Raw genomic sequence first — 58,112 nt, 5'->3', positions numbered from 1 at the left:
ATAAATAAACACAGCTTTATCTGATAGACAGAAAAAGTCTTTCACCAATTCTTTCCTTAGGCCACTTTTTTCAATATTGCTTTGCAAAATGTTTGACTTAAAGTGTTGGCTAAAGAAATAATAATTTTTGCTTTAATTCCCAATTTTAAGGGGAAGAGTAATGTTCCTGCCAAAAGCCCTGACTCAGCTTTATATATTTAATAGGTTTACACTGAAGTTGAAAATCAAGGTTGTCCATGAAAGCTTGGGAAACAGATTGTTCCAGTTTATAACTCAGTTTGCGTCTTCGTCTTATTGGAGAGTCATGACAGGACATTGGCCTCCCCATGTTAACATGTTGACAGTATTGCCCCCTGAAACCTCGTATAACAGTATTGCCCCTGAATTTTTGTATGACAGTATTGCCCCTGAAACTGTGTATATAACAAGCTTTCATTGGGACCTAACCTGGGATAATATTTAAGACCAGTTGAGTCAAGTTCACTTTGAAAAAAATAGAAAAAACTTTTCTGCTATATAATATGAGTATATATGCAGGTATTGTATTGGACCATTATGTGTAGTAAGCTAACATTAAGACAAAGCTTGGTATTGAATTCTGGGTCAGTTTTGTCACTGTCACTCTATCTAAAAATACAGTTTTCATGTAATAACTTGAGTTTTGATGGAGATGTTATGCAGAAATGAGTGAGTAGGTATCATGTGCGCAGACTTAACCCATTTTGGGTCAGTTGGGTCAAGGTCAATTTTTAACCAGGTTTTCCGAAGGAAAAAACTGGTTATTAGATTGGTGAATGTCGGCGGGCGGGCGGGCTGGCTGGCGGGCGGAACAAGCTTGTCCGGGCCATAACTTTGTGGTTCATTGTGAGATTTTAAAATCATTTGGCACATTTGTTCACCATCATTAGACGGTGTGTCGTGCGAAAGAATTACGTCAATATCTCCAAGGTTAAGTTCACCCTTCGAGTTCAAAGGTCAAAAATGGCCATAAATGAGCTTGTCCGGGCCATAACTATGTCATTTATTGCAGTTTTAAATTCATTTGGCACATTTGTTCACCATCATTGGACAGTGTGTTGCACGAAAGAATTACGTCAATATCTCCAAGGTCAAGGTCGCCACGACTAAAAATATATTTATTTTGAAACAAAGGGGGTCAATTATAAATAATCAGTTCAGTTTGAGTTGTCTCCCTTTCTAGGACTTTTTTTTTTCAAATTGAAAATCTGGTTTCGTGACAATTTTGTCCCTTGTTTTTAAACAGTGTGTCAAAGAAGCTCACATGCAGAACGAGTTTGGGACTGCAAAATAATTCTAATTAAATTAATGTATTAGTACTGCATTGAAAACTAGGTTTCTTTGTGTTCCATGATTTTTGTCTTACAATTTTGAACTTCCTGTCAATTTATAATTTTATTGTCATTAGAAAAAAAACTCTGTGAAGGAAAATACTTATTTACAAACTGTAGAATAATCATCTATAATTGCTATTTGCGAGGCCCCTCCCACCCCTGGCTGGTGCGTGCCTATGCGGACTCCGCCCCCTACCCCAGTGGGTCCATCTTGGGACAGGAGGTCTTCCAGAGTGGAGTGATACCCTCTGATACTGACTTCAGGATTTACAGAGACTTTGGGGAAATACCTGGTATAATTGTCTTTGGTTATGCTGGTAAAAGTTATTCTTTATTTTATTGATGTTGCAATATTGTCCAGCTCATCGGTTGGTTTTAACAATTTTGTTTTGCTCCTTGAGGCTGCTTCTAAAGATATAATAGAATAGAATGTTAATTTTCCATCCATCATTAACATAGAAAAGGGTTATCATAATTATGTGGCACCCTAATAAAAAGCAGACACTTTACCGAAACGCTAAAAAAGCTAACTCATAATTATATAAACTAGCTTTTATAGCAGTGCAGTTGAGTGTCTGCTTTGAAAACTGAGAGGGCTGGGATTGAATTTGATTATCTTCACAAATTTGTCTAGGTGGGTTACATCATTGGTATATGAAATGGAACAAAAGTTAAAATGACGATATAAAACGAGTTGCATGATAAATGTTGGTTGTGTGTGTTTCAGTGTTATGTTAATTTTTTCAGGTTTGGACATAGCATACATAACCAACGGTTACGTGTATCACACACAGAATGATCAGAACAGGTACATCCAGCCTGGCTGTGTACAGAGAGGAGGTACGTTTGGTTATGTCATTATATTAGCATGGTTCTGGGCTTAATGCAAGTGCGAAAATTGTCGTTCTAAATTAGCCTTTGAAGTCCGCACAGGCTAATCAGGAACATTTTTTTTAACTTTTATTAAATTTTTCATTTAAGTCAACAGTGTGGTCCCTAATGAGCCTGTGTAGACTGCACAGGCTGATCCGGGATGGCACTTTACGAACATGTATCAAGACCTGTTTTCACAGGGTGCAGCAACATTATGTTTTTGACATAATTTGAAGAAAGTTAGTAGATACCAATTGAATGCTTATGGAAGCAAAAAGTCATTCAGACTTTTTATTGCGGGAAAAATAGCTGGAAAGTTAAGTTAGAAATTTTGTTCTTTGCTTGTCAGCTTTATTTTTGATAAACTATCCAAAATATTCTCAGTGTGAGCTCTCAAGGCTATGACATTTCCCGATTTCTCATTGAAAAAATGTATGAAATTGTTTAATTTAGACGTTTCTAAGTGCTATACCTTTTATCATGTTTAAAAAGTATAATTCAGGGTTAAAGGGATCTTTTCACGTTTTGGTAAATTGACAAAATTGAAAAAAGTTGTTTCAGATTCGCACATTTTTTTTAGTTATGATATTTGTGAGGAAACAGTAATACTGAACAGTTACCATGGTCTAATATAGCCATTATATGCATCTTTTGACGATTTAAAAACCTGAAAATTATAAAGCGTTGCAACGCGAAGGATTGAATAATTTGGAGAGTTCTGTTGTTGTTTTTAATTTTGTGAAACAACGAAGATTGCTTATATAAAGTATAAAATATGTCACTTATTCATATTTGGCAGGATGGCTGAGCGTTCTAATTAGTTTTTACTAGTGTTTGCAGCAGGACTCCAGGGGTCACTGGTTCGAGCCCTGCTGCGGGCTACTTTTTAAAATAATTTAAATTTTTTCTTGATTTTTTACTGAAGCTTTTTAGATCCAATGTTTACATTTATCAATATACCGGTAAAGCATTTAATGACAAACTTCAAAACATGTCAAAATCTGTCAAAAGGCCCCTTTAAAACCATTACTTGATAAATCTTGAAAAAGATATTTCAAACAATCAGCTTTTAGTGTTAGGGATTGAATCTTCTGACCCAAAGGTGGAGAGAAAATAAATTAAAATACTCTCTTTGTATATAAATGTGTTTTATAGAAAGTATGTATTTGTGTGTTACACATTTCCAATTATTGTAAATGATTGCAACTTTTAGACTTTAAGAAAGCTTTTTTTGTAGGACTTGCTCATACAATTTCAACTTGCCTGATTTTATCTGCACTAAATTCAAGAAATACGTAATGTTATACATGTATGATTAAACTTAAAGCAATTATTTTAAACCAGTTTAAGCTCCTGAATGGTTTGCTTTGCACTGACAGTTCAAAGGCTGTGACCACAGTTTTATTCACTGGTGTTTGTGTTTTTTCAAGTGCTTTTGTCCTGTGTGTCTGATTAGTGGGAAATATGTAGCACTGATATTAATGATCTCCTGCTGATGCTACTGTGGTTTCATCTCAGTATTTTTGTCATTTAAAAAGAAGATATGGTGATTATCCCACATTTTGAGAAATACATGTGTACACACTTACTTAATTAAATTAATGGATGGTACCATATATGCAATTATTTTTCTACATTGTCCAAACCATAACATTTTGTGAAAATTGTCAGGACATTTGATTTGACCTTTTCCATGGACCCTAAAAACAAAATTTAATTTTAGTCCATGATGCATGCCTTTCAGAAGCTACCGGTACTTACTTTTTAAGTAAAATTCTGCCAATATTGACAATAACTGTGTTTGAAAATTTTGAAGACACAAACGTCCAGACGTTTATGGTAAATTTAATTGTGGATTATGTTTCTATTTTAAGATTTGATGTAACTGACTTCCAATCAGAACGTTGGTAACATCTGCCAACAAGTTACCCAGTATGTTGGAGAATGTTCTCATTTAATCTTAACAACAAATAGACTAGTGAATTGGAATATAGATTGAATGCAACGTGAACAAAATATTTTCTAAAAATAAAAGTGGATGTCAATTTCTGGGAGTTATTCAAACGCATTTGTTTGTATTGAAAAGTATAACTGTTTTTGTTGGCGTCTTTTAAGTGCTTATCTAAATCAAGTTTTGTTAAAATACATGAGATATTATTATTAACATTAAGACAAGAAACACAAAAAGCAGTGGGATTTTTCAGACATCACATATCAGTTACAAATTCATTTATTGGTTGCAAGAACCCCTGTTATAAGCGATAGCAAGAGAACATTAAAACATAAATAGATCTTCATCGCTGACAAGGTGTTAACAACAACAACACTTGGCTTATCAGTTGGCGATAAGGAGTTAATGCTGGTAAGTTTCTGCCAAATGGAGCATGAATTGCAAAATTGTTGCGACAAAAACACTTATGACATATATGATTGAACTTGAGTCCATAATAAGTTATCTTTTTTTATGTCCCCCACCACTATAGTGGGGGACATATTGTTTTTGCCATGTCTGTTGGTTTGTTTGTTGGTTTGTTTGTTTGTGCAAACTTGATCTCATGGAGCTGCACATTTTGAGTGGTGAAAGGTCAAAGTTCAAACCTTCAAGGTCAAAGGTAAAATATATGGGGACATAGTGTTACACATCACTTGTGTTTAACTTTAATTCTATTCCTTGTAAGGTTTTATTTGTCCGGGTCTTTGGGCAAGTGAGTCATATTCAATACTGAAATTTGCATGATATAGATTAGGGCCCTGTTTTGAAAAACTTTTAAGTTATTACAGAATTTTGTGCTCACAATAAACAAGAATGTATGATCTGTACGCTCAAAAATAGGTGGACATGTGAACAATTAAAAGGAAAATAATAGGTTTGAGCCTCACACTTTTAAAATGGGGCTTAATGCATGTGTCTAAAGTGTCATCATATATAAGCCTGTAGTGTCTGCCGAGGCTGATCAATAACAACACTTTCTTCTTTTATGGAACTTTTTGTTAGAAGGAAGTCTCTTCTAATAGAAGATCCTGTGTAGGCAAAAAGTGTCCCTGATAAGCCTGTGTGGATGCTAATCTGGGACAATACTTAAAGCACATGCGTCAAGCCCCATTTTCCCAGAGCGTTTCTCATTTACCAAAATAAATCATTTTACCTACCTACAGATGTTGGTTCTTTGCAATTATACTTTATTGTAACTTAAATGTGTAGTATGATGGTCAATTAGACAGTTCCTGCTATCTTATCCAGGGGAGAATCTGCTGGGCCTCCTACGTCGCCTCTCCTCCTCTCCTCGCCTGGCCGACCCCGGGGACGAGAGAGACGGCACCATGATCTACTTTGACCTTGTGGGCTACTTCATGGTCTATTACCCACAGAGCGTGGCCATCGTCATCAATAGCGCCCTTGTGGCCACCATTGTCTTCAGAATCATACGGAAAACATTCAACCTCATCCCCTCAGGTCAGCTTGAGTGCTTCATGTTGAGGGTTAAGCGGGAACTTATTTACCCATTTATGCCTAGTGGATTCTCCCATCCTTCTAAATTTGATCAATTTATTTCCAAAATTAGGGATATCTAGTATATTTATTCCTATTTTTATAATATTTCTTACAGAAATTCCTTTAAGCAAACAGCGCAGACCCTGATGAGATGCCGCATCATGTGGCGTCTCATCTGCGTCTACGCTGTTTGCAAAGGCCTTTTTAGCTCACCTGAGCACAACGTGCTCATGGTGAGCTTTTGTGATCGCTTTTTGTCCGTCGTCCGTTGTGCGGCGTCAACATTTGCCTTGTTAACTCTCTAGAGGCCACATTTATTGTCCAATCTTCATGAAATTTGGTCAAATGATTGGTTTTAATGATGTCTTGGATGAGTTAAAAAATGGTTACGTTTGCTTGAAAAACATGGATGTCAAGGGGCGGGGCATTTTTCCTTATATGGCTATATATGGCTATAGTAAAATCTTGTTAACTTTAGAGGCCACATTTACTGTCCGATCTTTATGAAACTTAGTCAGAAGATTCATCCCGATAATATCTTGGACGAGTTCAAAAATGATGCTGGTTGGTTGAAAAACATGGCTGCCAGTGGCGGAACATTTTTCCTTATATTGCTATAGTAAAACCTTGTTAACACTCTAGAGGCCACATTTATTTTCCTAACTTCGTGAAACTTGGTCAGAAGATTTTTCCCAATAACATACATGCCAGACGTCCCGATCTTGGCGGGACAGTCCAGCTTTTGGACAATTTGTCCTGGCATCCCGATATGAGACGATTTGTCCCGACATTTGTTAAAAACAATGTAAGGTCTATAATTTCCAAATAAAATTCGCTTTTCGAGCTCTTTCTGGCTAAAACTTACCATGGCTAATCCCTTAATTGCCCCCAATTAACAACCCACTTCTACTACTCCAGTGCACCAGTGTTGTTTTTGACACCTTATCAGCGATTTATCGGCAACTTATTGATTTAATCAGCATTCACACCATGGTGTTTTTATGATAGGGGTTGCTAATTGCTATCGAAAGATGTATCATACAGAAATTAATACCACCTGGGTTTGTATTTTTAATGGCCCAATCAAGTCAAACGATACTATTATCTTTAGAGCTGCAACTATTCGATCCGATGCATCGAAAATCGGTTTTAAATGCGTAGATTCGATTACGATACCATCCCTACCAAATTGGATTTGATTCTTTAACATATAAACATAGATACGTAAAGCGCGCTGTACTGTGACTATTTGATACGGGAAGGTATAGGTTTTATCTTTACCTGTAATTACGACGCGGGCGATTGGTTACTTATTACTTTAGTCATCCAATCAAGTGCGTTACGGTCTACTTTTGGAAAAAGCGTAAAAATGGCTGAACAGGTTGTGACCGACAAATTGAAATTATCAGATGCGTCTAAGAAACTAAAATCAAAAGTATGGCAGTATTTTGGGTTTCTGGCTGGTAGCCCTCCCGATAAAGCTACGTATAAACTGTGCCTCATGGACGTGGCGTACCCTAAGTCCGGCTCAACCATTAATCTAATTTAACATGTCAAACGCAAACATAACGTTGATTAAGCAGAAGGTATCACCAGTGCAACTACTCAAGTCGCCAGCCTTATTATTATGTATTTATTTATTATATTATTGCGTAGTCAACACAATCTTCTAGTTAGAAGTTTATTGATATAAATATTGAATTCCTAATTTGCTATTCTCTTTATGTGTTTTATTAAAATATTGACATAGTTTGTCAGAAAGTTGGCAGTTTCTTGCTAAATATTTCTTACAAATGTTAATTTAACCCACTTTCAACAGTTTTTAATACACTGTTGAACCAACCAAACTATATCTAACAAACACACAAATGCCCAAGATATCTAGTAATGCAACACATTTGAACAGAAATGTTAATTTGAAGCAGAAGAGTGAATAAATGATTAAGCTAGGTTGAAATATGAATCAATCGAAACAATCGGTATCGGACTGTCTGAAAACGAAATCGAATCGAATGGGGCTGTTGGTGAATCTTTGCAGCTCTAATTATCCTGTGTATTATACAACATAAGGTTATAAATCCTTTCAAAACACCGATTTTGTACATCAACCAAATTGAATGCTGACCAATTCACATTGATGTTTCTCACAAATTACCTTTCGTTTTCGACTTATTTTCAGAAAATAGTTTGTACATATTGCATCAATCTAAATTCAGAGTTAATTTATGATTGATTGAATAAGAACAGTACTCGATGCGCTCACATCGTGTCACACGATTAACATATGTTCAAGGGGATATCCCATTGTGTACATACAGGTCTTACAATAACGTACTGACGTCACCATCTATGTATAGAATGGGGAATATCCTTGTACCAATTGGATGTCAAATCGAGGCACACGGGTATACCCCTCATTTCAGTTTATGGAGTGTGTTTACTTCCGGAAAATGGAGAACGACTCTGTGTTCACGAAATTCTGAACACACATTTATCGTCAGTATTGGGCAGAAATTTAGAGTTTTTGTAAGTAATATACTGACTATTGACTAAACAAAATGTGGAATGATTGATCGTCTCAGGTGTCCTGCTTTTTGGTAAAATGTCCCGACAATTTTTTATGGAAAGTCCCGATTTGGACCTGAAAAATTCTGGCATGTATGCCCAATAATATCTTGTTATCTCAGGTGAGCGACTTTGGGCCTTTCAGGCCCAATTGTTTCTAGATGATAGGCATAAATGGGTTAATTGTATAGAAATATTGATGTAATATAGGAGAAGACAATATCGTTTTACTTTCAGTTAAAGACCAATTTTTAAGATTAATTAATTATTAATGTTCATTAAAAAAAATAGTACTACCAGCTCATTAAATATTTGCCATGCACTTGTTACATTTATAATGTGCCTGTTAAATTTGTTACGAGGCCACTATATTTGTAATGTGACAGTTATATTTGTTATTTGCCTGTAATATTTAAATTGTACTAGTTATGTTTGGTATGTGCCAGTTATATTTGTAATGTGCCAATTCTATTTATAATGATATTGTTATGTCTGTAATTCACTGAATTGGCCCATTTTAAATTTTTGTTGCGTCCTTTCATGACTTTTTGTGGAAAGTCCAACAAAGGCATGGCACATAATGAACTTGGCAGTGTGATTTCGATCTCATTTCAGATGAACATGATCCCATGTTCATGAAGAATTTGCTCAAAGCTACAGTTGCCCTGTTTCTCACCTGGATAGCGGTCATCCTGACCTGTGTTGCCATGGCGCTAACCATAACATTGCTAGGCAGCAACCTGAGCTGGTTTACGCATAACTACAACCTCGTACCTCTGTACCTCATTCCATCGGTGATAGTTGTACTTTATATGCAAGATTTCTTCAAGGATCGGTGGTTTAAAGTATGTATTGTGTGCGTTTTATTGCTGTGTCTAGCACTGTTGCAGCTTAATTTTCACTTTGTTTCTGTTTGCACCTGAATATTTTTAAATGCTTTGACTGAATTATATTTAGAGCTTGTTGAACATAGCCATTGAACTTTATTTTAATTGTTTAATAGTTTCTTTGAGCAAGTTGAAACTGTCAATCATCATGGAAAAATTGACATTTGTAATAGTCCTGTATACATTAACTTGTGTAACATTTGGCTCCACACACTTCACAAATTCTTGTCGAAATTAAATGTTAAGCAATACAAGTTTACTTTTAAACTATGGATGGAAGAAATATTTTAATTGTCAAAATTCTGCTGAATATTCTAATATTCAGATAGAATATTAATAAAATAATTATAGTACAGTACATTCACAGCCATAAGTCGATCTAAAAACGCTCCCAAAATTGACCTAAAAAGTCAACTCAACTTATGGGTGTGGTACTAAATTTAATTTTAAAAAAATCCATATTTTTGGGCAGTTTTCTTTTTTAAGTAAAAAATCTCCGTAGTGGAGGAATGATATGACTGTTTACGGTAAGGCCGACGCGTCTTTTACTTAAATATCCGCCGATAACAAAATACTCATGTTTACATTGGTTTTAATTCATTAATCTTCGTAATAAGTCCAAATAAAAACATGTAAAAATAACTTCGTAAATATTATGCAAAAACAGACATTTGTACAACTGCACAGTAATATTTTATCTTATTTTTGCATTGGACTGTCTTGTGTAAGCTCATGTTTTGATAACAGCTGCCTTCCATCCAGATTGTATTCTGATTTAACTTTGTTCTTTAATTAGTTGTTAAAATCAACCTTTAACATATCCATTAAGCATTCCTAACTATTGACCCTCAAACAGGTTTTTGTGTGTGCAAAGGACAAGCTGAGCTGTCATATAATTAAATGGTAACAAAAATAAAAGTTAATGAGCCTCTTCTGTAAGAAATCATGTTTGAAAGTGTTATCCCAGATTAGCCTGTGCAGTCTGGACAGGCTAATTAGGGACAACCCCTTCCACTTGAATGGAAATTTTCTTTTGAGGCAAGTCTCTTCTAAACAAAATGCATTCAATACGGAAATTGTCCTTGTTTACTTTTTGCACATGCAGTAAGCTCCGTTTTCCCAGTGCAAGGCTCAAACCTGTCAATGTTCTCAGGCCAACAGTCGCTGGTACAACGAGAAGCTGTTTTTCGAGGCCACCCTGACGGGTTGGTCAATACTGCTGCTGTTGTTGACCCTGAGGGGGATGGGCAGTGCCTTCATGCCCATGCTGTACGTCCTGGGGCCTCTCGTGATCAGAGACCGCACCATGTGGCTTGCTAGGGCCTGGAACTGGAAAAGTAAGTGTCGTCCAATACCAGCGCTTGTGCTTGAACATGACATTTAGGCTTCATCGTTTTTTACCCCTCAGAGACACACTTTGACATTTTTGCAGTTTCTTAAAAAATCTAATTAAATTTAAACACTTGTGTAATATATTCATTTTTAAAGCCGTCATTTCCAACCCTATGATATTGAGGAGCAGAAAACAGTATAAAACCTGAACAGACTGCAACTAACTGGCAGGCTTTTCTGGTTTAATTCTGGTTTCATATAGCCATTTTCACTTTGATTTTGAGCTGGAATGGTAAAGTTAACTTTAAATTATGGCCTGTTTCCAGATCGACCAATTAATACAGTACTATAAAAGGTTATCACCTTATTAGAAATATATCAACTAATTAAAAAAATTGTTCAATTTTCATGACTTTTATTTATTTTAGGAAAACTCATGAAGATGTAGAGAGATATTAATCAAATTATTAAATTGTTATTAAGGAAATAAACTTTTTTTTCCAAAATAGTTTTAACCTCTGTTATTATCTAGAAAAAGCGTTCAACTTTTGTTTGCAATAATCTTTCACTTTATAGAAATGCATACCATGGTTATCGAATTCCGTACATTTCAGATCATGTCACCAGCTTTGTGAGTCTTCATCTGGCCTCGTTATTTGTGCCGCTACTAGTGACGATCTACATGTCGCATGCAGTGTTTACACTCTTCATTCCAATATTTGGCAGGACAGGAACCTCTGTCAATGCGGACATTGCCGCCTCACTTCTGTTGGCTATTCTGCTCATTCCAACCACTGGCTATTTGGTATGTTGTGTTTGAGAGCAAGTAGAAATTGCTGATCAAAAGATTATGATAATGTAATATATGAATGCAATATGTTTTTTAGAAAGCATATTATTATATTTACTGTGCTTATTGAATATTGACTACACACATTGTACCTTTATTAAACTGTTACAGTTATTTTACAGCACTCCTGTTTACAAATGTATATGCTATTTCAGCTTAATTATTGCTACAGATTTGAAATGAAGTTTTGAGACAACTGGGCTTTGTGCATGTGTGTTAAGTGTTGTTCGAAATTTGCATGGGCAGTCCACACAGGCTAATAAGTGACGAGACTTTCGGCTTGTATGGAATTTTTGGTTTAAAGAAAGTCTCTCCTGAACAAAAATCAGTGTGCCGGGTGTTGTCCCAGAACAGCCTGATCAGGCTAGTCTTGGCAGACGCTGTGATAACATGCATTTATCGTAACCACCGCATTGATATCTGCCTGATACAACGTTGCCTGATATATTTTTTTATATCATGGTCAACAGGAAGTTCTTATATCAGTCTTGTGTGGAGGATGGTCATTTTACACAGAATCAACTATAAAGTAATATATAATCACTTTTAGTTAAATCGAATCAGATTCAACAAAACAAACAATTTGATACCAAGATGTAATATATTTTTAACACAAAGTGCAACACAAACAGCAAAAAACATTTTTTACAAATTTTAAGCGCGCATGCTCATGACGTCATTATTAACACGTCAAACGACAAAAGTCATATTCTTTCCTGCTATAAATGCAGCTTTTTTAGCGATTTTTTCATTGTTTCTTTAAAATCGTGGAAGTAGAGGTATGATAAACAGAAAAACAGGTTACTGTCTGATCTTTTTGTAATATATCAGGCTCGGCACGAATAAAATATAAAATTGTATAACTCTAAGCCTTGCCTGATATATTACAAAAAGATCAGGCAGTAACCTGTTATTCTCTATTTAGCCCCATTTACCCTAGGCTCAAATATGTTTATACAGAGTCATCTAATCTACTGAACCTATTTAAAATATACAGGATAATGTGTCTAAACAATTCCTTAGCCTTCAGGAACTATAATATGGGATTCTGAAATTTAGCAACAACTACAACATTGATAAATCAACACTTATCATTATCCCCCTTGCAGGTCAGCCTGTGTTACCTTTGTCGTAACATCCGCAAGATCTGTGCTGTGCTAGCTGTGGTCGTGCTCGTCTGGGTGTGTGCCATAGTAGTCTCCCCACTCGGCTTTCCGTACAGCGGTGACAAGGATCATCCTTCGCCTAACAGGCTGTTGGCCATAGTATGTGCAACATGGATGTAGCTATGCACACTTGTCCTCATTCTGGGAAGACTGGGTTTAATGCATATGCGTAAAGTGTCATCCCAGATTAGCCTGGTCAGTCAACACATGCTCATCAGGGATGACACTTTCCATGTTGACTGGATTTTTGTTATTTTTGCTTAAAAAATGACTTAATAACATTGATATTTACTTTCAACATGCACTTACCTATCTTCATTTTGATCTTGGCGTTGACCTATTTGAGTAATAAAACTTATTAAAATGGGCCAATGGATCAATACTGCTAAGGGATCCACCCAGTGTATCAGCATTTATTGAATGCATCATGTTGTTTCAAGGGGCTTTGAAACCTGAGTCACATGGTTTTGTTTGTATTAGCTCGGCTGTTTTCGGAGAAAACCCGAGGTATTGTCATAGCCAGCTCGCCGTCCGCTGGCGTCGTGCTAAAACTTTGACATTTTGCTCTAAAATCAAAGTGCTTTCACCTACAACTTTTAAACTTCAGATGTTGATGCACCTTGATGACTTCTACATGCCACATCCATTTTTGGGTCACTAGGTCAAAGGTCAAGGTCACTGTGACTTCTGAAAAAAAACTTTAAAAAATTCTGACGAGCTTTCATTTATTAAAAAATGCACCCGCAGCCGAGCGTTGGCACCCGTTATGCGGTGCTCTTGTTTTAAGCTTAATGCCGACCACATTCTAAGATTTATATTTGGATGCATCATTTTCTGACTTCTATTTGTGCTTTCTCTTCTTTCGAAATACAGGCTATATAGTTTTATGTTATACTGCAAACTTATTGTAAATACATAGTTAAATACATGTTAAATTAATTTACAGCAGAACAGTTTGTGTTATGAAGATGAATTGGCCCAGAACTAAAAAATACTTAATTCATCTACAGCATACCAGACGAAGAGTTTTTGACTTACAAAGTCATGTGACCCATGAAGACTCAGGTATTTGGCTCATTCCTTTCGACTACAACAACAACAAGCACCTGTTGGGGGCCATGCCTCAACTGAAGGATGCGATTGACGTGGATTGCAGACTTGGACCATACTGCGGCATGCCGTTTATCATACCTTGCATCTCCATGTTACCGCCCAAGTATGCTTCACTACATTTTTGCCCCCACTTCAGGTGGAGGCAATATAGATTTGTTCTTGTTTTCAAGATGAGCTATTGTGATAACCTTACGTCAGTTGTGACTGCATCTTCAACTTTTAGCTTAGTACCATTCTATATGGGCATACATTTTTACCCAGTTTAGCCTGTGAAGTCTGCACAAGCTAATCAGGGAAGAAATTTTTTGCCTTCAATGGATTTTGGTTAAGATGGAAAGTGTTGTCCCTGATGAGTCTCTGCGGACAACCCAGGCTAATATGGGATACCACTTTATGTACATGAGTCTCTGCGGACAACCCAGGCTAATATGGGATACCACTTTATGTACATGAGTCTCTGCGGACAACCCAGGCTAATATGGGATACCACTTTATGTACATGAGTCTCTGCGGACAACCCAGGCTAATATGGGATACCACTTTATGTACATGAGTCTCTGCGGACAACCCAGGCTAATATGGGATACCACTTTATGTACATGAGTCTCTGCGGACAACCCAGGCTAATATGGGATACCACTTTATGTACATGAGTCTTTGCGGACAACCCAGGCTAATATGGGATACCACTTTATGTACATGAGTCTCTGCGGACAACCCAGGCTAATATGGGATACCACTTTATGTACATGAGTCTCTGCGGACAACCCAGGCTAATATGGGATACCACTTTATGTACATGAGTCTCTGTGGACAACCCAGGCTAATATGGGATACCACTTTATGTACATGAGTCTCTGCGGACAACCCAGGCTAATATGGGATACCACTTTATGTACATGAGTCTCTGCGGACAACCCAGGCTAATATGGGATACCACTTTATGTACATGAGTCTCTGCGGACAACCCAGGCTAATATGGGATACCACTTTATGTACATGAGTCTCTGCGGACAACCCAGGCTAATATGGGATACCACTTTATGTACATGAGTCTCTGCGGACAACCCAGGCTAATATGGGATACCACTTTATGTACATGAGTCTCTGCGGACAACCCAGGCTAATATGGGATACCACTTTATGTACATGCATTAAGCCCCGTTTTCCCAGAGCAAGGCTCAAATAGTTGAAGTGATAGGAAATTTATAAATGTGTCTTGTTCTGAGAAAATTGGGCTTAATGCATATGCGTAAAGTGTCGTCCCAGATTAGCCTGTGCAGTCCGCACAGGCTAATCAGGGACGACACTTTCCGCTTTTATGGTATTTTTAGTTTCAAGGAAGTCCCTCCTTGCCGAAAGTCACGTTTAGGCGGAAAGTTTCATCCCTGATAAGCCTGTGCGGACTGCACAGGCTAATCTGGGATGACACTTTACGCACATGCATTATGCCCAGTTTTCTCAGATTGCGGCTTAAATGTATGAATGATTTAACAGCAATATTACTTTTGTTCTCCACAGACAAAGTCTATACCTGCCAGTTCCTTCACACACGAGGCCTGATGTGAAATGTGAGCTTGTCAAGAAGCAGTATGAGACATCATCAGGATATCAGAAGCTGGACTTGGAAATAACAGGTATGTTGGGAAACCAAATTGTTCACAGGTTTTCAATTTTTTTCTAAAATTTCATAATATGAAAATACTAAGATATTTTAATGTTGGGATAGTTTAATGTTATTATAATAACAATTTTGATAGAACACAAAAAGTGGACATCATGGGTTTTAAGCAAACCTTGGATTAAGCAAACTGTACGGAAATATGGTTAACACTGATTGGCCTTTCCATCCTGACACTTTTAAGCACCATTATCTCTCATGATCCTAGATCTTTTCCTGTAACATGAAATTCATTTTATTAGCTCGGCTGTTTTCATAGAAAGCCCGAGGTATTGTCATAACCAGCTCGCCGTGTCGTGTCAGTCGTCGTCCGCGTCATGCTAAAACCATAACATTTTGTCAAGGTTTTGAACATTGGCTTTACAATCAAAGTGCCTCCACCTACAACTTCGAAACTTTATATGTAGGTGCACCTTGATGAGTTCTACACGCCACACCCATATTTGGGTCACTAGGTCAAAGGTCAAGGTCACTGTGACCTCTAAAAAATAAATAAATCTGACAAGCTTTCATTTATTAAAAAATGCACCAACAGCCGAGCGTTGGCACCCGTTATGCGGTGCTCTTGTTTACCCAACTTGTCACGTGAACATTAATTGCGTACAAGATCATATAAATTGCTCAAGTTATATTTTCAACCTGATGTTGATTTTGATGGCAATAAATAGCCCTGCAAATGTTGATATGGTAAAACTTTAGTGTATTCTGGATGGTATTAATCTGGACTGCGTCATACATAAATGGGTCTTACCCATAAGCTCAAGACGAGCCTGCACAATTGGGGTCTGCACAGGCTGATTTGGAATGAAACTTCCTACCCAGACTGGATTTTTGTTGGGAAAAGGCTTCCCTTTAATTGAAAAAAATCATAAAAGTAGCCTGATTAGCCAGTGCAGACAAGGCTCATATATGACATCACAATTAGCCAGTGCAGACAAGGCTCATATATGACATCACAATTGTTGTTACTTTGTTTTTCCCAGGCCCCGACCACATAACAGTGCAAGTTCGCCCGCACCCGGGTGTGACTCTGGCGGGGTGGAGCCTCAGTGAGTTTGTCCCAGAGCCTGCTGCCATGCCCGCCGACATGAACGAGACCACATACTTTGTGTACTACTCCCATGGTCAAGCACCCGAGTCACCTTGGGCATTCTCTCTGTACCTGAAGGTAGGGAATGAGATGTTGAACTTATATTAGCCTCATTCTGGGGAAAGTGGGCTTGATGCATGTGGGTAAAATGTTGTCCCAGATTAGAAGCACAGACTAATCAGGCACAACCCTTACGGCTTTAATGGAAATTGTTTAAAGGAATTCTCTTCTAAACAAAACTCTAGTTTAGGCAGAAGTTGTTTTCCTTGATTAGCCTGTGTAGACTGCACAGCCTTATCTGGGATGACACTTTACTCACATATATGAAGCCCAGTTTTTACAGATCAAGGTTCATTTGTGTCTTGTTCTGAGAAAGCTGGTCATAATTCATGTGCGTAAAGTGTCGTCCCAGATTAGCCTGTGCAGTTCGCACAGGCTAATCAGGGACGACACTTTACGCTTTAACTAGATTTTCAGTAAAAAGGGACTTCCTTTAAACGGAAAATACCATTTAAGCGGAAAGTGTCGTCCCTGATCAGCCTGTGCGGACTGCACAGGCTAATCTGGGACGACACTTTACGCACATGCATCATGACCATCTTTCACAGAGCAAGACAAATTTTATGATAGGAACCACATACTTAGTGTACTTCTCCAACGGGCAGGCCCTTTAGTGACTGTGCATTCTCTCTGAACCTGAAGTTAGTCAACGAGATCTAGTTATATGAGCCTTGTTCTTGAAAAACTGGACTTACTGCAATGTGTGCAGGCTAATCTGGGAAACACTTTACGAACATGCATTATGCCCAGTTTTTCCAGAACAAGGTTGATAATGGCTTGCCCTAGATAGCAAAATTTTCATTTAAAGTCGTGCAATGGCTTGTGCCCAACGAACAAAAAAATTAAGACCGTCACACAAATGTGAGAATCCACGACACTCTGATCTATGTAACCAGTGTAACTCAGAGTAGGGACTTGTATTGCTGGGTTCCCAAGTTGAGTTGGAAGAGACGAAAGCTGTTACTATGGAGTTTTTTCTTATCCCCCGCCATAGGCGGAGGGATATTGTTTTGGCGTTGTCCGTCCTTCCTTCCGTTGTCCGTCCGGCACTTTTGTGTCCGGAGCCATATCTTGGAAGCACTTTGGCGGATTTCATTGAAACTTGGTATGAGTATATATATATATGGATAAGAGGATGATGCACACCTAATGGCATTATACACCATCTGTTAATAACAGAGTTATGGCCCTTTGTATCTTGGAAAAATGCTTGTTTGTGTCCAGAGCCATATCTTGGAAGTGCTTTGAAGGATTTCATTGAAACTTGGTATGAGTATATATATGGATAAGAGGATGATGCACGCCAAATGGCATTGTACACCATCTTTTAATAACGGAGTTATGGCCCTTTGTATCTTGAAAAAATGCTTTTTTGAGTGTCAAATATAACACTTTTGTGTCCAGAAGCATATTGGCGAGGGATATCAATTCAACGAATTTGCTTGTTAGTTATATTCTCAGCATGTCCACTTAAACCACTTAAACCACTTAAGCCCCGTATAAGCACGGGTATACATGGCAGTGCCAGATGGTTTTGGGATACCTCAGGATCAAGATCGGGGACAATCCATGGACATTTAGGAATGTTTGAGTGTCGACAGTCTTCCAAAGACCATCAACCTGGTGACAACATGCTATCCACATGCAACAATCCACACCAACACAGACAGTCGTGGCAGCAACATGCAATCAATAACTTGTGTATTGCCTTTATCATATGCCCGTTCTTACTAATGACTGTGGCTATTGGGTTTAATAAAAATTTGTTGACATGAGAAGAAAAGACTGAAATTAAGAATAAAATCACCAAATGGAAGCATCAGGATAAACAATATTGAACACACAAACCACCTCTTCTCTTTATAATTAATACCATATCATTACAACATTTTTCATTGAAATGTGTTCCCGGACTGTCAAGTGCACTTGGACAACCAAGGCACAAATACGGCTGTCCCTAAAACCTTCATGGCAGGTTTATATATCCCTGATACGTCCATCAATAGGGATCACAAGGGATCAACAAGTGTCGTGTTTGCCTTCCGGAGCCCCACAGACTTTCCAGGACCTACAACACTGATCTACCCGGCGGCTACACAACTCACATGCCGGAGCGTTCCAGATATTATCAAGATTGATCTATACGGGACTTGGCCTTGAGACTTGTCAAGGAATAGTTTGAATATACTATTTGAATGTCGAAACTTTGTAATATTACAGCCTTAAGAATTCACACCTCATGAGTGAGCTCTAGTAAAGCAAAAAAAATAGCCCCTCCTTCCTAAAAATAGTTCCTACTGTTCACCTTAATCCGTAAATACCCAGATTAAATCATCATTTGATTTTTATAGGAAAATAAATATACTACCGGTAATTGTGTTAGCTTTGCATGCAAACAAACAATTAATGTTAGAGTAAAATGACTTTTAATAGTGGAAAGTATATCATAATAGTGTGTAATGCTCTGGGGAAATGGGGCTTCATGTGTATGGTAATTTGGTAAAGTGATGTCCCAGATTAGCCTGTGCAGTCCATACTGGTAATGAGGTACAACTCTTTAAACTTTTATGGACTTCTTCTTTAAAAAAAGTAGTCTCTCTTAAAGCTTAAAGGAGTCCAATCCAGACGGTGTCGTCCTGATAAACCTGTGTGACATCACATGCTAATATGGGATGACACTCACTGCTTATGTAATGAACCCCTGGCTCATACTTAATTTGGCTTTCAGACTGATTCTGGTTATGATTCGTTGAAAGGCTTGGTGGACATTGGAGTCGCAGGCCACTATCTGCACGGACGGGACAAACACACACCCGAGATGGAGCAGTTCCTTGCCGAGGCACCTGATTGGACAACGCCAGTCACGTGGACGGCATCATGGGATGGTTACGTGTTTTAGTCAATATCAAAATTTGGTAAATTTAAAGTCATATGATGGTATCAAAATTAAGTGAATGTAAAGACACCTCATGGCTTTTTGTTTTTCAAGTGTTTAGTTGAAGTACTAGTTATGTTTTGCATTGGATTTCATTTATTTTGTGACTTTTGATATTGTTAACAATTGCTTTGATTTTTTTTTAATGTTTAGTTTAAGTCCATGCTTAGCATTCAAATTAATGTATGTGTGAATGTTGATATTGCTCACAATTGCTTTGAGGGAAGGTTACTTATTAAGCTTTCAATAGCAGCCTGTGTGTGGAGAGTTGTATGAACAATGGCTCCATGTTAATTTTTGTAAAAAGTTGTTTATAGAATGACTGGTGTGTATGAAGTTGAATTGTATTTCCACCAATAAACTTGTGTAGTATTGGTGCATAAGCCTTCATAGGCAACATGTACACATGTTATCATAAGTATTTATTTACCTCTCAAGTTCTCACCTGTCTCTTGACAAATGGCATTCATGTCATCGTGACATATTTTTGTCACTTTAGTTTTATTCTCAACAGCTATCACATTTCTATACTATTCTTATGAATTGCACTTTAAATACTTCACCAATAGGATGATGCCTATTGATTTTGAGTTAAATAGGTCAAGGAAGTGTAGACCATTTTGTTTCTGCAAGCTTTTAAGAGAACTCTTTGGCCTAAAAGTTAACATGATGTGTACCGGTATATGGGATGATAGGGAGACACCTTTTAATGTTGTGGTCAAATGTTTTAAGGGCTTGTAACTTTAAATAAACACTATTCATTTCCACATGATATCTAGACAACACAATTTCCAACTATCATACAAACCGGTATGTCAGTTCCTCAAGATTAATGGAAGATAACTATCAATTTTAATTTCATCGGGACAAAGGTCAAGGCCACAGCATTTCAACTCAATACCATCAAAATATTTTAACCTAGCATCATGTTTTAGAATGCTTCATAGTCATAAATGGAAAAAATATCTATATAGATTTGCAGATCAACAGGTCAAAGTTCAAGGTCATAGAGACATGTAGTATTAAAGCATCTCTTTCACAAATTTCATATATTGACACATATGTGCCGAATGGATGGGCAGTGCGAGGCATACATGTTTTAAAACATCTCTTGTTTCATACAGTTGTCAATTAAATTTAGTAATTGTTGAATTATTGCAAAGAATATCCAGTCAACTTCATGTATAGAGATATTTTCCATTCAATAATATTGGCATATAAGATTCCTTCAGGTATATATTGTTATTAAGTTAGTGTTATTTAAGATTGATTTGTTTAGAATGTTTCCAGTTCTAGTTGTTACTTTATTTAGATGTGTTTTGTTCAGAGTTGTTCCTGTTGTTGTTGTTTCTTTATTTTTGTTAAAAAAATGATGTTAATACAAGTACAGTGTTATATGTACACCACTATTATTTAAGTATTTTTTAAGTACATTTACTATTATTTTAGTATTTGATCTGGAACAATAAAATGTTCTTAGAATGTTTTTTTAATGCCATAGAAACTGTAACAGATCCAATGGAAACTTGTTTCCAATACAATGCAAAATTGTTAATGATACCAAAGACGTGTGTTACTTGTACAGTTAATATGTTATTCAAACCCTGGAAAAAACGTTCTTATCCCATACTTTATGCTCCTGATAACCAATTAGTATGTTACTGATCACTAGTGAATTTTTAAATATTGATTGTGACATAAATTGCAAAACACTTATTTATACTGAGTACAATAACATGTGAATTTATGTTGTTAATAGGATAAATCAGATAAAATCTAAATATTGACAATCCAACAAACTTTAGTTTTGTAATAATCATACAACCATTATGCATACATCCTTTAAAGGGGCCTTTTCACAGATTTTGGCATATTTTGAAGTTTGTCATTAAATGCTTTATATTGATAAATGTAAACATTGGATCTAAGAAGCTCCAGCAAAAAATCAAGATTAAATTTTAAAAAGAAAAAAAACAAACTCAGCAGGGCTCAAACCAGTGACCCCTGGAGTCCTGGAGTAAAAACCAATGAGACCACTCGGCCATCCTGCCAAGTATATATATAATGAACGTATTGTATACTATATAAGCAATCTTCCTAGTTTCACAAAATTAAACGACAACAACAAAACTCCAAATTATTCAATCGTTTGGCGTTGCAACACTTTATATAATTTTCAGGTTTTTAAATCGTCAAAAGATGCGTATAATTGATATATTAGAGCATGGTAAATGTTCAGTTTTACTGTTTCCTCACAAATATCATAACTAAAACGAAAATTTGTGAATCTGAAACAACTTTTTTCAATTTTGTCAATTTGCCAAAACTTAAAAAGGCCCCTTTAAAGCCTTCTTCCTGATAAATCATACAAATATAAAATGAACAAAATCTATTATAGATGAAATTAATAATAAGTTAAAATCAATATTTTACCACAACATGACATTTACCGTACTAAAGATTTCTGTATAGGGTATACCTTTATGTATATTTTCTCCAATATCCCGTAATGATAATATAGTTTATGTACATTATATCTGTAGTAGTAGTTTATAAGATTTTACGGCTTGCACAAATATTTTACATACCGTGTGTTACATATCAAATACTTCCATATCGTAAGATTAATATCATACCTATAGATCAACTATGCTGAGATTATCATTTTTGTATCTATATACAAAGTTTGTGTTACTTTTTGCCAATTTGTATTTTTAAAAGAATGCAAATTGTTCAATTAAAGTTTATTTTTACTTTATTGTTCATGCATATTAAATGTTTATTTTTTATTTGTTTTATAAAATTTAAGATCATGATGGGTTTTTTCTCATTATTTGTTTCAACGTAAATTAGCTTCATTAGTTATGAACATTTAATATGCTGCATACAAACATCCTACATTTAATATGCTGCATACAAACATCCTACATTTAATATGTTGCATACAAACATCCTACATTTAATATGCTGCATACAAACACCCTATACTAATGTTCAGGGATTCCATTGTTATATCCTCTTGCAAATTTTGAAACCCAAGACAGAATCCGTATCCACAAATTTCCAGAGTAATGGCTAAGACATTTTGTATGATTGATAATACTACAACTTGACCTTTAGCTATGCAAAATAATAGAAGGGTTACAAGGGATGAAAGAAAGACGCCTATCAATTTTGAGGTCAACAGGTCAATGCTATTTAACATGTGCTTAAGCTTTCTTAAATAAACATGATAATAGCTGAATGTTCTCTTTTTAGTTTTTATATGCTTATAAACAAAAAGGTATGAAAGCTTGCTGTTTGGTTATTTTGCTTATTTATTAGTGCATGCAGTATTTCTGAATGATTAACCCTTTAAATGCTGGGAAATTTGTTGTCTGCTGAAATGTTGTCTGCTGAATTTCTAAAATTAGCATTTTCTTAGATTTTTTTCAAAGAATACTATCAGAATAGCAAACAGTTTGGATCCTGATGAGACGCCACGTTCTGTGGCGTCTCATCTGGATCCAAACTGTTTGCAAAGGCCTTCAAAATTCGGTTATAGCGCTGAAAGAGTTAAACATAAAGGCAGATATTCCATTATTGTCTGTTTACTCTTTTGCAACCAAAGCCATTGAACACTGGGTTGGTAATTCTGATATTTTCTTAACACATTGTGTACATGTACGTACTTTTTGGTCATTTTTCAAAGTCATGGCGTTATGTTGACAATGTTGACAATCAACAGTAACACATTTTCTGATTCTTCAAACACTGACTGTGGATTATATAGTGTGTAATTGGTAACAATATGGCTTATTGCCTACAAATACTTTGTCCTCAAATATTTTGTGTTGGGGAAATTATTACACTCTAATGTTGTTAAAAAGAATGAAAACTACGTGTATTGCAACGTATTCACAAACCTTATTGTCAGTTTGAAAATCTTTCTGGCTGGAAAATATAAAAAGATATGGGTACATATGCATTCCAGTTGTTGTAAATGTTTTGTTCTATTATTTATTACAACCTATGCTTTCACGTGTCATATGTTTAGCTGAGCTTTTATATATAAACTTTTTACGTATTTTCTTGTTGCTTTGTCTTTTTAGCTAACCTGAGAACAATGTGCTCTTGGTGAGCTTTTGTGATCGCCTTTTGTCCTTCGTGCATTGTGTGGCGTCAACATTTTCCTCGTTAACACTCTAGAGGCCACATTTATTGTCTGATCTTCATAAAATTCGGTGAGAAGATATGTCTCAATGATATCTTGGACGAGTTCGTAAAATGGTTCCGTTTGGTTGAAAATCATGACCCCAAGGGGGCAGGGCATTTTTCCTTAAATGGCTTTAGTAAAACCTTGTTAACACTCTAGAAGCCACATTAATTTTTCGATCATCATGAAACTTGGTCAGAACATTTGTCCCAATGATATCTTGGTTGAGTTTGAAAATGATGCCGGTTGTTTGAAAAACATGGCTCCCAGCAGGCAGAGCATTTTTCCTTATATGGCTATATATGGCTATAGTTAAACCTTAATAGCACTCTAGAGGCCACATTTATTGTCCGATTGTCATAAAACTTGGTCAGAAGATTTGCCCCAATGATGTCTTGTATGAGTTTGAAAATGGTTCCAGTTGGTTGAAAAACATAGCTGCCAGGGGGCGGGCATTTTCCTTATATGGCTATAGTTAAACCTTGTTAATACTCTAGAGGCCACATTTATTGTCAAATCTTCATGAAACTTGGTCAGAAGATTTCTTCAATTATATCTTGGACGACTTACAAAATGGTTCGGTATGGTTGAAAACATTGCGGCTAGAGGGCGGAGCATTTAACCTTATATGGCTATAGTAAAAACTTGTTAACACTCTATTAGTAACATTTATTGTCCAATCTTCATGAAACTTTCTCAGAACGCTTGTTCTAATGATATCTTGGACGAGTTCCAAAATGGTTCTGGTTTGTTGAAAACATGGCCGACAGGAGATGGGCATCTTTTTGCCTTTCAGGCCCTCTTAATTTTTGGTTTATTTGAGTAAGAATATGTTTGATATGAAGCAAAGGTTTTATTAGGGGTCAAATTTTCAGGAACTGAAACTAGATTGACGTTAAAATATTAATTTTGAATTTATTTACTGGAGCATATAAAAGATGTTTTATTATATTTCCATAACTTTTTGTAAATCAGTTTAAAGTATATGAGCATAAAGTGCCACACCTGTTTATATTTGTGTATGTCAGTCGCTCAAAATTAATTTTAAATACAGACAGCAGCAACATAATGTGGTAGATATTGTCCCATATTTATATATAAAGCAAATGTTAGGAAATCTTACTTAATTGGAATAATTCATTTTGTTTCATAGCTTATCAATATTTATCTTTAAAGGCAATTTTTTTCACACTGTGGCAAAATAAGAATTTAAACAAAATCGTCATAGGCTAATGGATAATTTGCAAAATACAGAGATTCATAATACACAGTTATGTTCATAAGACAGAATTTTCCATTGGCGGGCAGTGGTAGCAAGAGGGCTTTTTGCTTCAAACAGTTGGGGGTTGGAACCTCAGCCGTGATAAATTTATTTCTCAAACTTTTTTCTTGTTAGTGTGCTTATATTCCAAATATAATTGTTTTGTTAATACAAACATGAAATGCTATTTTGCAAAGATTCAAATTTCTGTGAATAAATCTCTTTGTTTTATCACTGATAAAGTGCAACATAAAAAAAAAAAATGCGTAGGAATAAAGGGGTATTCTATTTATGTAAACAGGGGTTTTCTGCTATGTAAAAAAGGCCGTAATACAGACACGATCCCAAAGCAAACAGACCCGATCCCAAACCGATTTTTTTTTTATATTTTTTTTTAGAACGAAGTGTCTTATGACTTAATATGATTATTAGACTCTATATCTAATTTTTTTAAACAACCTGCAAAAAATATAACCATAATTTATATGATTTTTATTCAAAATGGCAATATTTGTTGATAAAAAATCCCAATTTGATTCTTTTTGTCGATAAAAAATTCTCAAATTTGCTACTTTTATCGATTAAAAAAATCCCAATTTGATCAGACTCCTAATTTCCTAAAATGGCTGGAAAACCCCCTGGTAAAGGAAAAAAGCATCTGAACTTAAAATACATGAACGTGTAACTTACAAAAGGTTCCTCAAGGGGATTGCTTTAACTTTAACATAAGAAAGAGATATGAAAACTGTATGTGCAATGTACAAATTGGGATGTGACCCAATTAACGTATATTGGTTTTAAGCTTTACAGTTACTGACAAGCGTATATTGGTTTTAAGCTTTACAGTTACTGACAAGCAACTTGACACTAGGAAGGGTCCTGTACACACGCCCCTGTATAAAAGCAGATCATTTTGCTGGAGTTACAAAGTAGATGAAATGTAACCGTTTTGCGAATATTTTTCTACAAATAATTTACAAGACAAAATTGCTGTTAGAATGTACAAACGGTTTTGATTGGTCGAACGTCATCAACTCGACCAATTGGCAGAAGGAATCTAAAAACCACTAGGAAGTCTTCATAAAAAAGTTGAATAACTTCCTGGATGAAGCAGACAAGGAAGTTTTAATCATTTCGGTTTACTGTCAGTGGATATGACTGACGAAAATTTGAAGCAACTTCTCTATGGTGGGTATCCACTGCTACAAATGATAAGCCAATTATAAATTATGAATTGTTTTACGAAATGAATTATGTATCATGATATGATTGAAATGAACTGAACGTAAACATAATGACAAGGGTCATTTCTTCGTAAGTCACACAAGCGGAAAGTTTATATTTTAAACTGTGCAGTTGACTTGTCTAGTGAAATAAATAAAAATGACAGATATTGACATACACATTTCCCTAAAAAGAATAGAGTTTTGTAAGGAGAAAATCTACTGGTTCTGAAAATAAAGATGTCATTATAACTAAAGACCCATTTTGGAAAAACAACAATTGCCCTAAATTATTTAATCTGAATGGTTAAAAGTGAAAAGCCAGTCTGGGACTGGAACCCAGAATTTCCTGCTATCATACCCATTGCTCAATGGATTGAGCGCACCGGCAAGACCGGGCTGCTTGATTTCCCATCTAAGCACCAATCTGGCGTAAGTTTGACATTTTTCCATTCCAAGTTTAAATTCATCCTCAAATTTGAGTAACGGAACAGTGTATAACTTATCTAGACAAACCCATAAGCAGGTTCTAGGGAGAACTGCAGATGCCACTGTCCCATGTTTGGCGCCATTGTCGCCGTTTGTTGAAAAGCATGCAGCAAGCCTGGGATTGAGCTAATTGGGATGCTTACACTGCATTTCTCTCAAGTTTACTACCATGACTAAAACATTAATGTCTAACAAAGGTACATGTAATTGATTCCAAAAAGAAACTGTCATATCCAAACATGCAAAGTGACACTCTTTTTTTAGCTCTTGTGATTGCCTTTTTTGTCTGTCGTGCCGCATCAACTTTTGTCTTGTTAACACTCTAGGGGCCACATTTATTGTCCAATCTTCATGAAACTTGGTCAGAGATTTTTTTCTCCATAATATCTTGTATGTGTTTAAAAATGGATTTGGTTGTTTGAAAAACATGGCCACCAGGAAGCAGGGCATTCCTTATATTGCTATGCAGTGATTTTTTTGCCCAAAATTACAACCACTTACCGGATGTTTTCCAATTCATTCTTCATGAAACTTGGTCAGAACGTTTCTTATAATGATATCTATGACTGTACAGAACAGGTAAGTTCTTTTGTATCTCAGGTGAGTGACTTTCCGACAATTCAGGCTAAATTATGTACATACAGGGTATTGTTTTGTTATCCCATGCAATAGGCGGAGGGATATTGTTTTGGCGTTGTTTGTCCATCCGTCTGTCCGGCACTTTCGTGTCTGGAACCATATCTTGGAAGTGCTTTGGCGGATTTCATTGAAACTTGGTATGAGTATATATATGGATAAGAGGATGATGCATGCCAAATAGCATTGTACACAATCTGTTAATAACCGAGTTATGGCCCTTTGTATCTTAAAAAATATGCTTTTTTAGTGTCAAATATAACACTTTTGTGTCCAGAAGCATATTTGCGGGGGATATCAATTCAATGAATTTGCTTGTTTATTTATTATCTATCTGCATATTTTACACACACAAAAAATCAATTCTATTTAACTACATTTAAGAGGTTGAGAAGTTTCTAAATGAAACCCTTAAGAAGGAGAAGTTGGGCAAGAAGTCCCAGGAGCACAAGCAGATCATCCTTGACAAGCTGACCAAGTTGTATGAGGAGAACCCTAACTGGGTGCCAACACAGAACTCAGATGGCTCAGGTACAACTATTTATATCTTTCAGGCAAGTTTAATTAAGATAATTTAAGAGTTATCTTAAGAGAAAAAATAAGTAAATCAGTGCCGATTTTTTCCAAATCACTTTTTCAAATAAAACTTTCTTAAAATTTTCATATATGAATTCGTCACTTCTGTGACAAAATCTAGTTTTATCAGGAAAGTTGTTGCGAAAAAATCTCAGTTGATGCTGGCATATAGACCAGATTTGTCAGGTCTGAATTGTGTTTGTCGGGCAAATTGTAGGAGGCCAAGGCTTGAAATTAACAGATTGGTACTTGCAAATTTTTTTTTATCAATAACTTAAAGAGGAAACAACATACATGAAAAGTAATGATCAGAATTGTAATATTGAATAATTCCTTTCATATTTTAATTACTAACGACTGTAAACGATGCAAAAATCAATAATGTAATATTGTGGTACGGTTACAGTAAGTTACAGCAATATTTTTTGCTCTATTGAGAAAATAACAGTCACTTGCGCAACAGGAAAAATTACCCCCAACAATTAAGATATAACTTGTGGTGATACCAATGTATATGTCTGCTGTAGGGAAGGATGATGACTCCACAATGACAGGAGGCAGTAACAAGTCAGACGAAGGGGACACTAACTCCTACAGTGGATATATTGAAGGTCAGTCTATACTGACTGTTATACCACATAGTGCATCCATGAACACATAGTGCAGGGTTGCAATGCATTAATTTTAACAACGCATTTAAAAGAAGCTTTAACATCTTATTATAATTTTTTCACTTAGTCTCAAATACTTTTTATTATTTAACAGTATGAAAATTATAAATGAAAATTCAACATGGCAGAGTAATAATTCGACATGTTCCCTGCTCAACTGTTGGCCAGTGCCCATTAACACAATTCTGAGGAAAGCTTGCTAATAATTATATTTATTAACTTTTTGTTATTAAACTTTTACAAATTTATTATAAATACTTGTAAAACGAACTATAAATATTCATTTGGGCTATACAACTCCACATTGGTCATTTTCCAAAGCCAAAGGACAATAGTCTAAAAGTTTTTGACTAACTGCCCAAGATAATTATAGTTAGTGTGCTTTTACAGTCATGAATTCTATTTTTATTGTTTAAAGTCAAATTGTTTGTCCAATCTTCATGAAGCTTTGTGAATACATTTGCCCTAACAGTATCTCGGCAGAGTTAAAAAATGGCTCCAGTCCATTGAAAACCATAGCAGCCTGGTGAGTTGGGCAGTTTGCCTTACACAGCTATAGTGAAACATTTTTTACACTCTGGAAGTTACATTTTTTGTCCAAAAATGATGTAACTCGCTTAGAACATTTATTCTAATGATACTTCAGCCGAATAAGAAAAATGGATATGGTCTGTTAAAAAACATGGCTGCCAGGGGGCGGTGTAGTTTTAACTTATGTTGCTGCACATGTATAGTGAAACCTTGTTAACTCTAGAATTCACATTTTTAGTTAAATCTTCATTAAACCTGTTCATGAAATTTATTTTCATTTTATCTCAGCTGAAATTGAAAATGATTAAGGTCCATGGCTGCTAGGTTTGGCAGTTTTCATGGCTATGATTTAAGTAAAATTTTGTTAACATTCTAGAAGTCACATTTTTATTACAATGTTCATTAAAATTAGTCAGAAAATATGTTCTCATGATATCTGAACTTTTTTGGAAATGGTTCTGGTTTCTTTAAAAAGAAAAACATTGCCACTGGGGGGGGCAGTGCAGTTTACCTATTATGGCTATAGTGAAACCTTGGTAAAACTCTAAAAGTAATTTTTTATCCAATTTAAATACACTGCAAGCCTTGTTTTTTATTATTCCCCAATAAATAAGGGCTTCGTGAAAATCAGTAAACTTGCCTATGTGAAATTTGGCTATTAAGTTTTTTATATTTATTTCTCATATGTTAGGGAAGCGGGAAACTGAAACCAACCGTAGGTACCTGCTACAGTGCTAGTATATTAATAAACACAGTTGTACACAGGGATCATATTATTTTCAGTTTGGCTGGTGAAAAAGACCTGTTTACACCTGCATTCATCTGACTATTTTCCAGTCACTAAAAATCTTGATAATCCACAGATTAATTAAACATGATGTGTATTATGGCCTCATCGCACTGTAGGTGTGAATTTTGGTTTATCAGTGACACGTGAATGACCAGTTGTGTCCTTATTGATGGATATTTGGAGTAGTTTTGTTGTTATTTGTCATGCATTCGTTTTTTGCACTGTTCATGTACTTCTCATTCATTTAAAATCTCCCTACCTGTCAGTCAAACTCATATCAAAATATTGACCAGAATCATGCAAAATATTGTGTAATATTGTGTAATCTTTTAGAATATACAGTACTTTGGTGTAAGCTTGTTGATATTAACAATTTATTGAAAATGATGATAAAGACAATGTGTAGTTTATTTAAAAATGCAACAACAAAAAATAGGGCTTGCAATATTGTTTTTTTATACACAAGTACATATTTCGGATACACATACAATAGCATTTTATTAAACCTAATTATATTTCATATATCTTCATTATTGTGTAGTAAAGTTAGATAATCAACATATTGAAATTTAAGAATGTTTGAGATGTTAAATTTCCAGAGGATTATAGTAAACCATAAAAATTCTTATCTGTATCCAGGCACTTTTCTCAAATATGCAATTTTAATATAAACAGGTACCAGTATTTGATTCGCAGACCTAAGAGCTGATTGACAATCTAAAATGATATGATCCCTGGTTTGTACATGCAAGGTTTATTTGTAATGGCATTGCCTGTTTCCTCAAGTCCCCTTCATGTGTGGAAACCACTTGTTATGCTTTAACAATCTTGATTATATTTTATCGTATGTGATAGAGGTTGTAGCAAACATATAGTTTTCACATAATACTTGGTGTATGGTGTTTAATAGTAACCAATCTATGTGTGGAATAATTGTATGTTGAATTAACAGCACCCTTATACATATTATGAAGTGAACATCCTTTATTGTAAGCAGATATTTTTTTCAAAATATATCCATAGAACAATCTTAAATTAATTAAATTTTAAGCAAAAGCTCTCACTTTTTTTATGAAACAATATGTTTTTAAATTGTGCAAGCATTCCAAATAATCTTGTTTTTAATGTGCATGTATACTTTAAGATACGTGTCGTATCTTCCGCCGTCTGCCGTAACATTGGCTCTAAAATCAAAGTGCTTCCACCTACAACTTTGAAACTTCATATGTAGATGCACCTTGATGAGTTCTACACGCCACACCCATTTTTGGGACACTAGGTCAAAGGTGACTGTGACCTCTAAAAAAAAAAGAAAAAATTCTGACAAGCTTTCATTTATTCAAAACTGCACCTGCAGCCGAGCGTTGGCACCCGTTATGCGGTGCTCTTGTTAAATATTTTTTTCTGAACTTATACCGTAGACTCATAATAAGCATTTGCTAGACATTATGCATGACCTATGAATTTTACCAGAAATTGTATAGCCTTCTCTTTAATGATAAAAATATTATTTGCTTCATTGTCTATTTGACTATTATTCCTGTAATTGCCATGTGATTTATACCCATATGTTGATCATAACATTGAAGGTTGTTGGCAGTTAATTATGATGGCTTGTGTAGATTGCTTGCATTTCCATGCATTTGCTTCATCCTTTAAACCAGTGTCTAAGGTGTCATGAAGGAGAATACTTGTACTTGTTCTGAACAATTCAACTTTGCATTAAAACATTCTCAATAAAGTTTACAGATGTGTCATATTTTATTAAAACTTTTGTTACAGTAATGTTTTTTGGTATAGATTGAGTTGTGCTCAATGTTTTACTAAAATTTAATTCTGATGAATCAGTTTTACCAAATGTCAGTCAAAACTGAACAACTGCAGTGCCTTCAGCACTTTAAAGGGAACCTTTTCACAGATTTTGGCATATTTTGAAGTTTGTCATTAAATGCTTTATATTGATAAATGTAAACATTGGATCTTAAAAGCTCCAGTAAAAAATCAAGAATAAAATTTAAAAAAGGAAAAAAAAGTAGCCGGTACCAGGGCTCGAACCAGTGACCCCCGGAGTCCTGGAGTTAGTCTGAAGTAAAAACGCATTAGCCCTCTCGGCTATTCCGCCGGATATACACAGTCTATGTATTTTATACCTTATATAAGCAATCTTCGTAGTTTCGTAAATTTAATACAAACGACAACAACAGAACTCTCCAAATTATTCAATCGTTTCGTGTTGCAACGCTTTATTATTTTTAGGTTTTCAAATTGTCAAAAGATACATATAATGGCTATATTGGACTATGGTAAATGTTCAGTAATAATGTTTCCTCACAAATATCATAACTAAAACGAAAATTTGCGAATCTGAAACAACTTTTTTCAATTTTGTCAATTTACCAAACCGTGAAAAGATCCCTTTAATAGTATTACTATAATGCGTGAACATAATTCAACCCACTTTTGTATATTAACAGTATTTCTGAATAACCTGTGCAGTTGACACAGGCTTATTGGGGATGACACTTTCTGCCCAAAATGTTTTATGTTCAGAAGAGCTTTCCTTTAAACATAAAATTCCATAAAGGCAGATAGTGTCATCCCTATCTGGGACAAAACTTTACGCATCTCATTTGTTCTTGCAGTGGGTATTGGCCTGATTGCAGCGGGGGACATCAAGGAACCCCTAGTTGCTGGTTTCCTAGACAAAAAACAGAAGAAAGGGACTGGTACGTGTTCAGCAGTTTTTGAGTTCTTTCTGAATTGCATACCTCCCAGTCTGTCATTTTTAAGATCGATCTACAAACAAATTGATGTTATTGATAATTGTAAATGTTTCATCTATTTTTGTATGAAATGTCTTGCGTTTATGACTTACCGTAACTTATCTTAATTTGTTAATTTTTTTAAATTTCTATTGTTTGGCTATTTTATTCATATGTGTTCTTTTTGTTAAAATGTTTTAAACTAGTATTTATTGCTGCAAACAGCATATCTTGCTATTTTTCATGTAAAATCATATTCAAAAAGGGTGGATTTGAAATGTATAAATCAATACACATTTTTCACTTATTAAAGATTTAATTAGTACTTTTAGTATAAAAGTGGTATTTCTTGATATAAACAGGTCTTTTTGGCCCGAAGTTACAAACACGGTACTGCGTGATAAGCGGCGGTGTGTTCTATTACTACGAGAAACAGACAGACAAGAAACAGTGTGGGGCCTTCAAGCTGGATGGTATATTGAGTTTGTATTTATGACTAGTGGACTCTCCCATCCTTCTAAATTGGATCAATTTATTTCCAAAATTAGGGATGTCTAGTATATTTATATGCCCCCGAAGGAGGGCGGCATATAGTGATGGACTGTCCGTCCATCTGTTCGTCCATCTGTCTGTCACACTTTGCGTTTAGGTTTCGAAAAATGCACATAACTCCTACGTCCCTTGAGCTATAACCTTCATAATTGGTATGCATTAGTGCTGCACCGAATCCAAAATTTCAATCGGATCCGAATTCTAATCCAAAGGCTCGGATATCGAATATCGGTTAGAATCCTAATTTGAAAGTAAAAATACGCAAAATAAATTATAATTTATATTGTTATAACCAAAATTATGTTTTGAAACACCAGAACGTATATACGTCTTATGAGAAAAGTAATTAACTTTTATTATTATTATAAACTTTACAGCTACTAATATTTATACTACTTTAGCATCATCGGTAGATGCAGCTGCAGCCGCAACAGCAGTAGTGGAAGCAGAAATAACGACATCAAAAACAAAAACAAATACTAAGTAGATGACAATATTGACTTACGTTGTTTGGAAAAAAATATATATGGGGGTCCAGATTCCGCAAATTTCTCAAAATCGCACATACACGAAATAGTGTAAGCATTTTAACGACAAACATTAATAATAATGTCTCATATTAAACACATCTATGTCAGTCAGATATAATATAAATAACGCTGTATTTTAACAAGCAAAAAACGCATCACACGCAATCTGCAATAAGTATCAATGAAATACTTCGTAATGACCACTTATAAGCCAGAATTAGTATGCTGATAAAACCCAAAATGCTTCCACACCGAGGATTTAAATTGTTTAGGTGCATCGTGAATTTTCTTCTGCGCCATTTTGCACCATCGAAAACGAAAGTAGACTGTGTAGTACCATATTATTGTCGAAAAAGTAGCGATAATTGTGACAAACTACATACCAGTCAGCCTTTCAAACAGAAAGAAACAATTTAACGTAACGTATTAGGGCCAAAGAAACAATTAACGCAAACGAAAGATTAAACTCAAATAAGATCCGGATTCGAAACCGAGTTTACCAATTACGGTTAGATCCGCGAATCCTCATTTGGATCCGCGAATCTCGGATATTTTGGATATTTGGTGCAGCCCTAGTATGCATGTGTATATGGACAAGGCCTTACCATACGCACACAAATTTTGACTCCTGTGGCCTTGACCTTGAACTTAGGGTTTGCGTTTAGGTTTCAAAATCTGTGTTTAGGTTTCGAAAAATGCTCATAACTTCTATGTCCCTTGAGATATAACCTTCATATTTGTTATGCACGTGAAAATGGACAAGGCCTTTCCGTACGCACACAAAATTTGACCCCTGTGACCTTGACCTTGAACTTAGGGTCCTATTAAGGTTTTGAAATCTGCTTTTAGGTTTTGAAAAATACTCATAACTTCTATGTCCCTTGAGATATAACCTTCACATTAAGTATGCATGTGTATATAGACAAGGCCTTTCCATACGCACACGAATTGTTACCCCTGTGACCTTGACCTTGAACTTATGAACTTAGGGTCCGCGTTTAGGTTTCAAAATTTGCGTTTAGGTTTTTAAAAATGCTCATAATTTCTATGTCCCTTGAGATATAACCTTCATGTTTGGCATGCATGTGTATATGGACAAGGCCTTTCCATATGCACACATTTTTTTACCCCTGTGACCTTGACCTTGAACTTAGGGCCCGCATTTAGGTTTCGAACTCTGCATTTAGGTTTTGACAAATGCTCATAACTTTTATATCGCTTCAGATGTATCCTTCATATTTGGCATGCATGTGTATATGGACAAGGCCTTTCCATATGCCAAAAATTTTGACCCCTTTGACCTTGACCTTGAACTTTGGGTCCGCGTTGAGGTTTCGAAATCTGTGTTTAGGTTTCGAAAAATGCTCATAACTTCTATGTCGCTTCAGATGTAACCTTCATATTTGGTATGCATGTGTATATGGACAAGGCCTTTCCATACGCACACAAATTTTGACACCTTTGACCTTGACCTTGAACTTAGGGTTCGGCTTTAGGTTTCGAAATCTGTGTTTAGGTTTCGAAAAATGCTCATAACTTCTATCAAAGCATTTTTCGGGGGCATATGTCATCCTATTGAGACAGCTCTTGTTATTAATATTAAGAATATTTCTTAAAGAAATTCCTTTAAGCAAACAGTGCAGACCCGGATGAGACGCTGCATCATGCGGTGTCTCATCTTGGTCTTCTCTCTTTGCCAAGGCCCATTTTCTAGACGCTAGGCATAAATGGGTTAACCTTTCCCTTTAAAAAATGAAGCAAAAATGACTTCATGCAACCAGCATAAAACCAGAACAGCCTGCAAGTAACTTGCAGTCAGTTCAGGTGTTATGCAGTTTGATGCTGATCAGTTTGTACAGGGTTGAAAATGAAGTCTCTGAAACTTGAATCTATTTGGAAAGGTCTTAAATCAAATTTGTATTTTCTATGTGATTACAAACGAGTCAAAATGCAAGTCTGGGCGGTAAAGGGTTAACCAGTCAGGGTCTCTTATATGACCTGTTGTAACGCCCAAATTTTCACTGCATTAGAATATAATTATGTAGAATGTCAAGAAATGTAATCTTATTGGCACTAAATCAATACACAATTAAAGATTGTGATGTGATGTGGTTTTGCATCTTTGAAAGATATGCCTTATCAATATTTTTTTATGTCCCCCACTATAGTAGTGGGGGACATATTGTATTTGCCCTGTCTGTTGGTCTGTTGGTTGGTTGGTTGGTCTGTTGGTTGGTTGGTTGGTTTGCGCCAACTTTAACATTTTGCAATAACTTTTGCTATATTGGAGGTAGCAACTTCATATTTGGCATGCATGTGTATCTCATGAAGCTGCACATTTTGAGTGGTGAAAGGTCAAGGTCATCCTTCAAGGTCAGAGGTCAAATATATGTGGCCAAAATCGCTCATTTTATGAATACTTTTGCTATATTAAAGATAGCAACTTGATATTTGGCATGCATGTGTATCTCATGCAGCTGCACATTTTGAGTGGTGAAAGGTCAAGGTCAAGGTCATCAATCAAGGTCAGAGGTCAAATATATGTGGCCCAAATCGCTTATTTTATGAATACTTTTGCAATATTGAAGAAAGCAACTTGATATTTTGCATGCATGTGAATCTCATGGAGCTGCACATTTTGAGTGGTGAAAGGTCAAGGTCATCCTTCAAGGTCAGAGGTCAATCTATGTGGTCCAAATCGCTTATTTTATGAATACTTTTGCAATATTGAAGATATCAACTTGATATTTTGCATGCATGTGTATCTCATGGAGCTGCACATTTTTAGTGGTGAAAGGTCAAGGTCATCCTTCAAGGTCAGAGGTCAAATATATGGGTCAAAATTGCGCATGTAATGTCACTTCTGCAATATTGAAGCTAGCAATTTTATATTTGAAATGCGTGTGTATCTCAAGGAGCTGCACATTTTGAGTGGTGAAGGGTCAAGGTCAAGGTCATCCTACAAGGTCAAACGTCATATAGGAGGACATTGTGTTTCACAAACACATCTTGTTTTATATTTAATTACAAATGGTTTACATTTTTGAAAATTATTAGTGATCAATGACTTGATAGGTTTGTACTGAACTTTGGACATTTCATTGTATAGATTTACAGTTAATAAAGATTCCAACCTTCAGATGTTCTCAATGGTATTTGTAGGCTACAAATTCCGGAACAATCCAGAAATTTCCACCAAAAAGAATCTAAAGGAACTGTGTTTTGAAGTGTATCACTCTGATGAAAACAAACGACTGTACCAGGTTTGTGTCTCATGTTCCAAAGAAGAATATCAGAACTTGTACTATCCGAAAATGGAAGTTGTAATTGTAAAAAAAAAAACTAAACTTTTTCCGGATCTGGCCTTTAATTGATTTTTTGTTATGACAAAATTGAAAATATCAAAATCACATATAAATCTTTTACAAACACAATGCACAGATAGTGCTTTTACGCATACTTCTAAACATTGACATGTTACATTAAAATAATTTCTAAATGATAAAACTGACAATATCAAGATTTTAGAAGTATTACATTAACTATACATTTTTTATGAAAAATACAGGATATTGATGCGATATAGTTTCATTAATGAATGTGTGTATATTTATACAGAATGATAAAAGAAATAACTCATATAACTGCTCAAATGGATACCCAAAAAAGGACTTGATTTACATATCTTCAATTATATGAGCCACGTTCTGAGAAAACTGGGCATAATGCATGTGCGTAAAGTGTCGTCCCAGATTAGCCTGTGCAGTCTGCGCATGCTCATCAGGGACGACACTTTTCGCTTTTATTGTATTTTTTGTTTCAAGGAAGTCCCTTCTTACCGAAAATCAAGTTTAGGTGGAAAGTGTCGTCCCTGATTATCCTGTGCAGACTGCACAGGCTAATCTGGGACGGCACTTTAAGAACATGCATTAAGCCCAGATTTCTCAGAACAAGGCTCATATATTATTTAATAAAAACTCAACCTGACCCAATCCAGAGGTCCTCAGTATTTATAATGTTGACCTACTGACATTACCAGAAGGTGTGGTGACCTGCTGAAGATAATATTTGGAGTTTGTTTGCATCCAGAGTATATTTAAAGGGGCCTTTTCACAGATTTTGGCAAGTATTGAAGATTGTCATTAAATGCTTTATATTGATAAATTTTAACATTGGATCTAAAAATCTCCAGTAAAAAAACAAGAACACATTTTAAGAAAGGAAGAAAAAGTAACCCGCAATTGGGCTTGAACCACTGACCCCTGGAGAAAAAAGCTCCTGCTTAGACCACTCGACCAACCGTGCTCATGCTATAAGCGGATGATTTTTTTACTTATATAAGCAATCCTCGCAGTTTCCAAACATATAACGACAAAAACAGAACTTTCCAAATTATTCAATCGTTTCGCGTTGCAACGCTTTATAATTTTCAGTTTTTCAAATCGTCAAAAGATGCATATCATGGATATTTTAGAGCATGGTGAATGTTCAGTATTACTATTTCCTCACAAATATCATAACTGAAACGAAAATGTGCGAATCTGAAACTTTTTTTAATTTTGTAAATTTACCAAAACGTGAAAAAGCTCCTTTAAGCCAGGCAACTCATGTCCTATTACTAGAACTACATGTGAATTGTATTCTCCAGTTCATTACCAAGACTAAGCCTGAGTACGAACAGTGGGAAATGTTCATCAGCAGTCAAGGTCAACCATTGATAGGTAAGCAAATGATCATGTACAATTTGAAATTTGTTGGCAAATCAACAGAAATAGTTTTAATTTCAAAGAAAAACAGATTCAAAAAAAGCATGTACATGTAATTGGTTTTATGTGAAAATGGATCCTTATGTTTATTATCATTATCTAAAGGTTTCATTATTGTATGGCAAAGTTGGATAGACAATTTTGCCAAAAGTGAACCTTTTATTAATAATTTTATCCCTGTAGCATGGTGTCATACATGTTAATATTTTTTCAAGACGCTTAAGGACATTGAAGAATTGTTATATAACCTTCTTTGCAGAGGAGGACTTGTATGAAGAAGTGGGCAATGAATTGAAGGAAAAGGTGCTGAGTGACAAGCCACTACCCAGTGGCCCAGAAGAAGACTATGTTGATGATGTCTCAGTCATCACTCCACCTGGCCCCAGTGAGCCCAGTGAAGACTACGAGGAGCCAGAGGCGCCCAGTCGCCCCCCACCCCCTCCCATCTCAACCCTCAAGCAAGCCCCTCCCATCTCTACCCCCAAGCATCTCCCACCACTTCCACCGCCCCCAGAGCCTGAACTCATCCAAGAGGACATTTATGATGACACGGTCAGCCCCCAGACGGTCAGCCCCCAGCCTGCGCCGCCACCTGTCCCTCCTCCAATTATTAGGAAAGCACCACCCCAGCGTGTGCTGCCAGAGTGCCCCCCACAGAAGGTGAAGATCAATGTCAAAGTCACGTGCAACCCCAAGGAGGATTTTGAGAATCTCTACTACGGGAAATGGGACTGCAATGCAGATAACAAAAATGAGCTGAGTTTTAAGCGTGGAGATATGGTTTATGTCATTAGTCGGCAGTTCGATGAAAAGGCCTGGTGGATCTGCGAATGCCATGGCAAGTATGGACTGGTGCCAAAATCCTTCCTTTTACCTGCCTATACTTCTGTTGATTAACAGGTTTGGAAGCAATTAACAGACCAACACTTTTTGTATACCGATAGTATATTGACCAATTTTTTCAAAGACCTTTTTGAAAAAATAAGAAATAATTATAAAATAAGGGATAGCCAGATGTTTAGTGTAAAGTTTTTAATATGATATATATTTTAAACAGAAATGTTTTAAGATTTTATCCCAAGCACTTTTGCATTAAAGTATTCACAGTTTATTTTAGCCCCCTTAACAAAGTAAAGGTGGGCAAACTGGGATCGCCATGTATGTCTATCTACTTAATGTAGGAACACCTTGGTCCAGGGGCATTATCCTACACTTTTTAACACTCAACACTCAAACTAGCAGGGATGATTACTTATGATGTAAACATGTGCATGTGATATTTTTGTCACATGGTTGAAATTACCAAAGTTATGCCCCTTTTTCAACTTAAGACATTGTTACATATGGCATCGTGGGGAAGGGGGTTTTGGCAGTATTCTTCATAATTATTGTGACTTACATGTATTCGTGTGAATTCAGGAAGATGGGAGTTTGAATAACATTATATGCTGTTTTACTTAAATATTTCCTCAACAAGAACTGATGAACATGTGATAAGGTCCTTATAGAATCTCATTTTGCAAATCATTTGTATTGTATTAAAAAAGCCTTTTATGTATGGCCCATTATGCCCTTAAGGGGGGCACATACTAGTAGTAATCTGATCGTAGGTCCTTCATCCGCCCCTTTGTCCCACTTCTTGTTCAGGCGTATTAAAAGGATTTTAAAAAAACTTCATTTAATTATGGAGGGCAACAATGGAAAATGCGGAGCACAAGAACCATAACTCTTTGGCAGTAACAGAGTATTTTCCTTTTATTTGTGCAAAGCCCAACTCCCTTAAGATTAAAGGTATTTAAATAAAACTTTTTATACATTGATAGAGGATGTTAAGAGGAACAATTCTACGACCAGTATTTTTGGAGTTATTACTCTTAGCTTAATTTGTGTATTGTCCTTATTTGCATAGAGCATAATGTATAAAGAAATAAAGGGATTCAAATGGAACTTAAAATTATGATAAGGGCATTGAGGGGAAGTGCAGATTTAAAAACCGTACATATATCTTCAGTATTACAGAATTATTGTGTTTGGTCATTTTTCTTTAGCGCAAAATAACTATCTTTGTATCGAAGAGATTTAAATGAAACTTGATAAATTCATAGAGGAAATTGAGACATCATGTACTGATTGAAGTCTTCTGGAAGAGGTACAGAGCATAATAGTAATAATAAAACCACATTTATGAAGCGCCCTTTTCATACAGTATTGTGCGTTCAAAGGCGCTTTACAATAAAGAACAATAATTATAGTCAATATTTAAAACAAATATGCAAATATATGTGATCCACTTAGATTCCTGCTTATCTCAAAACCAAAATAAGCAAAATACGAACAATGAATTCTAAGAAGTAAATAAAACTGACATTGACTATCCTATATACAATAAGGGTTTCTTTGTACAAAAGTGGTAAAATGGTTTGATGTTAAAAATAATATGTGTAACACAACAATGTTTATACATTTATTTATGGAGTATTCACCTTTTGTTTTACTTTTTGTGCTTTTTAAAATTATTTTTGTAAGTATTAAATTGATTATAATGAAAATTCATATATTATAGAGTACATTGAGAGTTTTGCTCCGATGGATAAATCAAATGTGAAGATCAAGGTCACACTTTTGGATCAAAATTATACTTTGGGGTATACAGTACTTACAGTGACCACTTGTTATCTGTTATATTTCCAGATTTTATATTTTTGCCTATTAATGTATTTTATTTTTGTTACCTTTATAACATTTGCCTTTGTTAATCTAGCTATGCATTTAAAAACACTTATCAGGTATTTCCTGATTTTGACGAGCTTCATTTATTATTTTATTATCAAATGGTACAATGTATAAAATATTGAACTAGTACCATATGAAACCACAAACTGTGTAATAATTTATAAATGTACGTGTATGTTCAGGAGTAACCCAATGGATAATGCACAGATATAAACATTATATCAATCATAAGTTCATGCATTTTTAAAGCAAACTAAATTTTACCAAACAAGTTAGTAGATGAAAAACATGTTAACCTCCTACATGTACTTCATAAAGAACAGTAAAAACAGAATTCCTGTTAAGATAGCATTTTTTTGTACCAAATGTTTTTGGTTTTCTCGTTTAATTAAAACTCCTTATTATTATATGGTTATTAATTGTGTACCTTTTTTGCTGTTCGAGCATAATGATATTGTGATAAACTGAAGAAACAACATAACAATAATTTAAAATATGTGTATAGTAGCAAAAATAATGTTTTAGTAGTATGTTAATTTTGCAAATAATCCTATCAGGCTGCTGTGATGTTCATAGGATTAGCTGCAAATTCGTAAAATGAAATACAAATAGGTGGTTTTCTGTTCCCAGAGTGTCAAGTTTGCTCTGCACCATACTTGTTCTATTCATACCATACTATTTTTACCGGAGAGTATTTTTCTATTCTTTTGGTTAAGCCTACAAATTTACAACATGTACTTTTTTTATTAAACAGTTCAAAATGTCAGCATTAAATTGTTTAGTAATGTTTTAAACACAAATGTTATTTTTGCTCTAATTGCTCTGAACCACATGTTGCATATATTTTTTCATTTTTTTTTCTCATTGGCTACTGCTTCTGATTATGTAAGAGTCAAAAGAATTGGCAGCATGGAAAAATTGAAATAATGTGAATTTTACAAAAATGACAAAGTTACAATATTACTGCTCCATTCAAACTACACTGTTACTTTATTGGGCTGAAAATCCTGTCTAAGATTGTTTTCCATAGGCTTCCAGTTATTTTAGTTTACAGATGGGCAGAACTTGCTAATCGGCCCTTAGTTTTTCATTCATGAGTGGCAGTAGAAACTACATATTTTCACATCAGTTTTTGCCTGTAAAAAAAGAACATTTTTTATTGGTTAAATAAAATATGTTTATGTCCCCCCAGTCTATACTGGGGGACATATTGTTTTTGCCCAGTCTGTTTGCCTGTTGATTTGTTTGTTGGTTTGTTTGCGTCAAACTTTAACATTTGCCATAACTTTTGCAATATTGAAGATAGCAACTGCATATTTGGCATGCATGTGTATCTCATGGAGCTGCACATTTTGAGTGGTGAAAGGTCAAGGTCATCCTTCAAGGTCAAAGGTCAAATATATGGGGGGACAAAGTGTTTCACAAACACATCTTGTTGAATTTTTTTTTAAATTCTACAATTATAAATAAAAATCATTTTATTGTTAAAAAAATGAAAATGCAACTGGCAATTTAACGTAAATCAGCTGCTATAATATGCTAAATATTGAATCTAAAGATGGCCATAGACAAATTTCATTTTCTTTACCCTTTAGGCGACCAATCAGAGCCTTGATTTCTTGGTCCAGAATTTTAGGAAAACCTTTTGAAATGTGTCTTAATTGTGGTGACCTATGTTTTCATAACTGAGCTGTGGGATCCAACAGCCAGAGTGCAGAAATATCCTTTCACGTATCCTTTCAGTTCATGAAAAACAGTATCTTTATGTTGCCAAAACTTTGCTCATAATGTTATTATAATTTTTGTCTTAACCCTAGTTATATCAATTTATTACATAATATTTTATTTTTCCTGTGTTTTAATATCGAAGCCTGTATTGTTTTATTGCTTAAGTTTCTTACAGCATTTTTATTTATATCACACATTTTTAGATTATAAATCCTTTAATTAATGCTGCATAAAAGTATCAATCACTCTTATTTTTATCAATTGTATGTATATTTATATGTTTTGTACAACGCCATTTAATATAATTATATAAATAGGCGTTTCATCAAATTAGCAAGTTTCAAGTTTCAAGTTTTCATAACAGGTTCCTTGAATATATAAAATGTGTATGTCATGCCAGAAAAGTCAATATGCATTAATTAGTGTCAACATATTATATGTGATTTCTGATATTTGTAGCCTGCAGGTTCCCTGTTTATGCATGTAATGCCAATACTGTAGGTTATTAAATGGTGCTCTGATCTATGCCTGTTATGTTTAGTGCAATACTTCTAATAAAAATATTTAATTTAATGTTACTCAGTGTTTATTTTCATACCAAACATTATGTGATGTTTGCAATATTTGGTTGTTTGGCTTAAAAGATAATACAATAATGATAAACAGTTAATGAAATAAAGATAATTACACACTTAGTGATATGGAACATTTCATTTTATCTTTTAATAGCCATCCACTGTATAAGTGCAACCAGTTTTTTTCGATCCTGCCTGTGTATCAACCATTTATCAAGCAATTAAAAAATAACAATGACTACTCGGTTTTTGTTTGTGACAGAAAGTAACAAAATAAATGCTCATTTCATTCTGAATAAATGACCTATTTTGCTGAGACATCTGAATTATTATCATAGTCATCGGTGAACTGACCTATGTATTTTGCCAGTTTGGTATAGAATGCTGGTGCTCTCATTAAAATTTACTGCACACAGTGCCACACAATTAAAACATAATTTGTTAATAATGTTATCAATTAGTTACAAAATGCGCTTGTTTAATGATGGGTACCATTTATCTGTGAAAGAAATATTTATTTGTTGTAGAAATGATCGCACAGGAAATAATGGAGACAGTAATAAACATGGACATTCCATGAAACCAGGTCATCAAACGTGGAACGTATTGCTATAATTAATTTTAAATAATTGTGAATATCTGATGTTAGATCTGCAGGTAACATACCTACCAGTACTCATAAAATGTAATGAACACATATTTTGAGCGGAAATTCTTTCTTCTATTTTAAGTAACAGTGGCCTTGACCTTGATCCAACTGACTGGTCAAAAACGCAACTCCGAGCTAAGTAAGCATGTTGTCAGCAGCCAGTGTACATAATTACACCTCCATCCGTACTCTAGTTATTGTGCGGGAACTGTTTTTATTTTATTTTCAAGAACAGTGACCTTCAATTTAATATAAATGGCCCCAAATCTGGGTCTGCTGGTAGGCTACCTACACTCATATCTATTGGAAAATCATGTTCCAAACTAAAGTTTTTGAGTAGAACCTGTTTTTTCTACTTTACACGATTGGCCCGGAATGGGAGATTGGCCTTGAACTGACGAGCATCTATCTTTCTCAGTGTTTCTGTTGCATCTATCTTTCTCAGTGTTTCTGTTGCATCATCTTATTTTAGTATCAATTATTGTTTTTTTGGATTTAAAATCATTATAATTAAGTAAATTAACAGATTGAAAAGATCGCCAAGAAATCAGAAGTAATTATACCCCCACAAACGAAGTTTAGGCGGGTATATAGGAGTGAACTTGTCTGTCATTCGGTCGGTTGGTCGGTTTGTCGGTCTGTCTGTCGGTCCGTATTAAGTGTCCGCTCTCTAATTCAAGTAGTTTTCATCCGATCTTCACCAAACTTGGTCAGAAGTTGTATCTACATGATGTCTAGGCCAAGTTTGAACATGGCCCTTGCCGGGTCAAAAACTATGTCACTGGGTCATTTAGTGCGTTTTAAACATTCAGCATGTTGTCCGCTCTCTAATTCAAGTAGTTTTCATCCGATCTTCACCAAACTTGGTCAGAAGTTGTATCTAGATGATCTTAAGGCCTAGTTCGAACATGGGCCTTGCCGGGTCAAAAACTAGGTCATGGGGTCACTTAGTGCGTTTTTTAACATTCAGCATGGTGTCCTCTTTCTTATTAAAGTAGTTTTCATCCCATCTTCACCAAACTTGGTCAGAAGTTTTATCTAGATGATCTGAAGGCCAAGTTCGAACATGGGCCATGCTAGATCAAAAACTAGGTCACAGGGTCACTTAGTACGTTTTACACATTGAGCATGGTGTCCGCTCTCTATTTAAAGTAGTTTAAATCCGATCTTCACCACACTTGGTCAGAAGTTGTAACTAGATGATGTGTAGGTCAAGTTCGAACATGGGCCTTGCCGGGTCAAAAACTAGGTCACGGGGTCACTTAGTGTGTTTTAAAACTCACCATTTTGTCCGCTCTCTAATTCAAGTAGTTTTTATCCAATCTTCACCAAACTTGGTCAGAAGTTGTATCTAGATGATGTCAAGGTCAAGTTTGAATATGGGTCATGCCAGGTCAAAAACTTGGTCACGGGGTATCTTAGTGCGTTTTAAACCTCACCATGTTGTCCGCTCTCTAATTCAAGTAGTTTTCATCCAATCCTCACCAAACTTGGTCACAAGTTTTATCTAAATGATCTCTAGGACAAGTTTTAACATGGGCCATTCTGGGCCTAAAACTAGGTCTCGGGGTCACTAAGTGCGTTTTTTAACATTCAGCATGGTGTCCGCTCTCTAATTCAAGTAGTTTACATCCGATCTTCACCAAACTTGGTCAGAAGTTTTATGGAGATGATCTTAAGGCCAACTTAGAACATTGGCCTTTCTGGGTCATAAACTAGGTCAAGGGGTCACTTAGTGCGTTTTAAAAATTGAGCATGGGGTCTGCTGTTTTTTGTGAAGACGACATGAAAATATAATGTGTCAATGCGGCATGTGGGGGTATTCGTCACGTCTGTGACAAAGCTCTAGTTGTCTTTAAACTTTAATTTTTATTTCCAATTACACACACTCAAAAACGATGTAATGCGCTAAAATATATATTAACGCCCACGTTTAAATATTTTAACCTTAACTTTTAAAGAGACAATATCACATATGCAAAACGTTTATTGGTTCGATAACGGTTGTTATATGACATTCTTATGTATGAGCCATTGTATAACATTTGTTGTGCTGATATTATCAATATGTTTAGAAAAGTGTAACGTATGTGGGCTGTATTTTCGCGCGTATTGAAGATACACATTCACTTCCACACAGCAGCATTTAAAAGTATACAATACTAAGGTCAAAACAAACATATCCTTTGACTTCTTTCGATGGAGTATAGCTTAATAATAAAACCTGTGCACCAATACGTTTGTAACCTCGAAATCCATCTAAAGATCTCACCAAAGGTGCAAAGATGTGCTGTAAGTGGAACGGTAAAGGATACTTAAATTGATACGAGTCAAAGCGTATGTGTCCATATGACGTTATGTCAGAGTGCTATTAACAATTGCATACATTATAGTATGGACTGATTCATCATTTATTCTTAGTATGAAATGTATTAATGTCCGTACGGTCACTTTCCTTTATTTCACATACCATGGTTTGAGAATAAAGACAGTCTTTCGTAAACGTGAAAGATCTGTAAGTTCGCCTTTACTATAAAATGTCAAGTGCAGTTCACAGCTCACTGTGGGTATCAATAGCAGTAACAATACAATTGTTTGAGACAAATGAATGCATGCAGAGACGCAGGATTTTGGGCTAGAAGGACTGACCCTTCAACCATTTCTAACCGCCTTAAATCAGAACACTTCAAACATCTTTAAAAAAAAACTTGAAATTAGCCCATGCTCACATGGTAACGTATATATAACCACGGAAAAGAAAATTATAATATATGTATGAAAATGAACAAACAGCGAAGTTTTTTTTTAGTTTAAACATATTTATTTCTTATGGCATGTACAATGAATATATACAGATGTTACACAATATAAGCAGAAAAGGATTGAAACGAAAGAAGCAAGTTCTTATATAGTTTCTTTCCTTAGAATTAATATTTACACATGGAAGTGGCAGTGTTTAAAGACTACACATTTCATGATATATGCCAGTAGTAACAAGACGGGATGTAAACATTTAAAAAAGTAAGGTGATCAGGGTAGGATGAAGGATTTTGATTGTGGGTCAATGTCAAATAAAAATGCAACGTCGAGTCGGGATCGGATTGTTATGAGAAACGCTTCGATTCGGTGATGTATTGTTGGACACAAAGAAAGATAGTAGAGTTATCATCATCGTTTAGGAATGTATTGCCAAAGAGGAGCGTATCAAGGTCTACAGGACGTATAATTTCTTAGACATCGTTCATTAACTTTGTCCGTATTACGCTATAATATGAACATGTGAAGAAGAAGTGGAAGTTAGACTCAATATCTCCACAGCGACAAAGAGGAAAATTCAATAATATTTTTCGCGTAAAGGTGCACATTAAAGGAACTGGATTTGGTCCTTAAGGTTCATGTAGAGGCTTCATTTTGAAAAATGTGGGACCCCAAGCATTGAACTCAAATTTGACTCAAGGAAGAGTGCCACATTGAAAATGTACACACATATGCTTTAAAGGATGTTTTTCCTTCAAACTGCTACCAGTTTTGTACATCAACGTATCATACCATCCACAAAATCAATCAAAATACAAAGCGATTTTAACACTAAAATATACATTATTTTCAAAAATCTGAATCATGTTTATTCCACGTAATTCGGCGGAAAATTATATAACTAGTGAATAATATCGACATTGACGAGGGCAAGTTACGCTTAAATAGTAAAAAAAGTTTACATATCTAGAAATATCAAAACTCGAACACATGTCATTTCATCACCATGGGGGCAGCCATTTGTAAATTCATAACATAGAAAGAAACATGCTAAAAACGAACTCATCGCCTAATTGACATTCCAAACGGTTGACGATGACAAATGCATTGGATTGTAATCTTTCCGTTGATGTTTGCAAACTGCACGATCAGACCTCATAAACACTCAAAAGAATAACTATGTAAGAAGCATTTCACCAATGTTTACAATTGTTGTCGAATCACCATACTTATATTATTGCGCATAAAATAGTACGCTTACAGACTGACAGAAAGATCGATACGTAACTCCGTTAAATTCATCACGGTATACTATTCTATTGATAATATATAATAACACATCGCTTTAACAATCTAAAAGGAGAAATAATTCTTTTAAACAAAGTTTTTAATAACGAAAGTGAAAACAACGGAAGTTAGATGGATATTCTGTGAGATGCACTTCGGCTCCAGAAAAAACAATAAAAATAAACTAAAAAAGACGTGTGGGGGACAATTTTCAGCTGGAAAATATTTGAAATAGGGTAAGTGATGATATCTCTACGTGGTCATTTCTGTTATTGAGTGCGATCTCTTGCTGATTAATGTTAATAGTTGTTTTACTAGTTGCGAACCAACTGTCAAAATATGTTTGTGTTTTCTCAGGTATGTGTATACACATACCCGGTTTTCTCACTACTGCACGTGGTTTCGACCGATTTGTTTTGCACGTTTTTCTACGGAGCACAGCGAGTGCCACGCTTTCAAAATGGGTAGAAGTAATCGAAATATAAAATCAATCGGTTTGCCAATTTCTTTATAATTCTTTACAATTTTATATGTCGTCTGCAATCTATTTCAATTTTAGATGGTTTAAATTTGCAATTTGGTTGAGAGGTAAATAACAAAATTGTTAAGCCTTTGAAGAAGAATTGTGACTCTTACTATCCACCATACCTGGATTTTTAAAAAGTAGTTACGTTTTAGTTATTTTTAGAACTTTGTTTAGGAAATTTATCCAAAATAGGCAGTTGAATAAAAACTCATTTGTTGTTTTATGACAATAATTTTCATTGAAATGTTGCTAACTTGACCTTGTATATGTATATAGCTTTGTATTTATTCAACTTAAGGTAGTGCATATCCTTCCTAACTTTAAATTGAGATTTTGTAAATTAGTGTAAAAATGTATTGGTTTTAAACCAAAATATGAAAAAAGCACACAAATATTGAATGTCAAAAATGTGTTTATGTTATTCTATCCGTCTTTAGCTTTAAAATGATATATAGTTTGACCATATTGTACCACATTGAATGAAGAAAAACCAGAGCGAATTTTTAATGAATTTTATCCCCCCCATGAACCTTAAACGCGTGTGAATGACTTGATAATGACGTTTACCTATGTAATAGTACGATGGTGTTATAACTTTATTCCTGTGAAGTTTAGATTTAAATGCATTCAACGAATCACTAGTTTAACATCATCTGGTAGGTTATTCCATTTTCGAGTGACTGCGGGTACGAATGAATTGTAGTAAAGGGTTGTTCTAGATTCGGAAGTACGTAAGTCATTAGCATTGCGAATATTATACCTAGCGAAAGATCCAACATGTTGGGGTACAAGGTCGGATAAATACTGTGGGGTAAGTGAATTTTGCATTTTGTAGAATAATGTTAATTTATGTTTGTCACGGCGGTCCCGAAGCGGTTCCCAGTTAATTTCCTTATGCAGGTCAGCTAATGAAACTAGTTTAGACGATCCACATGCGATTCGCGCTGCTTCATTTTGAATTTTATCAATTTCGTTTTTTAGCTCATCTATTTTTTGAAAAAAAATTATGAGCTATTGTCATCACCTTGGCGTCGGCGTCGGCGTCGGCGTCTGCGTCGGCGTCGGCGTCGGCGTCGGCGTCCGGTTAAGTTTTGCGTTTAGGTCCACTTTTCTCAGAAAGTATCAATGCTATTGCATTCAAACTTGGTACACTTACTTACTATCATGAGGGGACTGGGCAGGCAAAGTTAGATAACTCTGGCGTGCATTTTGACTGAATTATGTGCCCTTTTTATACTTAGAAAATTGAAAATTTTGGTTAAGTTTTGCGTTTAGGTCCACTTTTTTCAGAAAGTATCAATGCTATTGCATTCAAACTTGGTACACTTACTTACTATCATGAGGGGACTTGGCACGCAAAGTTAGATAACTCTGGCGTGCATTTTGACAGAATTATGTGCCCTTTTTATACTTAGAAAATTGAAAATTTTGGTAACTATCATAAGGGTACAGTAAAAGGACAAGTTGCATAACTCTGGATGTCATTTTTACGGAATTATGGCCCTTTTTTGACTTAGTAACTTTGAATATATGGTTAAATTTTGTGTTTCGATCCACTTTACTTCTTAAGTATCAAGGCTATTGCTTTCAAACTTCAAATACTTTCATGCTATCATGAGGTTACTGTACCTGGCAAGTTGAATTTTACCTTGACCTTTGAATGACCTTGACTCTCAAGGTCAAATTATTAAATTTCTCTAAAATTGCCATAACTTCTTTATTTATGATTAGATTTGATTGATACTTTGACAAAACTACTCTTACCTGACATACCACAATAGACTCCACCCAAACCATCGCCCGTGCCCACCCCCCCCCAACCCCCCCTCCCCCCCCCTATTTTTTTTTTTTTTTTTTTTTTTTTTAAGATCATCTCACAAATGACCACCACACCCTCACACTATACCCCCCCCCCCACCCCACCCCCTCCCCAATTTTTTTTTAAACGGTTAAAAAACAAAACTATTTATTTTGATTATTTTATGTTTGAAATACCGTCCAACCATCGCACCCAAGAATCCCCCCCACCCCCCCTCCCCCCACCCGAATCCCCCCCCTATTTTTTTTTTTTTTTTTTTAAGATCATCTCACAAATTACCACCACACCCTCACACTATACCCCCCCCCCCCACCTCACCCCCCCCCCCCCATTTTTTTTTTATGAAACGGTTAAAAAACACAAATATTTATTTTTATTATTTTATGTTTGAAATACCGTCCAACCATCGCACCCAAGAATCCCCCCCCCACCCCCCCCCCCCACCCTCCCCCCCACCCCCGATTTTTTTTCCTTTTTTTTCGCATTTTTGGAAGAAAATGTAATAAATGTCCACACCCCCACACAATGCACCGCTCTTCACTCCACCCCTCCCTCCTTTGTGATTGAAAATAAGAGTCCCTTCACCTTTAAAAAGAAAATAGATGAGCGGTCTGCACCCGCAAGGCGGTGCTCTTGTTTCCGCTTTGGTGCAATTTTTTGTTTCATATCACATCTGAATATTCGATAAGAGGTCAAATAAACGATATGTAAATTATTTCAAAAGATTTCCGATCAAGTGAAAACCTTAGTTTTCGCATAATATTAATTCGAGTCCATGCTTTTTCTGTTATGTATTTAATATGGATGTTCCATTTACAGTCTTTAGAGAGGAAAACCACTAGATGCTTGTGGGAACCGACCTCTGGTATTTGTTTAGACATCATTCTAAAAGTACATGGATTTGGATGTTTTTTTCTGGAGAATGTTAGAAGTTTTTTTTCAAGCATACTTTGAACAATTTCAAGGTGAGAGAGGGGGAGAGCGTAAGCCGTTTACGGAATGTATTACTTGTACTCATGGTTGACACATTATATAACTACTAAGATGGAAAGAGGTACTCTGTATATAACTTTATACCATTAAAAGATACGCTCATTTAGCGACATTAATAAGATTTTGACTTAAACTTGACTTGTGCTGCCGTTCATTTGTAAATTAAACTTCTGTGACATATAACTGCGTTTAAGGAAACATGGACCATTGACTAAATAAATTCTGAACATATTTCGCAAAGTTAAGTCTTTTATTGCGATTGTTTTTTTACTTTAGTGTTCCTTTTTATTAAACGGGGATTCATATAATGTCTTATTTAGGGGGTTTGAATAACACCGGTCTTGAAAATATCTACGACAAATATGAGAGTTGTCAAAGCGCAGGGTCACTAAGAAAGTCGGTGGCATAGTATTTTGCACACGATAAACCTCTACAGACGCGGTCAGCGATGGAGCTAAAGAAGATGCGGATATGTCCCTGTTGATGCAGGTACACTAAGGAATGGCATGCAATTCAAAGCAATTGCGGAGAATAAAATGGCACAATCAGTCGCAGAAGTTTATGAGCAACTTACAAATCATGACACGAGAATTATTAGGGCTGAACGAAGGAGCTAGAAGAGCGCTAAGGAATATGGCAACAGGCGAGCCAGCACGATTAGCCAACTGAAAGGCAATCTGAAACCCCTTGCACGGCAATGAAAGAAGGCAAGTCTTAAATAAAATAAACCTTTGTAGCAACTCAGTCCAACTTCATCCATCGTACTACTGTACGACGATAAGTTAAAGGCTATACTACATCAGTCATATCTTTCTCCTAAGTGATGATCATCAGTTCATTATAGAAGATGAGGAAGTGTCCAGTAACCTTGTCAAACGTCCGCAAACCATCAACAATTGTCTACGAAGACGAAAATAAAATAATAACAATATTGATGTAGGAATAAAAAGTGATGCTGTGAGATATCATAAACCTCATCTGATGGTCCAGGATGAAGTATAAACCAAGCAAGCTCCATGTCAAGACTGCTTCGGATCCAACGTCGAATGTACGCACTATTAAAGTCACCGAGCAGCTAGTAAAGAGACAGGTAAACGTTAATTCAACAGCTGAAGTGGCAGAAGCAGTGGGTTCGACTTGAAAAAAAAAACAGCTGAAAAAATAGATGACAAGTTCTGTACACTGCCTGAAAAAAGGAAAAAATCCGTGGATTTACGGGATGCAGTATGGCAATAAATTAAAGTGGCATTACATTGTGTACATTTCTCACGAACCCGTTTGAAATGTTTTCGGGTTCCTAGACGTACCGGTAGCTTCTATCTCTACAGCTCTGAAAGCATGTTTCAACATCGGTAGCATACGCCGGACTAGTAATGACATTGACATTTAAGATGAGAAGGTCCAAAGAGCCTTGGGAAGGACTAGGAGAAAATTATGGAAAGCAGAACAGGTTGCAGATATGGCTGAGAACAGAATGCACCACGCCAAAATAGTTGATACGACTACAGCGGATCGACAGGGACTGATGTGTGACAAGATCGGCATGGATTACAGCTACTTATTAAGGTGCTAAATCTTGTATTGGTTTAAAAATGCTGATTGATTTGGGAATAAAAGACTGAATGTATACATTATCATGACACTTTATATTTGGTGAATATATATTAATTTAAACCTACTTGTATTTCTTTTAGCTCGATTACAAAACATAAATTACTACAACCGCTTTAAGAATAATATGACTGCAGTATTTATGGTACAAATGTTTCAACTGTTTCGGCTCACTGATATGCGATGTGTAGGTTAATGGTATTAACGTTATATTTGTTAAAAACCAAAACTTATGATTATATTTATAAGACTGCAATCTTCCAAAGGATGCCTTCTGTAATGCTCCGGCCAAAATCGTTACTCTTATGCTCTTTTCAGGAGATGCGGAGTAGTCTTCGTGCTCACGTCAGGAGATGCGGAGTAGTCTTTGTGCTCACGTCTGTTAAAAGGCCAGTAGTCTGCGTTCTTTGTCAGCGGAAAGTGTCGAGGTCTCGCAGCCGTACATAAGGATGGAGACTACGAGGGACTTGCTCAGCCTGTGCTTGGTGGGGGAAGCTGATGCAGCTGCATGTCCACAACCTGATTAGTCCGGTCACCATTGCGGTTGCCTTGGCAATTCTTTTTTTTACCACCTTAACGGTAGTGTGGGCAGTGTTGTTCCCAGGTATTTGAAGCTAGTCACTTCCTCCAGCTTCTTCTCGTTCATGTTGATGTCTGCAGTGGTGTTGCTAGTGCTCTTCACCATGATCTAGGTTTCATAGTGTCTCTTGGTGAGTTTGTGGTGTTCACTGCGGGTGCCAACCATGATGTCAATGCCATCAGTGAATCTCTATTTGGAAATCGGTCTCTTACCGATGGAGATGGAGGTGTGATTCTTATGGAGATCTCCCGCAGTATCTTCTCAATGAAAAGGTTTATGGTGGAGGGCAGTCATCGACAATGGACACCCACTTACGTGCTGAAGAAGTCATCGATCTGTGCGCGCTGCTGGTGTTTCCGTACAGTTTTTGGATGACTTTAACAAGCATTTTGTCAATGTCGCATCCTCTCATAACCTGTTATAGGCCATCATAGCACACGCGGTCTAACGTTTTCTTAAAGTCGTCGGAATACCGTACCACACGTACGTGTTGCAGGTGTTTCTCAATGATGATTCTGCAGTTGAAGATGAGTTCCCCTGTGCTCCATCCGGTTCTAAATCTAGTCTGATCATCCAGCAGCAGTTCCTCTGAGTAAATGTTCAGTCGGTTGAGGATGATGCGAATCATGTTTTGGTAGGGGGTATGGCCAAAGACTGGATCTACTCTTTCGGCCACTTCTTCCCCATCAAGATCTTCTGGTATAGTGCCGTCATTTCTGCAGGCGCTGCTTCTTCGTCGTGTTTAATCAGCTCGGAAGTGACGTTGTTCACACCAAGCGATTTTCCTGGCTTCAAAGTGCGCACTGCCTCCTCTTACCCTTCCTTTAGTATGGACAGACTTTCGTTGTATACTTCTGGTCTGGGGGACACTGAAGTCTGGTTAAAGCGGGTTGTCGTAGAGGTCGCTGGAGTATTTAGTCCACCTGCTCAGGACTGCGGCACTCTCGGTCAGGAGATTACCGCCAGCGTCTGCTATAACACTGGTCTTTGGCTGACTGGTCTACGTGAGGGTCTCGATGGTGCTTTATGCCTTTTTAGTATTGCCTAGTGTCCTAGAGTCCAGGGGCTGGTGTACTTCTCATGCCTCAGCTCTCTTTTGTAGCAATTTTATTATAGTTATATTTATCTATTGTGGTTATCTCCGCCGTCTGTCTGTCCGTCTGTTTGTCCGTCCGTCCTGGCCACTATTATCTCCTACACTTTTAGCACTAGAACCTTGAAACTTACACACATGGTAGCTATGAGCATATGTACGACGGTGCACTATTTGGAATTTTGATCTGATCCCTGGGTCAATAGTTAAGGGGTTGGGGTGGGGCCTGGTCAGAGATTTTCCTGCGACTGCGATTCAAAAAAGGCTCATAACTTTTGTGTCCCTTCAGATATTGCTTTCATATTTGGTATGCATGTGTATCTGGACAATACCTTTCCATGCGCATACAATTTTTGACCCTGTGACCTTGACCTTGAACTTTCGGTCAGCTTTCAGGTTTCGAAATCTGCGACTGCGATTCGAAAAAGTCTCATACCTACTGTGTCCCTTCAGATATTGCTTTCATATTTGGTATTCATGTGTATCTATACAACACCTTTCCATGCGCACACAATGTTTTACCACTGTGACCTTGACCTTGAACTTAGGGTCAGTTTTCAGGTTTCGAAATCTTCGACCGCGATTCGAAAAAGGCTCATAACTACTGTGTCCCTTCAGATATTGCTTTCATATTTGGTATTCATGTGTATCTGGACAAGACCTTTCCATGCGCATATTTTTTTTTACCCCTGTGACCTTGACCTTGAACTCGGGCCAGTTTTCAGATTTTGAAATCTGCGACCGCGATTCGAAAAAGGCTCAAAACTACTGTGTCCCTTCAGATATTGCTTGCATATTTAGTGTGCATGTGTATCCAGACAACACCTATCCATGCGCACACAATTTTGTACCCTTATGACCCTGACCTTGAACTTGTGGTCAGTTTTCAGGTTTCGAAATCTGCGACCGCGATTCGAAAAAGGCTCATATCTATTGTGTCCCTTCAGATATTGCTTTCATAGTTGGTATGCATGTATATCTGGACAACACTCCATGGGCATAATTTTTTTTACCTCTGTGACCTTGACTTAGAACTTGTGGCCAGTTTTCATGTTTTAAAATCTGCGACCGCGATTAAAAAAGGCTCATAACTTATGTGTCCTTTCAGATATTGCTTTCATATTTGGTATGCATGTGTATCTGGACAACACCTTTCCATGCGCATAAAATGTTTGACCCCTGTGACCTTGTCCTTGAACTTGAGGTTAGCGTTCAGGTTTCTAAATCTGCGACTGCGATTCGAAAAAGACTCATACCTGCTGTGTCCCTTCAGATATTGCTTTCATATTTGGTACGCGTGTGTATCTGGACGAGACCTTTCCATGCGCATGAAATTGTTTACCCCTGTGACCTTGACCTTGAACTTAGGGTCCGCGTTTAGATTTCGAAATCTATTATGTGGTTATCTACCCAATCAGAAGAAGTGCAAGCATTTTCATTTGACAAAGGAATTTTTCAATCATGAAGCTTGTGTATTGAAAACACATGTAGAGTTACACAGTAGTGGCGCAGAGATGTATTTAGTAGTCAATTGTTTGTGTTAACTCATCTGTGAAATGGTTTAGCTCATCCATCTAATGTTTATGCAAGGGATTATAAAATATTGGCGCAAAGGGACACCTGTATATGAGAGAAGAGATAGAATGCAGTCAAGCATAAAAAACATGAGAAACTCATGGAATAGAGCCTCAATAATCTATAAAAGGGCTGAAACTTTCAATTTGTTCAATTTAACTTTTAGACTTATTACTGAAAATCTGTCAAAATGTTCAAGTGGGAAAAATGTGAGAAACAATTTAAAGCAAGATGGACTTTGAACAGGCACATCAAAGGCAGACATGAAATTCTACATTTTCATTGCTGTGTACAAGATTGCGATAGAAAATTTCTGAGACACTACAATTTAGTCAACCATTTAACCTCAAAACATAATTTTTCCAAAACAGAAGCAAGAAGATTGGCCAGAAGAGAGCATGTTCAGCCATCTCATAAGTCATTCCAATGAGGATGACATGTACATAATGGACGTCAGTGAAGTTGATTCAGTATTAGATTTGTTAGGAGAGCAGGATGAGAAGGAGAAATTAGGGTATAGATTTTCACTCATTTTTTAGGTTATTTTACATTAACTTCTTCATTTCTACATCGAATTACTTCAAATTTATACTGAACATCTCTTATGACAATACGGTCAATCTCAACTATGCATGGCCCCATTACCAACCCTGGGGCGCCCCTGGGTCAAACATGCGGCGTGGGGATACGCGTCGGCCTCTGCCGCGCCATTTCTAGTTATATACTACGCTAAAGCATAGTCAACATATTATAATGGATAAATGTAAACAAAGTTCCACGCCTCACAGCATCACTACCAAACATCGAGTGCTTCCGAATTTTGCTCAAGTGGATTCCCTCTCATTGGGTAATACACGGATATGCTATGTTTGTTTAAGGGGCATGTACAGATTTTATTTTACTGCGAGTGTTTGAAGAAGGGTTAACGAATCAGTTTGGCGTGGAATAATAGTTCATGACTATTGTAGAAAAAAGTATGTACTAATATGTCATACAGTGAAGCGACTTTCTATATATATTCAGCGTGTGCTTATTCAACGAGTTTGTAGTATTTCATTTCATTTACTATCAACTGTGTTGACTGTATTCAAAACACATCGTTAAACTTCACGCTCACCGATATAAAACATGTAAGTCATGTAAGTATTACTGCGAAATTTGTATTAGTAATGTTACTGACTTCTTGATATTTAAAAGGTTCTTCACAAAGATTGACATCCTCTTGTAATTAAATTATGTAGCATGCTTTGACCATATCATTTTTGTCGTTGTTTCTTTTTGGGCCTATTTGGAAAATTCATTGCATGGTATTTCATCAATATCTGATGACGTTAATGTGGTTATTTTTCAATTTGAATTCAACGCCCGACATACAGAAAACAACAGATAATAAACTAAACTGTTGATTTGATCTTTTTATGTTGTCAGTTTTATAAATTATTTATATAAACCATCTTTTCGTTAGCATTACTATTGTTTTGCTTGATGGGTTAACAATTGCTATCCATACAAATCTTTATTATTTATCCCCCGCCCCCGTCATCCGTGTATCGTATAAGTTGAAACTTTGGTAAATGCTGATTATCTTTCAACACAAAATAAAAGGCGCGACGCTCCTACTCAAATATTTACAAGCATAAACGATAACCTATGTCCTAAGGTCCATGATTTCTAATCATTTGCTTCGCGGGAAGATTAAGAGGCAATCAGTTTAAAATCTGACCTGTCTTGATTTCATAGATTAAATATTTTGCTTAACGTAATACCTTGTTCGTGACACCTTGTAAACAATAACAAATAGTTCATA

At 36.0% G+C, this 58,112-nt stretch overlaps 2 protein-coding genes across 4 annotated transcripts in view; both read left to right on the top strand.

Annotated features, from left to right (window-relative positions):
• The window catches only part of LOC127862336 (endoplasmic reticulum metallopeptidase 1-like), a 24,051-nt gene extending 3,698 nt beyond the window's left edge, over positions 1-20,353 (top strand). Inside the window, exons 4-14 of one of the 2 annotated variants that reach the window (XM_052401418.1) lie at positions 1,499-1,645; positions 2,100-2,192; positions 5,467-5,679; positions 8,899-9,128; positions 10,324-10,507; positions 11,117-11,307; positions 12,462-12,617; positions 13,529-13,734; positions 15,153-15,268; positions 16,296-16,480; positions 19,191-20,353. In XM_052401418.1, coding sequence (XP_052257378.1) covers positions 1,499-1,645; positions 2,100-2,192; positions 5,467-5,679; positions 8,899-9,128; positions 10,324-10,507; positions 11,117-11,307; positions 12,462-12,617; positions 13,529-13,734; positions 15,153-15,268; positions 16,296-16,480; positions 19,191-19,361 — 1,892 coding nt within the window. In that variant the 3' untranslated portion in view covers positions 19,362-20,353. Of the gene's footprint in view, positions 1-1,498; positions 1,646-2,099; positions 2,193-5,466; positions 5,680-8,898; positions 9,129-10,323; positions 10,508-11,116; positions 11,308-12,461; positions 12,618-13,528; positions 13,735-15,152; positions 15,269-16,295; positions 16,481-18,468; positions 18,787-19,190 lie in introns of those variants that run through there. The other variant, XM_052401419.1, reaches the window with a different exon arrangement.
• Positions 20,354-25,883: 5,530 nt separating this feature from the next.
• LOC127862182 (src kinase-associated phosphoprotein 2-B-like) lies at positions 25,884-43,413 on the top strand. 2 transcript variants are annotated; one of them, XM_052401187.1, is made up of 9 exons: positions 25,884-26,041; positions 27,586-27,732; positions 28,305-28,388; positions 29,671-29,694; positions 32,412-32,495; positions 32,894-33,004; positions 36,776-36,876; positions 38,262-38,334; positions 38,639-43,413. In XM_052401187.1, exons 1-9 carry the CDS (start codon positions 26,008-26,010, stop codon positions 39,274-39,276), a joined length of 1,296 nt encoding a protein of 431 aa, XP_052257147.1. In that variant the 5' UTR covers positions 25,884-26,007; the 3' UTR covers positions 39,277-43,413. The 2 variants fall into 2 exon arrangements, with proteins under 2 accessions (XP_052257147.1, XP_052257148.1); XM_052401188.1 differs by lacking the exon at positions 29,671-29,694 and having other exon boundaries at positions 25,887-26,041.
• Positions 43,414-58,112: the final 14,699 nt, after the last annotated feature.

The sequence above is a fragment of the Dreissena polymorpha genome, chromosome 16, assembly GCF_020536995.1.
Source record: "Dreissena polymorpha isolate Duluth1 chromosome 16, UMN_Dpol_1.0, whole genome shotgun sequence".
NCBI lineage: Eukaryota > Metazoa > Mollusca > Bivalvia > Myida > Dreissenidae > Dreissena > Dreissena polymorpha.
The sequence above is the reverse complement of the archived record's forward strand: the minus strand, read 5'-3'. Positions and strand labels throughout refer to the sequence as shown.

Bases quoted from the DNA above. Each gene is read 5' to 3' on its own strand.
- LOC127862182 (XM_052401187.1), top strand. From the start codon at position 26,008: ATGACTGACGAAAATTTGAAGCAACTTCTCTATG. The intron at 33,005-36,775 runs GTATATTGAGTT...TGGTATTTGTAG, and splicing joins TGGGGCCTTCAAGCTGGATG to GCTACAAATTCCGGAACAAT. The intron at 38,335-38,638 runs GTAAGCAAATGA...CCTTCTTTGCAG, and splicing joins TCAAGGTCAACCATTGATAG to AGGAGGACTTGTATGAAGAA.